The 72,089-nt window shown below is 40.6% G+C and overlaps 1 protein-coding gene across 1 annotated transcript; it reads left to right on the top strand.

Annotated features, from left to right (window-relative positions):
- The first annotated feature begins 30,020 nt into the window (after positions 1-30,020).
- C5AH14orf132 (chromosome 5A C14orf132 homolog) lies at positions 30,021-60,076 on the top strand. The gene is made up of 2 exons (XM_030452369.1): positions 30,021-30,082; positions 59,852-60,076. The coding sequence occupies exons 1-2, from the start codon at positions 30,056-30,058 to the stop codon at positions 60,074-60,076; spliced, it is 252 nt and encodes an 83-aa protein (XP_030308229.1). The 5' UTR covers positions 30,021-30,055.
- Positions 60,077-72,089: the final 12,013 nt, after the last annotated feature.

Consider the following 72,089-nt stretch of genomic DNA (forward strand, 5'->3'; position numbering starts at 1 on the left):
GGTTTGGGAGCTTGTGGGTCTTTTCTAGGAGATGTAAAACACTGGGCTCCTTAGGCCTGTGTTCCCCTGCCCAAATGGGGTGGAACCCAGTTCCCAAGCATCACCCATCCCTGCAGAGTGAGGTGCCAGACAGCCATAGTATGCTGTCCCCCATGGCTTGAAATATAGTCAGAGGGAGAATCTGTGGAGGATGGCTTGTCATCTGATTGAATTATTTTTCAACCACACAAGCAATAAATATTTAAAGTCTGGTTGTAGGCAATGTAACAACTCTGTAAATATGCAGTTCTGTAATATGCAGTTCTCTCAGTGAGAGGCTGATCTTAATATGAAAAAAAAATACATCTCTGTGTGGCATAAAGTGTCCTCCTCCCCATTCTGTTAGGAAGAATCTGTTGAGGCAATTTATCTGCTATGAATGAAGGTGGAAACTAAAGGCAGAAAAGTACTGCTGCATATTTACTGTTACCTCCTGGCTATCTTCTGTTCTTTTCCATTTGTCATCTGGAAGTATTAGATCAAAGCCCAGTGAGGAAAGGCAGGGACAGAGAGAGGGAGCAGAGAAACAGTGCAGCTTTACCCTTGCTACTTCTTGTTCTCTCTCCTGCCCCCATGATGTTCTTTCCTACAGCAGAGAAACTGGGATCAGTGATGAAGACAAGAAGCAGTATGGGAGTTCCTGTGAGGGTTGCTGCCTTCTCTACAGCATCACATGAACCTCTACTATCCTAAATTATTTGCTTTTACAGTAGTGCTTAGAGCTGGTTTATGGAAACTGAGACTGACAACATGAGCCTGAAGATGTTGGGCCCATATCAGCATTAGCAGAAGAAGTGAGAACAAGCAGTGGAATGACAAAGATAAATTCACCATAGCTGTCGTTGGGCATTGGTTACAAACTTTCTTGTGTGGAAATAAATCCAGGACTGTTTTGATGTCTTTTTAAAATTAGTAAAGTAGATTTTGTCCCTTGGAAAGACAAGAAATTAATTCTGACACTGACCGAAGGCAGATCTAGGCTCTCAGATGAGTTAAGCCAAACAGCAGAACTAGGGAGGGGGGGAGGAGGACCCAGTTATGTACATTGTACATCTATATTTCCCTTTTCTGTTTTTGTCTGAGAGTTGTTGTCATCGTTTGAATGTGAGGAGTGAAAGAAAGAGGCTTTCAGGCTCTGAGAGGGACAGAACACAAAGGGAGTGGTCTACTCCCTCCCATTGCCTGCCCATACTCTATAAAGTTGGAGAGGGCTCAGTGCCTTCTCCTTTCTTCCCACTCACTGCGCTGCTCTCCCTCTGTGCTTCTTTACCACCCTCTTGCCATGTGCTGGGCAGAACGCATGTCTATGGGGTTGTGTGTGTATACATATATATGTATATATTTGTATGTTTTGTTACTTTATCCCAGATCTTATTACCTTTCCTCTATGTTAGTAAGCCTCTATCCAATTGTTTTTAGTTTCCAACTTAGTGTCCAGTCTTTATTCCATGCATGTATGCTGCATCTGACACCCCTGCTCTTTCTAAAATACATTTAATGAAGAAAACTCATAGTGGTCATCTCAAACCAGACTATTATCAAACAGCTGTTACCCACCAAGAGACGTTTCCTTTGCAAAAAGCCCATTTGATGCATAGTAGAATATTTATTACATGGCTGGCAGTATCCTTCTGCCTGAGGGATGGACTGTAATTACAGCATGCTAAATATTTGATTTGAACAAACCAGAACTGCATGGGAAGTAGCCTTCCCTGTATTTAAAACAGTTATTAAAATACAACATTAGAATCTACACAAGAATAATTCTTTCTACCCAGTCTAAAAGCTAAACTGCAGTTTTAGGTGAGAAATTTTCTTATTATGAAACCTTGCATATAGAAATAATCTATCTTTGCCTCTGAGGAAGATGGACAACTTAATACAGATAAAACTTTCTGAACATGTGTTCCTTGCACCATTTGGGCTCCATTAAGGAATTAAGAGCAGGCACAAGCAGAGTCTAGTCCCCTTAAAAGTCAGATGAGATAGTGTAAATGTTATTTAAGTGCAAGACCAACACAAATGAATTTTGAAGGCTGTGCACAAGAATGGGAAGGAGTCACTTCAATACTGTACATGCATCAGACTGATGCATGTACATGAAGAAACTAATGGCCTATATTAAATATCTCCTGACTTCCATTCATTTAAAAAATGTCAGTTTTCTGGATACTGGAAAAAGACACAATGTCTACTGCTTTTTTTGAGTGCTTGCCTTACTGCTGCAATTTTCTTACTCAACAGAGAAGACATCGAGAGCACATACAAAGAATGAGGTTTTATGGAATAATAATCTGACAACACCTTAATTTCACTGGAGGTCTTTCTCCTAGAGGACCAGATTATACAATGTTTAGCCTATACTAATACACTTTTTGTGCTAGAGGGTTACAGTGAAGTCCCAAGTCTGTATGTTGGTCCTGCAGTGGTAACAGTCATCTTGCTTCTTCAGAGGCTAAAGAACCAAAAGAAAAAGATCATCTTCTCACTGCACCAGTCACAGAAAGCTTCAAAACTTTCTTTGCCTCTATTTTCTGTGATTGTTGGAGAGTTGCTGTTTCCACTTCAGGTTTTCAAGTAGCTGAACTCCTTTCCCATGGTATCTGTTCTTTGAGTAGCAGGACTTTGCTCAGTGTCTTTCTCCTGGTCAGTCCTTCCCTGCCAGCAGTGACAGTGCTACCTACTTTGCTTTAAATAATTTGTAGGCTAGATGTGTCATTCCAGTGTGATAAATTAGTTTCTGAAGCTGCATGCTATGGTTATGTAGAAATGTGAAGCAGACCTCTTTGCTCAGCACCCTAAGGCAGCTGGTCGTCCCTCTTGTGTTGGAGACTCTGTTTTGCTCTTGTTCTCTAATCCTTTAAAAATTTTAAAACTGCTTGATTGTTCTGGAGTATTTACAAAAACATTTCTGATAGATAAGCACTAAACTCATAGCACTCCTTCCCATCTGCACCAGCTGCTGTCTCTGCTGCTGCCTGGCAGTGAACTTCTCCAGGGAGCTGCTGACTTGTCTCTGGGCCAAATGCACCTTTTCATGCCTGTGTGAGTGATGACCAACACCTTTTAAGTTGTTTTGACCTGTAAGGAAGCAGCATTACTTTGGTAGAGAGGAGTCCAGCAGAGAGATTTCTGGCTTCATATTGTTAGTCCAGAGAATTTTATTGTCTTGTGTGTTTTGTCCTATTACCCTGAGCTCCAATAGAGACTTCTCCAGCTACACTGCAAAGCTGACACAATGCAAATGTTGATGTACAGTGAAACCTCTCTCTTGGGAGCCCTTACCATTCTTGATGTTGCAAGCACACAGATGCTGAATAGTTGTGTCCTCTTGCTTAGGGCCACAGCTGGTGTTCACCCTGAGAAAGCAATTCTGCAGTGAATCTGCTCTGGGGCATAAGCCCACCATTCATTGTATATGGCAATGCTTGCGCAAGAGCTTGCTCTTGAAATGCAGCATCAGCTTCAGAATCCAAAATGTGTTTAGGTCAGATGCTGCATTCCTTTGGTTGGCCTCCAGAATCTGAGGTTGCAACTGCATAGCATTCTAGCAAGGTTCACAAAAATAAGCAAATACATAGCAAAGTGAGTCTCCAAAGCATGTGCCTAGTCTAGTGCAGTGCAGGGATTCAAGCACTGTATTGCTACAGGTTTGTTCACTGACCCTGAGCTGCAGGAGCCCACAGACCTGCTGCTGGCTTAACCCCAGAGTGATGGGCAGGTGGTGAGGGGGGGACCGTGCTGTGCTTTCCCATGCCACCTCCTCCAGGGTTAGGCAATCATTTCAAAGCCTTGTGAAGCACCTCTGTCACAGGTAAAACTGAGTTGCTCAAAGACAAGGAATCTAAAAGTGCAGAGTTGGCTGGTGGGCTAGTAGGCAATGCCTGGGCAGTGGAGGATGAGGATTTAATGTGATAAATACAGATGAAGTAACACTAAAATAGCATTTGGGTCCCTGATTTCTTTGGAAACCTAATCCTTGCACTCTCCCTTTGTAGGTTACAGGAGTAATGAAGGAGCCACACAGTTGTGCTTTCCTCTAACAAGGTAGCCGGGCTTTCTGTGCTCGTCCTTACACAGCACTAATACATGCAGCACTACACACATAAATGTGCATGCCAGGATTTCTGTAGGGTCTGTGCTAGAAAACAAACTTTACAGCTCTAGCTTCATGATGCTGCTTTCCTTCACTAAGAATTCAGTGCAATGGAATCTCACAGAAATGCATTTGAGAACATCTGTCTTGTGTTTAAAAGCAACAACAGATAGCTACAAATATGTGATGCTCAACAGCAAAAGAACTAAAGTAGGTTTTTATCTTTAAGTTAGAAAAACAGATAGTACTGGGCAAGAAAGTTTAGGTACTTTCTGCTTCTTGAAATGTTTATCAGGTTGTACCAAAATGAAGTGGGTCTTTGAGTTGCATTACTGACAGAGTGCTTGTTCTCCTGGGGGGAGTGTCAGCAAACGTCCAGCACAAACACTTATGATTCTCTCTCTATACATACATAGATACATATCATATATATATATACATATATATATATATTAGGAATTCTAAAGGTCCCCAACACTAGCAGTTTAGTACTTTAGGTAGTCATTTAAGGTGTTAATATGTTGCCATCATGTGATGAGATACTCTTAAATTCTATAAGCCAAGCACATGAACAGCTGGCTTCTGGGATGGTGCCTTGGTTTGCCTTTTTGATCGTGAATTTCTACATCTCTCTGCTTGTCTCGATTTTGTTAAAACACTTTTTACATCCAAGCTCACATGTGCATCATCTGTCAACCAATTACTGGAGGTTATTCAAAGGTTATATTTGAAGTACTCATTTGAGATATAAAGTGAGCATTTCATTCATTGATAATGGTTTCTGAACAAAGGCTTGAAAATCCTAAAGGAGCCATCAGAACAGATTTGAACTTCTACGCTGTGGGAGAAGCATTGAGAATTCAAAGTCTGACTTGACAGAAGCAGCAGAGAGCTGTGCTCACACTTTCTGTAGTAGGAAAGACACCTTTGCATAATTGACTGAAGGTGCTTTTCATGTGACTGACATGTTGACAGCAATTAATTATCTTAATATTTGCTCAGAGGTGTGACCTTGCAGTGATTACAGTTATTTATGTAAATTAGTAGGGCTTTTTGCACTCCTTCCTCTAATTGTTTGCTAAATAAGTTACTGTGTTTCAAATCTCCCAATACAGCATATAGTAGCCAAATAATATGGGTCACTGCAGAGGGATGTAAATGTAGGTCTGTAAAGAGTATGTGGAAGAGAGGAGGAATAAGTGAGCCCACCTGGGCTTTAGGGGCAGAAGTTAATATGAATATGTTTTTCACCTAAATAGGACGTGATAATCTACAGATCATTGGTATCAAAGAGCTGTGATGCTTCTGTCTTTGTTATGTGGACATTAAGTGAACTACTACAAACTTTTAAAGAAGCAATTTTTCCAATGGTTTACATTTTTGAATATCAAGTAATGCACCAAACTAAGCCTCTTCAGAAACCAAACTCTTTACCCCACCCTAAAAGATGCCTTTTCTGCTGCACCTATTTGTTCTCAGTGGCCCAGAACTGAAACTCACTGGTCATCTTTCTATGTGTTTCACTGTTTTCTGGAAGGTCACCAGTGTTCAAGCTATTCTGTAAACACAGTAGATTTCCTTCCAGCATTAACTTAACTTAGCATACAATATTTTGTGCCCTACCAAATGCACAGCTTCAGGTGGTAAGCATGTCATGCATTGCTGCTGTCTTCTCTGTTGAGGTGAAATAAAGCAAATGATGTAGTGAGGTTATTTAAACAAAAACTGAAATTCTGGGAAAGAGGTAATGATGGAGAAGTTCTGTCTTTGGGATTCCTGATCTTATTTCAGAATTGTGTATTAAAGGGAAGCTATGAGTCCCTTACCCTTTTGACTCTTGCTATCTTCCTTAATCCACTAAAACCTCCATGACTTAGGTAGTGCCATGAAGTCCAGAAGTTAATGAAGAAACAGTTACCAGAAGGCACTGGTCAGCCTTAGACAGCTGCAGTTTTTGCAGTTATCACTGCTATACCTCATCCAATCTGTGTGCAACAGAAACTTCTAGTGTTAGGAAAGAACTGGGCAGCTCAGATGTGATACCCCGTGTTAGTTCTGGGCCAGCTGCCTACTTAGGTTATGCATAGATATGGCAGAGTAAATAGATTATGCTGATGTGTTGTAAGAAAATGGCTGAAAGCACTGATTTCCACAATACATTGCCCAGATTAACCACACTTAGATCTTCATTGGTAGATAAGAAGTAAAAGGCAGGTGCAGAATGCCTTGTGCCTCCGATTTCCTCCTGTCCCTGTCCATGTAGCAAGTCCTTCACATTCAGTAGGTGATAGTAAAGACAGTGAGCTTCAGGTCTGAGCAATTGTGTATTACATCCACACTCATAAAAAATGCTATACCCAAACTTGCTAAACAGAGAAAAACAGACTGCTTTCTGCCAGATTAATACAGGCAATCCTTCCAGTTGTTATCTGGCTGTTCTGAATGCCTTGGCCATCATCTGTTCCTCTTTGCTGTATGTAGCAGGGGTGACAGCTGGGGACAAGAGTAACAGCTTCAGTTCTCCAAATTCCGAGAGAGACAGCAACCATGCTTCCAAGCCCTGGAGGCTACTGATATCCTGACTGTTAAAGCAGAAAAAGCATTCACATCCAGAAAGGCCAAGCTTTGGAGAGAGAATGACACAATAAATTCTCAAACCTGGTTGACTATCAGATAGATAAATGCCACCCTGCCACAGAACCCTGCAGAACTGTTGCTATGCTACACACAGCCTGATGCATTCTCTTACCCCTGGTCTAGGCAAAGCTTTGCAGTGATGGAAATGAAAGAGCACATCCACTGCAGCCTGATTATTGTCTCTGTAGTATATGCAAGCACTGTGCGTGCTCTCCTTGACTCCATATAAATTCTTAATGGTTAGAGTATTTTTGACAGACTTGAGGCAAAATTCTCTTTTCATGCCCAGAAAATAATGAAGTCCTATCTGGGGAAAAAAAAAAAAAGCCTTTTTATGGATGTTTGATTACATACCTAATAGCAATTCTCTGAGTTCTTGGAGCTGAATTTGCTAGAAGAACTACAATTATTTTCTTTCCTTCTTCCCTTTGCCTCCAGCTGCCTGTTCCAGAACAGGCCTTCCATTCTTTCTCTATCCAATACAAAAGCATAGTATACAGGAAAATATTTATGCAGAGAATGGTACTGCTGCCATCTACTCATTAAAGGAAGCATCAACACTTTCTTGTTAATCACAAACACAGCTTGGGTTTTGTTCCAGATCAACATATTTTTCCTAAGAAATTTTTTCTCACTTGCATTGTGTATCCACTGTAAAATCCACACACATTTTTTCTTTTCCCTTGTCCACAGCAATGGAAAACAAGTGGTGGCATGAACACTGCAGTTTCCTATTTCATGATAGAATTAGGAGTACCCCATTAGATACCAGTTCCAACAAAAAACATTTCCTGTAGGCGTTAAAACTGCTTCTCTCTTAGATGGGGTCCCTTGACTTCTACTATGGCTGAGCTTTTATTTCAGTGAGGCAGACTGCCCTTGCAAAATTTGTCTTTGTGATGTATCTACTGTAATCACAGTATCTAATATTTTTTTTAATTTGTTTTTGAGGCATCTTTGAGTTTCATAAAGGTGCCTGCCTGTGATTAAGAGTAAGTTGTGGTCCTCCGTGACCAAGTCACCATGACTTTAAACTTAACTAAAAATTGAAAGACTCCATAGAGGGCTGTTACTTGCTCAGCAGGATTCCTCAACATCTCTGTTGGTTTGACATGACTGGAAAGCTCTCTCTTTCTTACCTTTATGGTGCTGTTGTGATTAATGTGCTGCTGTGTGTATTTTGCTAACTATGTGTCTACCATGGGAATTCCACAGTGAAAAATTATTTCAGGTAAAAAAATCCATATTTTCCTAATTTGCTTCTTGTGCTGCTTTTTAATTTTGCTGCCTACACAGTACCCTGTCAAATCAGCTAAAAAAAAAAAAAAAAAAAAAAAAAGTAGTATCTTGGTATCAGTTTAACTGCTGTCTGGTTCCTTTATATACTGTGTATTGAGGACATGCTTAAAACATTTAAGACAATGTCATTTCCAAAGTATCTCATTGCTGAGACTTTATCTGTCTGGGGATTTGCTACATTTCAAAATTAATACAAAACAGCAACTGTATCTTGGAATTACTGGAATAGCCTATTTACAGATACTTTGGTTATGGCAGTGTTTGTGCAATAAATACATGTAAAGAAATAAAGCTGACATTTTCTGATTTACAAACGTGTTCTTTTTAGCAAAATATCTTGCTCTTTCCTATGATAATATTTTCAAAATTGCTTTGTGTTTTTAAACGTCCTTGCTGAAAGTTTTATACACTGGGGCTTCCCTCTGGGCTCCATAAATACCATTACAGCACTCAAAGGAATATTGTGGCCTGGAAGCACTTCTAAAAGCATAACAACAGAAGGAATATGTTAGATCTTAAAGAAGTAGGAACCAATGAATTAATCCCACATTCTTCCTTTCTTTTCTGTCTTTTTTTTCAAGCCTTCACCACTGGGACATAAGAGCCAACTGAATTTTAAACCCATTTGACTCATTCTTCTCTCGGAGCTGCTCAAAAGGCTGTGAACCAAATGAGAGTCACGGAGAAGTCCCTGCCTCGGATTAATCTCTCAGAGTGACTCTTGGTTAGTTTAGGGAAGCAATGATGTGTTTGCCATAAAGCATCAAATTTGTTCAAGGAATGTTTGCCTGCTAAGCAGGTGGGGCAGCTGGGAGACATTCAGATGGGGATAGTACAGTGAGTGCATCCACAGAGTGTGCAACACCAAGTGATGTCTCCAAGTAGTGTTGGTCAGAGTTTCCACATAGCTACAGACAAGCTTCACTATTAAATCCTGCAGCAGCAAATGATACAGAAATTCAAATGGCTGTTTCAGGGAATGCAACATTATTATTAATATTATGTGATTCTAAACATCTCTTTTTCACTTGTGTGAAGCTGCAATTTTGCTGCTAGATTCAGTTATCTAACATATCTCTCACATCTCTAAATGGTGAGACAGCTATTAATAGCAACTCCACACCAGAGTTTTTCTAACTATAAATATTGTGGTATATACACTGCAAAAAGCTCTTAAAATAAGAAACAGGTTCATAATTTTAATATTTAAACCCACAAGTGCTAGATTATGTTCAGATTTTAAAGGAAATCTCAGTAAATTTGTAGGGTGTATTATTGTTGAGTTTTATCAGTGATTTGGAAAGAAAAAAAAAATGGTAGGCAGATAGAGATTAATGAGGAAATCAGGGACAGTGAAATAAACATTTGAAGGAAGCCATAAAAGAATTCACACTTCACAGATATCTTAGTGCTTCAACAGTTGGCAAAAGTCTTTTCTTAATGCTAGAAGAAGCTGATGTTTCTGCCCCATCACTCAGACCAAGGCCATTTTGATAGCTGAGGCTCAGACCTCAATCAGGGAGGAGGTAATGAACAGGTGGGGTCAGGGCTGTTCATAGGAAGATGAGTGGATGTGGGGAAATCTCTACCTCTGCCAGAGAGTTCCTAGGGAAGCTGATCAAGGTAAGGAAAATCCTGGCTGTTCCCACCATTTTCTTTTTATCCTCTTCTGGAGGTTTTCACCTGAAGTGTGTTGGGCTGGATGCACTTATTTGTATGACTGTGGTCTCACAGGGAGTGGTGAAGAGAAACAGAGCTGCATGCAGGAAACTTAATAAATCCATCCTCTACTGAATATATCTTATTTCACAAAGTCCACCGGTCTTTATGGTGTGGCACTATTCCAGTCTGTTAAATAAAATAGTTTCAGGGGTTTTTTGCTTAATGCAAAAGCATAAGGATGCACAGAAAGGCACCTCTGAAGGAGAGGGAAAGACTTGCCTGAGAACTGGAAGCTGGGAGGATAGGAATGAGAAAAATCACTCTGTATTTCTGTATTATTGTAATCTTTCCTTAAGCATTCGCTCCTGGCCACTCTGTGACAAGCCGCAGGACTAGAGGGACCTCTGCTCTGACCCTGTGTGTCTGGGCTTGAAGGCTTGTTCCCAGGGACAAAGACCAAGGGAAGATGCTGTGCAGGAGGCTGGCATGGAAATTCCCAGTGTCCCAGCAAGACATGCTCCCAGAGCTGCCACTGAAGGTAGAGAGATGAGAATCAGGTTACTTTCCTATGAAAAGTATCCCAATCACCATCATATTTTAGGGTTCAATCAGAGTATGCATATAAATATACCATATGCCTTTCTGTTTAAACACAAGTGACAAAACCACTGGTAATAAGCTGTATTACAGAAATTCCAGAAAGCTGTGCGTGGTCTGTCCTCTCATGCACACACCATTTCTCTGTTCTGTCCCAGGCTGTCCTGGGGAGGGGGGAAGGATCCTTTTCCTATTTGTGCCCATTCTGGAAAGAGTGCATACACAGATACAAAAATGTTCTTTTTCCTCCAAGATGATAAACCGGGCTGATGATTTCTTAAGGTCCAGGGACATCTGGTGGTGCTACAGAAATCCTGCAGAGTCCCAGAGTCACCCCAGGGTGCAAGAGAGGGGGAGGAAGGATGAGGGATTGTTTTGAATATGAATTCAAATTTTTATTTATAAAATTATTCACTATAAATGGACAATCATACTTTTTTCCAAGGCGCCATCAAAATATTAATTGTACACTTACTCAGTTGCAGTGAGTTATGGTATATGAATAATACAACTAGTACACAATTCATGTATGGACATCCAGGATAATAATGTTGGTAATTCAGCATAAAAGCAAAATCCTTTGCATTAATGCCTGTAATAGTTTATCACAGTCGGAGAAAATGGAACAAGAGTAGTGTTCAGGTACCTGCAGAAGTCCCATAAGAATGACTGTTTGCCTCACAAGATGAGCATAACTAATCAGCATCACAATATCTGCTGGGGTGACTGAGCCTTCCCCTTCCCTATCTCCACCCTCATTCTCCATTGTTTTGTCACACAGACAGGATTTTGGTAATAGGAATTACATTTTGATTAGTAGTTTCTAGTTTGTGGTGGCTCTAGAGAAGTTTGTATGATAATAAAACAATTATGCAATATTATCATACCATATATTTTAAAGTTGGAGAGGAGCTGGGAGGAGCTTATATAAGGACCCAGGACTACCAGCTTTCAATTGAATAGCCTGTCTTTCTTTTAAAAAACCTGTGGTGTCATAAATTAGGGCAAGAGAAATTATAGTAATCTCCAGAAGAAAAACAAATTCTACCTGAGAAAAAATGTCTACTTTTTACTTTCCTGCTTTCTGTGTAGAGGGAATCATCAATGTTTTTTGAAAAGTTTATGTTTTGATGTATCAGTATTTATACACATGAAAGCAGCTGTAATAGAGAGGGAAACTGATGAGTGTGTGTACATATGGGATGTTCTGAGGCAGTTATGTAGGAGCCCTTCAGTCTGCCTCCCTTCAGCATCTTCATACCAGACCCTGACAGCTTTGGCCCAGAGCCTGAGGGGAAGAACCAGCCTTTCCCTACAAGTCCTGAGAGAAGGGTGGTGTAAGCAGGAGCTTCCTGATGTTTGTTGAGCAGACACATGTTCAAAAATGGAAATGGAATCTCAGTGGAATGAGTTACCACAGAGTGGGTTAGCTGGGTTCTGGTTTTATGGGAGCTTTGTGGTACTTAAGAGCATGGCTGATGGAACTCACTCTTTGAAAACGGCTATAAACAGAATCAACAGCAGAGAGGAGATCCTGCACAGCACCAGGCTTCTGGGTGTCCGTGGAGGGAGTCATTATGTTTTTTATTACATTAAATTGCATTATATTGTGTTATGTTTATTGTCTTATCATGCATTGCATGATAAAAAACATCCATTATTACTATTATTTCTTATCATCATTCTCGTACTCATCATCATAATCATCATTATTTCATATAGCAAGCTCCATTTTGCAGCTGCAGAAAACCAAACCATTCAGGTTAAATCATAAACCTGTTTCATGTGGTGGTTTGGTTCTGGTGTTGTTTTGTTTGTTTGTTTATTTGTTTGTGGGTTGTTTTTTGGTTGGTTGGGTTTGGTTTTTATTTTTTTGTCCCTCTCCTTCTCTAAAAGTAAAACTACAGAGCCTTCCCCTGAGTAGAAAGCCCAGGCGTGGGGAGGGGGCTTGTGTAGCTACAGTCACCTCCTGCCCACTGTGAGCCTCTTCTGGGAAAGGCTGAGGATGTGAAGAATAAATTTGATTTTTTTTTTTTCAGAAAAAAAGAGCTGCAGCAAGCGTGCTGCAGTGGTCGCAAGAGGGCAGAAGCAGCCCAAGATTAGGTCTGCTGCTCCAAGGCGGGTTTCCCCACCCTGGATTCCTTCATGTACGCTCAAACTCAAAAAAAACTCTTTGAAGAAAAACGTGAGCACACAACTTAACATAGCTGTGCCCAGCTGTATTGTTCGCTCAGTCTTGGAATATATGCTTGAGACTAATTTTGTTTATAGTTTTATGAAGAGATCAGCTTCCTTGAGAGCTGAATCTCAGGAACATGAGGCTCTGGGGAACCCGGGGTTTTAAAACCATCCCCACCTGCTCTCCCACTGCTCTCCTGAAGCCCAGTTGCCAGGCAAGTTCTGTCAGTGGGCAAAAGGGAAAAATGTAGAAAATACACTAAATTTTTCAGGTGCAGTATTCTTAAAACATGATTACCTCCTCCCACCCATCTTTATATGTTCGCTGTGTTTTGGTTCTGATACCAAGAGGTTGGTTTTTTGCATTCAGCTTTAACTATCTGAGTATCCTTGCTAATTCCAGTGAGGCCATGAGAGAAGAGCAAATCATACAAGGCTTTTGAGATCATGGCCCTATAGAGTAATCTTTTTTCATGCACAGATAACAGGCAGCCTTATATAGCTGGAAGTCCTGTAAATCTCTCAGCACAGACATTAACTTCAAAATTATTTCAAATAATTTCAAAGAAGCATCATGAGATCGGGCTCTTTGCATCAAAATATATAGATTTGTGGCCTTTAAGCTAAAATCCAAATCAGAGCCTGCTCCTCCCTGCCAACAGCTCTGGATCTGATGGCTCTGCAACATCCCCCCCCACTGCTACATAGAGCTCCTGATGGCTTCAGGCATCATGGAGGAGCCAGCATGGGCAAGCACAGGTCCTGTTGGACTGGGTACAGGGAATCCTAACTGATCCAGAAATTCTGCATTAGACAGTAACCCTTGTATTTACAGCTCTGAGCAATGGCTTTTTTTTCCATATTGCTGAATGACTTAGCTGCTAAAATAGGCACTATGGACAACACTTGCAATGATCTTTTTTAGAAACAGTGCCATCTATCACTTAATAAAAAGGCCATACAGAAACCCTAGAGAATGTTGCTGAATCCCCTACTTAATGTGATATGTACTTAATGAATCGTATCTATTTCATAATGGGGAATTTAATTTACTGGGAAGTGGAATAATATAAATAATTTAACAATGCAATTTCATAAAATAAATTAAGCACAGGCAATATAATGAGCAGTGAAGAGACTCAAGAAAAAAACTCTCTTGTTTGGTGACATTTCTATGTTACCTTGGCATAAAGAGAGAGTCTCTCACACATGCTAGACCCTTGGGTAGACTGAGTAACCAAAGAATTCGGAGATAAGTGAACAACTGCCTATTGAACCAGTCCAAAGTGACTTTGAATTATTTGTGTCACCTTCATTAAAATTTAGGGGTGGCATCAACAGAAATCTTCATTTTTTTCACAGATTTTCAAACCATGATTCATCTTACAATGGACTAATGATGATGACTTCTAGTTTCTATTAATTAATTTCCAAATTAAAACTGCAGATGTCACTAAACCAAGGACAGCAAATTCTTTTGATGACAAGATTAGAGTTCAAAATGTCCCTAACAAATTGGAATATTATCTTAAAAATAGGATGACATTAAAAAGAAGACAGAATGAAATTAAAATAAGCCAAAGGCATGGCATTGAAGTAAGATTAATCATTCCAGTTTATACAGGATGGGGAGCAACTTTCTTCAACAGTTCTGAAGAAAAAAATCTGGTCTACTGTGGTCATAAATTGGCTTTTGGTCAACCATGTCACACAATTACAAAACCAGAAAATCTCATTCTAGGATGTTTAGTCAAGAGTAAAATTTTCAAGGTAAGTGAAATAGTTTCATCCAGTGTACCCTTCATTGGTAAGGTTTCATCTCAAATACATTTTTCCTCTTTTGAGTCCTGCTGTTCAAGAAATAGACCAATCGGATCTGCTCAGTTTACTGAGTATGGATTAAAATTGTCTCCTCACTACCAGGTGGGAAGCAGGAGAATTGAAGGATTTCAGCCATCAAGGCTAGGCTTTTGTGAAGAACAACAACAAAAAAAACCCTCTTAAAATCCTGCTTATAAACTCCAATAGGAAAAAGGGAAGAAGAATATGATACAATGAATTAATAAATTAATTAGCACAATTTATGATTATAGGAAGGAATTCATAGCAAGGAATTCAGAAAGTCTTAATTTCTATTTTAGAAATCATCAAGTGGTGGCCAGTACATTAGAGATGAAAACTTTGTTAATTTTCCTGATATTCAAAACCTAAAGTTTCTGAGTATAACCTAATAATTTCTGCAGCTGCCTTCTGTATTAGTATGAAGTCAACCCCCAAGGAATGCTGTTTCAGAGGGAGGCTCTTTCTTCCCATCATGCCACTAATACAAAACTGTTCCACCTTATGTATGATAAGTGGATGTAATTACTTTGTTATTTGCAATCAAGCTCATTGTACAAAATGTGCTTCTGGAAAGTTCCTGCTCATCTGTTTCTTCTGAGATATTTTTTCCAGCTCTTCACTTTCCGATAATCTTTACTTATGCTAAGTAGTGTTGGGTAATGTTAAGTCTGGTCTACAAAATGGCATGGTAATGTTCTCTAAATAAATACAAAACATATTTGTAAGGATATGTCGTGGGTTGACTTTGGCTGGCTGCCAGGTGCCCACCAAGCTGCTCTCTCCCTCTCCCTTCTCAGTGGGACAGGTGAAAAAAGATAAAAAGCTCATGGGTTGAGATAAAGACAGGGAGATCCCTTAGCAATTACAGTCACGGGCAGAACAGACTCGACTTGAGGAAGGTCAATTCAATTTATTGCCAATGAAAAGTAAATTAAAGCAGTGAGAAACAAAGACAAAATTACTTCACTCCCTTCCATTTCTTCTTCCCAGGCTTAGCTCCACTCTTTCATTCCCAGCTCTTCTACCTCCTCCTCACAAGCGGTGCAGGGGGATGGGAAATTGAGAGTAAATATGCTATGGCAGAGGCACCACCAGCATCACCCAGTAGACCCAGTACAGGAGGAGGTCCAAGTCTCCATAATGCTGTTGGACTGGATGAAGAATATATGGTTACATTGCAGGAAGGGAGACGTGTATCAGTAATTCCTGCTGTGAGGTTAGTGAAGCAGTAGGATTTCAGAGGAAAGCAACAAAATTTTGATTACAGGTTATTTTTAAAAACAGACTGAAAAATCTTCTGTCAAAAGAGATCATATTGTAGAGCAGGGACATAGGAGAGGGCATCTTGAGTCCCCTTCCAATTCTGTCATCCTGTCAGGCTGAAAAAATAGTTAATTGGTGTCACATAAGGTAACTTTGCTCTGGGGACAAAGACATGATCTGGGATTTCAGTTGACTGAGTTATTATATTTTCTTATTTAATACTTTGTGGTAATTTTTTTTTTTCCTCTTCTTTCTTACCTTAGATTAAGTTTTTGCAGTTCTGTAATCTCCTACCTGTAAGCTATATGTCTTTTTCTGCCTGGAAATTTTATGACCCCATTCATGTTCATTACCACTTCAATTTTGTATTTACTGCATGTATTTGATAGCAATAGTCCCCATCTGACTTTACAAAATGTTTGGCTTTCTTTTGCTTTCAGGCTAAAACTTTCTGTTTCAGGATTTTTCCTTTAAAAGGTAGACTATACTCATTTATGGCTTGTTTGTGCATTCAGCATGGTTCCTGTTGACAAACATACCGTTTCTGAGAATGGGTGTTTTCTAGTTGTTGCATTTTTCCTCAGGTGAAAACATCATACATTTGTATTATTGTTGCTGGCTTCCTTTTGTGCTGTTAATGAGCTTGAGGATTACATTAAAGGCTTGTTGCTGACTCCCCAGAGAAGAGTAGTCGCCTGTGGATGGAGTAAGAGCAAATAAATATTGAAGTCCTTTCCAAAGATACTCAGGCTGTGAGCTTTGCTGTGGTGCAATGGTAGAGGAGGGAAGATGCTGCTGCTGCTCATGTCCTGGTACACATCTGTGGAATCTCCCCTCCAAGATGGGAGAGGAAAATGTATCCTGAGCAGAGGGATCAGGAAGATTCCCAGCCTGCACAAGCATAGAACCAAGAGTGCTGAACATAGTGTGGGAACACCAAGCTGGCAGCCAACACACGGCCTGTGGGAGCCTTGTTTGGTCCATGCCCATGCTTAGGACTTGCAGGCACTGTAGTTATACATGTGAACCCAGGTCTGAGCATTACATTCACATTAAAAAGAATACTCAAGGCAATTAACTTTGTTGCAGTGCTGAATTAGAGATACTAAACTCCTCATGGCCAGGAAATTTAAACTGTAAACTTTTCAGAGGCATGTTTGATTTTACGTCTGATTTCCTGCCTTTTTCATAAACATTTCCCAACCATGCAATCAAGAGGATGATTTACTTAAGAAAATACCCTGAGTTTTAGAAAAAAGAATGTTGCCATGCTGAAGTTGCTCTCTGTAAGAGCCCAGCTGACCTTACTGGGGTGGAAGGTCAGTCTGGAACAGCTGTAAAAAGCTAATAACCCCATTAAGCCATGAAGAGAAGGGTCAGTGTCAGGGAATGGAACCACATTGCTGGGGAAGGTGTCTTAAGACAGCTGTCTCAAATCCTGTTACTAACAACCTGCTATGATGTACTGAGCAGCCTCTCCAGTTGAATTACATTGGAGTAAGGAGAGCAGTTCAGGTTAAGTGTTGTTAGGCTGTTCTTGAAACCCTTCATTGGAAACACCAGAGCAAACACCAGCAACAGGAGCAAAACCAATGCACACAGTTGTGAGACTGAAGTTTTGCAGAAAACAGCACTTTCTCTATAAGTCTCACAGAAAAATTATATAGGTAATCTGGATCACATATTGACTATGATTATTTACTTAAGCCAGATCTGAGAAAATTACACACTCACTCATGGTACCTTTCCTTGTCCGCTGGTTTTTCAAGTTATGGTATTTCCGCTTAGGATTCACTAATGAAGTTATGCTAAACAGTATTTGAAATTTCATTTTGTAAAACGTAAAAGATATACCGTCATCTGACACAGCAGAAAAGTATTTAATTTGCATGCATAAATACCTTTTAATACCCAAAATTATAATATTGGAAGATTGTGACTGTAGTCACTTAATGAGCACTGTGAGGAAAGACAGCAAAGGAAACAGGCTCTGACTTCCAGTCTACATCTACACATCTGCTCTTCCACATGACAGCTCCAAATGGGCTTCCCTACAACAGGGTTTGACAAGTTATGAAGAGTAGGTTGTTAAATCTGACAGTTTCTGGAGTCTGTATCTCCAGGATACTTTTTGTTAAAAGGGCCTTTTTTGGGAAGTTTTGAGTCTTCTGAAACAGAATTCCTACTTTAATAATTGCACCAGTGCATTAAACAAGTCCACTTGTTTATCATGCCTTATTTTCTAGAAGAAATCAAGGATCTAAAGACAACTATCTGAAGCACTCAAAAAAGGACCTGAATTCTTGAAAGGTGGGTGCACAAAATCATTCGTTACCTTCCAAGAAGCACATAAAGTGAGTAATATAAAATATATTTGTGTAGCATATCATAGTAATTTTATGTTGTAATTATAATTGTAATATGTATGAATCCACATACTAAAACATAATTGTATATTTTATAATAATACATATACTGGTAGTTACTTTTAAATACAAAATCTCTTATTAACCTTAATTTTTTGCTCCCAAAAATGACCAGTTTTTACATTTTTTTTAGCAACTAATTTTATTGTAATTTGCATTTGCCAGTGTAGCTGATTTGGGGAATATGTTTCAAAACTGTTGTTCATTGTATGCGACTATGATGTACAAAATATCCCCTGAATGAATGACTGCTCCTTCTAACTTTCCAAATTCCAAAATCCACTCATTAAAAAAAAAAAAAAAAAAAAGGATTTTTGATAATACTTTCCTTCAGAATTCTCTAATAGTATCCCAATCTCCCTTTGAAATAAGTGTGCCTGTTCATCTTCACTAATAGTTGGTCAAGCCATTTAAGGAACATCTGAGATGCCCTTATCTGAGGCACCAGTGTCTTGCTCTCAGGACTTCAGATGTGCAGCTCAGCAGATGACAGGTGACAGAAATCTGCAAGGCCACATTTCTGCTGTCTGACCATGGTCAGGTACCCTCTCGTGCTCCCTTTGTCTCTCTGCATTGAGGAAACCCCCTGCTTAGTTTCCATATAACACTTACATGTGTGCCTCTTGTGTGGGCAGTTCCCTAAGCATCTCCTTCTGGGAAGGTGAAAAGCCCCCTTCATAATGACAAGGTATGCCTCACTCTCCAGTTGCTGTGCTGTTCTGTAGCTACCTAGCTCAGCAACAGAGCTCAATCTTTTCAATGTTTCAACCCATATAGACCAGATAAAATGCTACGTAAAGTAGCAGTAATCCTTCCTTTTCCATTAGAGCCTCCTTAAAGTACTCATCCTTCCTCTGCTGTCAGTGTAAGCACATATTATGCATCCCCTCGAAGAGTTTCATAGTCATTATGCAGGGTTTATTGTGGTCTGGAGTATTCCTTCTGCTTTTGATAGGATCCCAGTACGTTCACTGCCCTCCAGAAACCAAGTGAAGAAGGCTGAACTTAGTGTTCAGTAGCTATAGCACCAACTGGATAGGCAGAGACCTGTTTTTCAGTTTCTGAATCAGTAAAGCTTAAATATTTTGAACATTCTGCATCACAGCCCCTAAATCTCACAATAAATACCTGCCAGACTGTGGGAGAGGACTGCAGAGTTGATCTGCATCTTTTCTTTTACAGAAATAACCTGTAAACACACTTTGATCTCTGCAAAAATGTTTCTCATGTTCGAAGTAAATCACATGGGCAGTGTGAATGTGCAGGCTCTGAGTGTCAAAGCCTTGGATATAAATGGAGATAGTAAATAGCTGAGACCTAGACAAGTCTGTGGCAAAATGCCTTGGTACAGGAGGACAGGGTCACCTGCAGTTTCCAATGCAAAGCACCTTAAAGCTTCAAGGTGTATAAAGTCTGTGTCTGAAAGCATCTTCCATCCTGGTCCCTCTCTGCCTGAAAGAGAGATGTGAAATGCTTTGTCCTAACCTTTATGTATGAATTTAAAGCAGTGCTATAACAAAGCCTTGCAGTTAGGCTGAGTGCCCTGTTCATGTCTGGGCAGCTGAGGTCCAAGAAAGTGGGAGCTATGGTGGTTTTTTGTTATCAGTTTTTAGACAGTAATAGATGCTTCTAGTGAATGGGTCACTTGACAATTATTTTTTTTAAATAATGCTTCTTATAAATTCTCAATGTCTGGAATAAATTATTTACATTTGAAATGACACAAAACATCTCTGCTGCTGCTACTTGTGAGACAAGAAGCAGGATGGGACTTTATTCACTGGCAAGCAAGGCAGAGTTTTTGCAGTTCATGATTTAATATCACCAAACAACATAAAGCACCAAAAGCAGACAATGTGGAGAAATTTACTGTGGCTATACCGTGGTTTAGGAGGAAAAACCTACTATAACTGCTTTTCTCCTCTGTCCCAGCTCTTCCTTTGGGGAAGAAAGTTCTGGCCTATTGGTCTCTTTATGGAAACAGAAAGTTTAGCAGTTTCTGTTGAATCCAGTACAAGAAATTTCTCAGGACTGAATTACATATAAGTTAATCAAACTGGCTTTCCAGTGATGGAATCTCATTCCTTAAATCAGTGTGTAAGTAAACAGTGTGTAAGAACCAGTCTGTAAGTAAAGACAGGAAAACAGGGACCTTCTTTAGGAGGCAAAGATAAAAGAAGTCCCCTGTGTGCAGGAGGTGTAGGGCTCTGGCAAACCATACCCTAAGCTTTATTTGAAGAGTACTAAAGGGATGGAGAAAATGGCCCTTCTCCTTTAATCTGTGCTTTTGAGACTTCCTCTGGAGTGCTGCATCCAGTCTGGGGCTCCCCAGTGCAAGGGGGCCATGGGCACAGTGGAGCAGAGCAAAGTCAGCAGAGGCTTTGGGGGATGCCTGTGGGGCTGGAGCAGGGGGTGTATGAGAATAGGCTGAGAGACCTGGAGTTGCTCAGCCTGGAGAAGGTGAAGGAATCTTAGCACTGTCTACAACTACATGTGGAAAACCAATATATTTCTATTAAAAACCTTACCATCATGCTTTATGGAAGACTTTTCAGATGGAATGAAAAGCATTCATCACTGCACAAGAGATTACAAAAAGGATTTTTTTCTACTGATTCAAGCCTAACCTTGAGAATTTTTTACTAAAGCATGTAAGGCTTTCCTTAAAATTGGAAGAAAATACTACTTAGAGTAGACACCTGCCACAGCAAACAGAAAAATCTGTCCCTCTTGGAGATATCTTTATACTTAATATACTCACTCATTGTCCGATTTGATTGGTGATTTCTTTCATTATATAGTCAATATATCTGGATTGATTAGATCATGGTTTATTTGAATTGATAGGTGGTATGTATTGGTCCATAAAAGATGGATCAGTTTTGACAGGTGACATGACTTGGAGCTCAGTCAAAACCACTGATATTGATGTGAGATGTTCACTTTGGAGAGTGATGCATCATTAAGCATAGCTTACCAAGGGGCTGTATGCTTAAATAAATATAGGGTGTATTTATGGTATGTGACCAAACATACTTTTTCCTCAAAGAATGAATAATGGAGCCTCATTCCCTTTATTATATGTTTATTGTCAGGAGTAGAGTAGGTAGATTCTATTAGTGAATGCATTTGACATTACTGAATCCATGTGACACAGCAAAGGATTGTGCTGGCATGGTCACTCTGCGCTGAGACCTCCACCTCTACAACCTTGTTCTTGAGATACTCCTGAGCTGGTGAGCCTTGGTCATCGAGGGCCCATCAACATTTCTGGGTTTGGAGGGGTTTGCAGGAGCCATCAGCACCTGTATTGAAGATGCATTCACAACCTCTGTGTTCTGGTTTGTCTTTTCATTATAACCTAACAGTATTTGTAAAGCATGTTGAAGGAGTGCTCATTTAGCATGTATGCTATGCTTTTATAAATGAGGCTTACTTTACAAACCCTTGGCCTCACTTAGATAACTCCCCTACCTCTTCTTTGCCCTTTTTTCTCCATCTAGAGGACGACTGGGCCATCTGATCATGTATTTAATCTTTTTCTCTAATGTGTGAAATAAAATGAATTAAATTGAATTGAAGAATCTTTCAAGTGTGTACCAGGAAAATGAGAACATAATATGCTCTCCTGCTCATTGAGGGCCTGGGATGTGCCCTAGCAGACCCAGCTTTTTTCTTAAAGGACTCCTGGGTACTGAGAACAGTGTAATAGGACAAAATATATATATACTCACAATATTATTTTTTTTAAGAAAATACAGCATTAACAGCAGCTGAGGCTTTTATGAAAGAAATTGCCTGTTTGTGTTTTCCACTTCCAGGGAAGATGGTGCTCCAGGAGATAGAGTGGCAGCACAGCTCTTTTGGGAGATACGCTTGGAGCCAAAGTCCTCTTTGGCAAGAAGAAGGAACTGGCCCACCAGGGCTGCTAAATAACCACTGATGCCTGCTCAAGGCAGAGAACTGGTGTAAGTAATAATCTCAAGGCCCTACACAGTGCTCTCTGCTTCTGGATGTTTGATTATGTCCTAAAACCAGAGTCTATAAATGTTAATAGTTTCACTGGGGCATCCCTTTTGCAAATTAATTCCTTTGAGAATTCTGGCTGGGGCCATAAAATTCTCCTTCTCAAGGCCACATACCCCCTTTTCCAATACTTTTAATTAGTATCTTGGTAATTATGTCACGGGTTATGTTGCTTGAATGTATGCATACATTTCAGACTCAGCACTGCATTCACATTGTTGGTGGCTGATTATATTGTTTCAAAGTGTGTACAGAGTGTGTCAGTGTCAGGAAATCAAATGTGCTGTGACAGGAGACACATTGCAGAGCTCGTTGCTCACCTTGAACAGATTGGCTGATCTAAAGACAGGTAAAAAGTATGTCTGGGTGGAGTAAGAAAGTAGTGTTTCTTTCCATTAGAAATGTTTTAGAGTGTTGGAAGCTTTTTTGTAGACATTTAGCTCTTGGTGATAGACAGAATTGGTGGAGACAGCTTTTCCTTTAGGGCTAGAGGAGGCTGCTGCAGGCAAAGTTCCCTGTGAACTGGGACACCTAGCCTCACTGCCTGCCATCTTTTACTCATTCCTTTGTAGCAACTGATGTAAATTTGAGAAGGGAATAAATATTTCCAAAAGCCAAGATAATGCTCTTCTTGAGTTTTTAATAATACAAAAGTCTGCAGCATTTTCCATTTTAACTTTCCTCTCAAATTAGTGCCTGTTAGTGCCAAGTGCCAGATCCATCATGAATATCTCTGTTCTGTAACATGAAATAAACAGATCTTGAGCCATTATCTGAACAGGCAGTCTCTGAGACAAATCGTTCTGCAGCAAAATATTCTGATGACTGTAATTAGAAAAAGAAGCTACATTGTATATCCCCTACTCTAACTCTCTCTTTACAGCAATAATGGGCCAGATCCAGGGCTGCAAGAGATGTTTTGATGCCTATGATGTATCACATAATCACAAAATGGTTTGGGAAGGGAACTTAGAGATAATCTCATTCCAGCCTCCCTGGGCAACCTGTTCCAGTGTTTCACCACACTGGAACAGAAGAATTTCTTCCTAATGTATAACCTAAATCTACTCTCTTTCAGCCTAAACCATTACCCTTCATCCTATCACTCCATGCCCTTGGAAAATGTCCCTCCCCAGCTGCTTCAGGTGCTAGAATGTCATTCATTATAAGGACTCGCTGGAGCCTTCTCTTCTCCAGGCTGAACATCCTAGACTCTGCCAGCCTGTCCTTACAGGAGAGATTCCCCCGACCTCTGATCATCCTTGTGCCTCTCCTCTGGACATGCTCCAACAGCTCTATGTCCTTTCTATGTTGGGGTCTCCGAGACCGAACACAATACCCCAGTACTCACAACAGAGCAGGGTAGATAGGCACTCACCTCCACTGACCTTTTTTTTATGGAACCCAGGATAGGGTGTGTGAGCTACACCACACAGCCTGTCAGTCTCACTGACAAACTGCTGAGGGTGAATTAAATTCTTCCATCCATGAGACAGCAGCCCCCTCCTCCCTACAGGAAGAGTCACTGGTGGGGCTCAGAGGTGGCTCCAGGCAGATCAAGCCAGCTTGAGCAACCAGATTTCTGAATCTGCCTTTGCTGCCACTGAAGTTGCATTTACAGCTCACATAAAGAGAAAAAAAATATTTCTTTTTCCTTAAGATTCAAGCATCCAAGGAGCTGGCTGGGGCTCCCTGGAGAGTGCTGTCTCCTACAGTGCTGAGCACCCTTTATTCCCTTGGTGGGGACTAGGAGTGAAGACAATGTTTTTTCTTGCCTTTATATTCAGATGCTTCTGCATTTGTCCCTTATGTCAAAGCAAATTGCTTCGATTGCTTATAAAGCTGCAGTGCCAGCAGTACAAGGAGAAGCTTCTTAACTACAGAAGTATTCTTGCCCATTAGAATTAAATTCTACGTTAAGCTAAAGATCTGAAATGCTAAGAAATTTGAACACTACTACAGCTCATCTCTGTGCCTATGAGACTGTTTTCAGGTGACAAGGAAAGAAAAGAAAGAAAAAAGACTGGTTTCAGTCTTTCAGGAGGACTATTTTACCCACCAAATATTTTGAGGATAAAACCTGATTACAACTATTCTTGTGTGAGCAGCTATGGGGATCCAGGAGTCACCTAGAAAGTTAAACACTTAATTTTCTTTTAAATTACTTGGTACTAAGTCATTTTACCATGCTATGTATGAGTGCACCCTTCAGTATGTAGCAGGTGGAAGTTTAGAGGGATAAAAAAGAATGAAATCCACACCAAATTTTTTGGGTAATGTTATCTCCTGTGATTACTGGTATGCATTGAAATGTCAGCAGGGATGCTGCAGCCTTGACTTACACGAATGTTATTATTTGTGAAGCAGAAGAGTGTTGTAGGGGCAGATCTGACCTCCAGGCTGATATAGACACACTTAGCTGTGGAGAAAAAACCAAAAAAAAACAAAAAACCACACCTATTTAGCCTTACTCTGACCAGTTCTGGATGGTGAACATATGTTGACATGGAAGTTTGAAAAGAGAGCAGTGCAAAAATGAACATTTTTTATTGTAATTTCATTTACTGCTGTTAGGGAAGAGAAAGTATGAACTTACAGTGCACTAGGTATGAGTATCTGACTGGCCAACCAGGATTGCAATGCCTCAGCTATTTCCTGCTGTCATTTCTGTGCTTCTTATCCCAAGACCACCTAACACACAGACCAGCTGTCCTGTCAGTGAGTTCCAGACTGCTTTTCTGGCACAGGAGTGCCTGAAACACTGGGCTACAGGCAGATTCCTCCAAGTTCTTTCTTAATTAATGGCTTGCAGGTGCTTCTGCAGAGAGATTTGCCTTCAAAGAAGGTGGAGAAACAAGTCTTCACAGTCCCAGTCTTTCGTAGAAGAAATGCTTCCAGGGAACCAGGACTTGCTAGGGCTTGGACTTGCTAGGACTTGTTTGGGCTTTGTAGGTCACTGAGCAGCAGTGACCAATATATTATAAAGAGGAACAGTACTTGCCTGATATCTTAATGAAAGAAAAAGTTGTGGCTCCCTTGGGTGGGAGACACTGGATCTGGAGCCAGAGGCAGCATCAGTCTGCAACATTGGTTCAAAGCACTTGTGCTTTCAAAAGAAGTAGTTATTTTGGCACATAACTGTGCCTACTGTTTATTAATGGCCTGTTCAATCCATCTCCATTACCAGTATGACAGTGACTCCCTGAGATCTGGGAAGCAAGTTGGGGCATTTGGAATCCACCCAGGGAAACAGGCTGCTTGAAATTCAATGGCTGTGTTAAGTTTTAGGTGTCAGGTGTCAACATTTTTTTCTGAAAGACAAACAAAATCAACATTCAGTGCCTGAATGAACAGGAAGAAAGAAGGAAGTCAAATGCTACTGAATGAATTCCCTTTTGGTAATTCAGTCCAGCCAGATTTCACCTGAAAAATTCAGCATTCTTGGCCTCCTTTATGATGATGCATTTAACAGCAGGGGTCTGTCAAGAGATAATGCACTCAGTCTTCAGACAGCACACCACATGTCACTGTGGCTGATTCTTCATTAAGGGAACTAATTGCCCTGTGTGACTGCAACCTGCTGCAATGAGGCAACAGTAGGTTAAAATCGGGGTTCAAAGGGAATAGCATTTAAGTACATTAAAATGCATCGAGAAACCAACATCACCACTCCCTCCAAAAGTGGGAAGTTATTCCTCTTTGCATAAATGTAAGATTTAGATGTAATATCAGAGATGCAAAGTTAAAAATTGGTCCTGTATTGCCTACGGTATTTAAATATGACATATGGTAAATATGGCTGCAGAGATACAAGCCCATTTAAAATCCATTTTGGCAGCAAGACTCAGTTGTCATTTTTTGTTAGGTCTGTTCTGTGAACCAGAGGCACAGCTTATGCACAGATACAGTGCAACAAAGGATTTCCTACTCTGCCCCAGGAAAACTGACAAACCAGACTATTCTCTAATTGAGATGCGATCCACTGTACTGAAAAATGTGGTTTTTTAGCAAACAATGTTAAAGCTAATTAAAGAGAATCTTAGGCTATCATAGCTTGTTTTTAAGACTGTTATACAATGATGTTTTCAGTTTTATCTGGGTGCTACCATGTCTGCATGTGTCAATAGCAATTTATGATGTAATTTTTTAAGTGGTGTAGATATTCCTGATGAGAAAATCATACCATCAGGCTGGCAATACAGCTAATAGATCTTAATTTAAACTCTGTAATCATTACTAGAAGACAGGAGAAAGGTCTAAATACTTGTTTTACAGAAGAACTTATCAAGTTATTATATAATAATTTGCATCCAAAATGTATTTGGATGCAAAGGTTTGTATTTTGTAGAATCATAATAAAAGCTTGGAACACAAACAGTTTGGTTTTCCTCATAAATTATTTAGAGCTTAAATAGTATAAAGCCACACTGTTCCACAAACAAGGTAATGAACTGGAGAGAAAGCAGAAGTGAAAACTGAAGAGTGATTATTTTTCCTTTGCCAAGCCTAAGAGATAAAAGTGGTAATTAATATCTTGCAGCTTGAAGACATTGTGCTGCTTAATAATTTTGGTGCATAAAAAAAGTATTCCTTGAACAAATTTGATACAGTTTGGATGGTTCTTGCAAATAGAAATGCAAGAAATCCAATGAACTTATCATTCTTCCAAGCAGGGAAGCAGGTTAAGGAGGTTAGAGATAGGGAAGCTCTACCAGGTAAAGGAGGAATTTCTCTACAGGTATTTCTATAAAGACTGGTTTTCTCTGGCCCTATTCCTCAAGGTGACTAAGCCAAATTCCCAGATGAGATCAAGAATAGGAAGTAATATTTAGTGGCATTTAAAGGAACCCAGTATTGGACTCCATGAGTGCTCAAGGTTAGATTGTACCAGCAGGATAGTTGCACTAATCCTTTAATTCATTATTCTGTTATCATCTGCTCCTTAAATCAAGCTTCCACAGTGCTTTCTATACTAGCGACATAATTTTCTATACTACTTATAATCATATAACATCTTCAAAATATAATGATGGGCACTACTTTCCCCTGGCACTGTAGGTAATAAACACCCCTTTCTCTAGACTAATAAAAAAATCCATAGACAGACAAAAGTCAGCACTTTTCAACATTGCTTAAATCTCATAAACAAAGACAGAATGAATTCATATATTTTTGTGTCATAGGAACTGAAAGCAGTTGAGCTCACTGTTATCAGTATTGAACAATGATTCTGTTAAATCCATTTTTTTTTACAGAGAAAGAGTTGCTCCAGAAGTCAGTGTGGAAATAAAGAATTTGAAACTTGAGCAATTCACATTAATTTTTCCCCAATAACTGGTCTGCAGGATATTCCTGAAGTGAGCAACTACATAAGAGAAATAGAAGGTAATAAATCTTTGAGATGCCAAGGATAAAAAGAAAAATTTCCAAAATATGTGAATAGCCCATTAAAAGTGCTGCCCTATTTCTCAGCGGAAAGGCAAAATTAATGAAATTTGATGCCAAGAAAACCAAAGTGGTGATTCAGCATCACTCACTTAAAGGTCAGCTATGAGCAAGTGTCTTGTATTTTTACATGTGAGAAAGAACATCTCAGCCAGGAATTGCTTGGACACTATTAGTTGGCTGAACTTGTTGAATGCCACAGTAAAACACTTGGAAACCTGACTGAACAATCAATCTCATTACCATTAGTAATTCACCTTGAGCATTTTCAGGGGATGGACAAGACACTGTAAGACTGGGATAGACACAGTACTGAACAGCAGTTCTGAGAAGACAAGGGGTTGTCCCAAAGAAAATAATTGCTTCTTCATGTCCCTGGTAGGCACAGCCTAGGAAGGGGTTAGTGTAATAAAGCTCTGCATTGCCTGGCAGTAAATGGAACTTTCTTCAGTGGACACTTTCAAGTGAGACTAGATGAAGGTAAAAAGCCCTGTTCACAGGGCCACTGGTGTAACTGGTTGTATTTTAGCAGGTACATTGATTAGATTATTTCCTAAGGTACTTTCCAGCTTGCTTTCGCTACTATTCTTGAGATTCATAAAATTAAACAGGTCCCTGGGCTTTCAAAGTATCAATTATTTTGTTATTCTAATGAAATGATGCTTACAATAGCTGTTGCCAAAGATGCAGTGACTGACCAGTCTACATTCCCACTGTAGAAATCTCTGCTCAGTGCATGTAAAATTTATCTCGATGATAAAATATTAACACAGCTTTGAAGTTACTTTATGGCTTCTGACACTCACATCAATACCCTTTCAAAACATTGGAGAGAGTCCACAAAGAGACAATTCCATTACTTACACAACTGAAATTAAAAATCTTGAAATGACACAGCCTCCTTTGGGTTTTATTTGTTTTACTTAATGGGTCACTCCACGTAAAAGCATTTTTGGCCAGCATTGAAGAGAAGAACTGATTTAAACCAGCTGATTTTCTTTTCACCACCACCACCTGTTGCTATGGTGCAATATTATACTAACAGAACAGCACGCCATTCACAGGACACAGACTGAAGTATCTACTGTTTTTTCTTTCAGAGTTTAAAACTCCAGTGCAAAGCTGATCCTGCAGGTAAACTTGCTATTAGCATACACTTATATTCCCACCAGCCCTGGTTGAGGTCCCTGTAACAGGCTGCAGTAGTAGAAATATGGTCAAATAGTTCAGCTGTGGAGATGAAACCAGCATGGCAGAAGGGTGATAAACATCACACAACAAAAGCATTCAACACATAACGTATTTTTTTATTATTCTACTTCTCTGCTTGATGTCAAAGGTTCTCCAGTGTCACCCATTTCATGGATTCATGCAAATGGTAACAGTATTTATGAGACAGAATCATAAATGGTTTGGGTTGGAAGGGACCTTTAAAGATCACGTAGTTCCAAATCCCCTGCCATGGGCAGAGACATCTTGACCATGTTGCTCAAAGCCCCATCGAACCTGGCCTTGAACAAGAGAAAGCATAAGATAAGGGGGAAAATATGTTTATTGTGACTTGTTGGGCAGTAAGTTTTGGGAACACGAAGGAGAGAGAAGTTACAAATGAAGTTGTAACAGCTCCGTCATAAGGAGTGTAAGAATAAACTGCCAGAAGTTCTTTTCAGCTCAGGTGAACAGAAGAGAGAGAAGCAGCTGGTTGAGTATTTCAACCAAGACTGATGGATTTCCATGCTGGGCAAGAGAGGCAAGAGTGCAGCAGCAAGAGTGCAGGTATCTCAGAGGGTTTGTATCACGCAAAGAACATGTAAATGCCATGAAAGCTGAGCTACACTTGCTCCGTACTACGTTAATAATTCATCCCTTTGCTCTTTAGCACTCGCCCATCAGCAGCTCCCGGCCCGCAGGACCCTGCCCGGGACTTCTCCTCCTGCTGCCGCTCCCACTGCCTCGTTCTGCCGGGGCGCCCGGGCGAGCCCGTGTGACACCGAGCATGAAACGGGGCTGCGGAGCTCTTCCACGTCAGCTCCAGCCCATATTTGCCTGGAGGAACCGAAAAGCTTCTCTTGGCTGAGGCCAGCCCCGGCGCTGGGGTGATCCCCGGCCACTCCGGCCCCTGACGGCGATGCCGGCCAGGAGGGACAGCGGTTCCCGTCCGGCTGCAGGACGGACTCGCCCCCCAGGTGCTGCCCGGGGCGGGCGCCCCTCCCCGTCCGCTACGCCCCCCCCTGCCGCGGGGGCGGACCCAGGCCCAGCCCTGCGCGGGGGCCGGGTCGCCTCCGCTGCCGCCGCTGCCCCCTGGCGGAACCGGCCGCCGGGACGCGCCGGGTTGTGCCGGGCCGAACCGCGCCGGCACCCGCCGGAGCTGGAACTGGTACCGGTACCGGTGCCGGCACCTCTGTCGCGGCCGCGCCCGCCGCTGCTGGGGGAGGCGTCGCCCGCGCCGCGCCCCCGCGCCCCGCCCGCCCCCGGCAGCAGCAGCAGCAGCAGCGGCAGCCTCAGCACCTCCTCCAGCTCCTCCAGCAGCTCCAGCAGCAGCACCATGGACCTCTCCTTCATGGCCGCGCAGGTAAGGCTGGGGCGGGCCGGCCCCGGGGCAGCAGCAGCGGCGGGGAGGGGGCACGCATCTCCCTCTCTCGTTTTCCGCGAGTTTCCTTCTTCCCGCTCCAAAGTTGCGTCGGCGAGGCGGTAAATCCGGGCGGCCGCGGCTTAGGGTGGGAGCCAGGGGTGGGAAAGAAAATAAAGGAAAAAAAAAAGAAAGTAACAGAAGAGGAGAAAAAGATCGGGGGGAATCGGAGGCGCTGCGGTAATTACGAGAAGTTGTTGGGCTCAGCACCTGTTAGCGCCGGCAGCGCGGCCCCGCCCGGCAGCTGCCCGCTCCCTCCCGCTTCCCTGCTGCGGTTACAGCGCCCGCGGGCTTAGCACAGCCCCTCGCCTTCCTCCGACAGCAGATTGTAAACAGAAATCGGAGATGAGATTTTTCGGTTCTCTTCCTCCCATCCGTACTGCATTTGTACGTGCATCTGCGTTTTTGTAACTTGTTGTCTTTGCTCACAGGATCTAGCTTGGCGTATATAGAAATACTCTTCTGTTTGCCTGAATAAATTGTTTAAATTGCAGCTAAGTTCCGGGTTTCAGCTCGAGGCATGATCGTGGTTATTGGTGTTCATCATATTGATGCTTAATATACTGAGAAATATGTAATGGCTATAAGCCACCCAAAGCCAAAAATCATCTTGATGAATCCCAGTGAATCAGGTTTTTAAACAAACAGTGATGTGCTTCAGAAAAAGTCACACACATCTATTTCATATTTTTCCAGGATAATCTGATCGATTCATGCAGATACCTAAATGTGTGTAGGTAGTTGGGGTTTTTTTCAGGAATGCTTTGGACCCAAGTTTCAGCTTTTTGTAAAAAACATCACCTGCTGTTTAGAGATGGAGTAAGTGCCAGGGAGGCCTTTCTTCATTGTTGCTGCCTGAGCACTGACTTCAGCTAGAAATAGTTGGTGGAAACCAAATCTGATCCTTGCTGGCATGTTCTGTTTCATTATCATGATGACTGTTCTGTCTTACTACTGTCTCAAAACCTGTTTCTGAGGTGGTATCAGGCACTGCTTTTCTGAAGTTAGGATTGGACTCACTCCTCCATTTGGAGATATCTATAAGAAGAATATTTTTTAAGGGAAATGACAATGGGGAGGTGGAAGGCACCATTTCTACCAATTTGTGATCTTACTGGGAACTGGAATATTCAAAAGGAAATTTGAATTGTCAAGGGTCAAGTAATTTTCCTGTGATCCTTCTCAGTATGATCAATCAGCTCCCTCTGACCATCATCTGTTCCCTGTGCACTGGGTTGATGCTCCTGTTGCAGGGAAGCAGTGGTGCAGCACAGCTGCAGGCTCTACCAGTAATCAGAGTGGTGTGTGCCAAAGCTGGGACCAGTGCCACCTTCTCCTTTTCTGTGTTCTTCCTTATTCTTGCTCTCCTATATGCCACCTGTTTTCTACCCTAATTCTGTGCATTTGAGGGCTTGCAAAGCTTTAGTCCTCTCAAAGAAGTTCCCTGTATGAATATGTCTTGGACTTGCTAAGATCAATGCAACGATTTGTAGTGAATTATGTGTGGTTCTTCTGATCGTCTGGGGCTGGTGTACTGCTTTCCTTTGTCACTAGAAGTGACAAAGAATAAATTTTTTTCATTGTTACTTTGTTGATTTTGTGGAATTTACCTTTTTTCAGGCAACATCTTTTTAAGGAAGAAAAGCATATTATGCATCAGGGCAGGCTTTGGGTGAAGTAAGATTCACTTCACACAAAAAGAGGTAATTCCTAAACTGAGTTGCTTAATGATATAAAAGCAATGATTTCCTCTCAGGTTAGTTTAGTTTCTACAGGATACTGTGGACTGTTTGAGCTCCTGTAAGTTGCTTTTGTGTATTATTCTTTGCACCATTCATCATGGTCCTTATCTGGCTTTGCTAGATGTCTTGTGAGACACCATAAATGATCTGCACCTTAGAGACCCTGTGTTGTACACACAGAGATAGAAGGTGTGTGTGAATTAAGTTAACACTTTCAGCTTCAGGGATACTGTAGTGTGTTCAAGAAGCTTAAAACTGACCTTATAGCAGCCTTCCAATGTGTGAAGGGATCCTACAAGAAAGCTGGGGTAGGGCTTTTTACACACGGGTGTAGTAAGAGGACAAGAGGAATTGTTTCAAACTTGAAGATGGGAAATTCAGGTTAGACATTAGGAAGAAATTCTTTCCTGTGAGGGTGGTGAGACCGGAACAGGCTACCTAAGCAAGTTCTGGCTACCCCCTCCCTGGAAGTGTTCATGGCCAGGTTGGATGGGACCTTGAGCAAGGTGGTCCAGTGGGAGGTATCCCTGCCCAGTCAGGGGGGTTGGAAGTAGGTGATCTTTAAGGCTCCTTCCAACCCAAATTATTCTGTGATTCTACAATTCTGTAAAAAAAAAAATAATCTTACCTCCTCTAAAGCTCTCAGGGCAAAAGGTAAGGTCAGGTAGATAACAGTGTCTTTTAAGGAAAGTTTTAGTGCATTTGATAAAAGGTTCAGTGGGTGAGAGCTTGCACATCTGGATAACTGTATTCTCTTCAGACACCTGAATACAAGGAAACTGCTTTCTAGAAACACAGCTGTATGGTAACACAGCCTTCATCTTAAGCATCTTCCTTCCCTGTTTAAAATGTCAATGAGGTGGTTTGTGACTGGGAGACCCTGAAACTATTCCATGTGCCAGCAGAAAGATAAATGACATGCCCACCCCAAATGATACATTTCATGCTGCAGAAAAGATAACATTTTGCTGATAAAAAATGTTGTAGAACTGGAGGTTGTCAGATAGTAATGCTAACAGATCTGTGCACTGTAGATGCAGCATTAGGTTTTGGATGTCCAGCTTAAACAGCCACATCTGAACATCTCAGTGTACTAGATCTATTACCTGTGTCATGAAAAACAGCTTTTGACTGTAACAATAAAATCTCTTGTTAAAATAAGCCTTTTTATATCTGTGTATTCATCAGCAGTTGATTGTGCAGGCTTTGGTGTCCTCTGTTCAGTGTTCTACTCAATCCCTATTCAGGTCAGTGGTGCTAATAAGCATGAATTACACCTGGTCAAATCCTATTACCCAGTACTTTTTTGTTTGGTTTGGTTTTTTTTTCATTTAAAATCCAGATTTTAATGACAGTAATCCTGTACACATTGAGATACTCTGCCAGAGCTGTTCAGCCACTGCTGAGCAGTATGACTGGCTCGTTTCTGTGTGTTGTTCAGTGATTCCATAGTGCTCTTGTAGTCTAGGCAACCTGACAAATTGCCTCTTCTTATAGGTAGAGACTTTTGCTTCCAGCACAAAAGCCTGGTTTGGGGGGATTCTGAGAGCTGGGTCTGGTCTAAGATCACTCAGTGCTGTTCAGCAGGGTCAGGGGGTTGCTGTCAGCTGCCCCCTCCCTACTTCTGACACACCGACATTAATATTTGTTAACAGCTGGCAAAAGCATTTTTCATGGAAAAAAATGTTCATGGAAAACGAAAATTGCATCTGGGTTAATGGGAGCAGGGTTCTAATGTGTATTTAACTTGAAAAAATAGAGGTGCTTGGTGGGGAAAAACTGGGAAGCTAGAGGAGAAAGAAATGATGTCACAGTCTTTGGTATGATACTGATCGATATGAGCTGAACAGTGCCTGCATTCATCATGCCAGTTATGTATTTTTCTAGATTTATGTTTGTAATTTACCTTTTCCCTAAGTGATTCCTGTATTTTTTGTCTCATATTGAAAATAAGGAATGGATGTCTTTAACTTGCAATATTTTATGGCTGGGTAAATCTCCATATAGTAAAAATTTTTTTTTTTTTTTTTTTTTTTTTTTGTCAGATAAAGGATCTTTTCTTCTTTTATATGCTGAACAGGGAAAATCTATTAAGAGCCTTGGGAGCATGGTAATTTCTATGGATTTATTTTGATCTCAGTCATATTTAGTTTACATATGAATTATCTGTTGATTCTCCGTGCTTAAGAGCTCCTTGTAAACAAATTCTGAGGATTTGAAATACAATAAGTTAAATTCTTTGCCTAGTGTTTAGTGTCAGAGATTAAAAATTATTTTTGTAAACTTTAATTTCTATTGTAGTGTTGAGGATTTCTTTTAATAAAAAACCCCATGACATGCTTCAGAAGCTAGAGAAAAATAATTAACAAGTTTTGTACAGAGAGAAAAAACATAAAGTACTAAAGATAATTTAAATTTCATTGGGTTTGTGTTCTGTATTACTCTCTATTATTCTCTGCTACTTGGATTTCAGATCTGGCCAGTGATCATTTGAGTCACTGTGAGCATTGCATTGGCTGTTGTTCAGTTCACTTTCCCCAGAGCAGGGTGGTTATCCTTAAAAAGCCTTGTAGGTGCTTATAGCCATGTCAGTATGAGAAGTCCAAGGCTGCCATGCCTCTGTATTAAATATATATTATTTCAAACTGTGTAACATCTGGAAAGCACTGGAATACACTCAGTAAACCGAGTTTGACTTAATCATCATATTCTATAGAAGAAAAAGATTTGTCACAGAAGACATGTCTGTGCAAAAGTGGCACGTGTGCAGGGGGTGTGCCTGATATTTTTGGACATGCAGCTACCTGAACAGAGCTGCTGTATTTCCAGAATTCCCAGACATAGGGGCAATATCCTTTAATTCCTTTCTAATGAGATTTCTTGATGCTGGAGGATACACAAATAAGATCTGCTGTATCAGTGCAGAGGAACCGAAGTGCAGGACAACCCTCCATCGGTTTTGCTGCTTTTTATGTTTTCTCCAGCTCAGGAGTCAAGAACAATTCAAAGCCTTTGTTAAACTCATGCTCTTTCTACAGCAAGGTAATCTGAAGGTATTAAAACCTTCAGTTTAGATTTGTGGTTTTGACAGGTTATTCCCACCAACTCAGAATAGAATCCCAGCTCCTTGCTCAGCATGAGCTTGTGTGTGTGCCTGTGTGCTCCATGTATGTGCCAAGAAAGCTGAATCCATTGCCTGCCTCTGGAGAGAGAGCCTGCTCAGTCATGTTTGTACTTGGGAGAATCCATGCGTGACAGTGCCAGGCAGGGTGGTCTCATGGAAGCTGGTGTAAGCTTACGACTGATCTGTTCTACTTTTTTCTTTAAAATGTGTGATTGCAAAAAATTAATCTCTATACCAAATTACATGGAAAATCAGGATTTAAAGATGCATGAACCTCCTCTTATCAAAAGCTGCCTTGATTGTAATCTAAGACCTAAGACAAAGCTTCTTTGATCTGTAGCATCAACCATTAATAAATGTTAGCTAGGAGGATGTAGGCATTCTCTCAATGTCCAGTTAAGTGCTCTCTTACATACAGTGTAACAGTGCACTGACCATTGCTCTACCAGCTCTGTTTGCTTTCAAATGTTAAATTTTCTTTGGCACCCTTTGATTTCTTCAGAATGTCTTGACCTCCTATATATAGAATCAAAGCACCAGGAAGCTGAAAGAGCAGTTCTGAGTTTAACTGAGGGTGTCTCAGGTGGTCAAAGTTCAAGCTTAAGTCCTTGTGGTGTTTCGCTGTGGTATGGCACAGCCACAGAAGCCAGCTGCTTAATTCAGATGTTGCAGAAATCCTGTTCTTTGTGCAGAAATCAGTGGTGTCCTCATCCAGGTTGCTGCCATCAGTTGAGATGAGAATTATTTTCTGGGGAAGTCTTTCTGCTAATTGCTTGACACAACTGCTGTAGATTTTTATTAGGGAAGATGAGCAATTCCTGCACTTTTGTCATCTCTGCAGTGGCACTGCAGACTGCATTTCCAAGCCTTGTATAGCAGAAATTTCTATGCCAATGAAGCTTTCAAAAATTCTGCAGAGATTTGGGTGTACTGGATTTATGAAGTGTTGATAGTGCACCTTGGAAGAGGCTGTTGTTCTGGGATTGTGCTTGTATTTGCTGTCAAAGATACTGAAAGCAGGGATTCCGATCCAGTAAAACACTTAAACAGTTACAGCACTTGGAACACGTGTATATTGTCCCAGTAACATCATCAGGACTGTCCACTTGCCTAAAAAAATATCTCAAAACCTGGCAGAGATGGGGTGAGAATGCTTTGCAATTCATAGCAAAACCTCCTGGGAGAACAAGGAGAAACCTACTGTTGGTCATACTATTAATTCAGGGAAGGCTGGGACTACCTGTTTCGGAGTGGTTAAATTTCCATCAATTAATAGGCCCCATTACTCATAGGAGCCACTAAATCTTAGAAAAGGAGGATGTAAGAGGGGGTTTGTAGGGAAGGGAGATGATGTAGCTATTTGTACAGTCTAGTTATGTGCATCCTTGCACTGGGGAGACTAGGAAGAGACTGGAAATAATGTCTTTGGGTTTCATGTCCATTTAACTGTGAGAGTAATTCTATGAAGTGTTTTTTTTTTTAATCACATGATTTTCACCAGGTATGGGCTAAAGATTTCACAAATGGAGCAGATCTTACAAATTTCCATCTTTGTCGGATGTGGCAAGGAGGTTTGTGAGATGGCTGCAAACAGACACATTCACATGCATTAAAAGATAAAGCCAAAGCCTTTAGCAACACCAGTAATGGCAGCAACAGCTTGGGTCCTGTTGCAAACAGAAAATAGCTACAGGTGGCAGGTAAGAGAAATGAAGCAGCACTACCTTCATCTTTCTTGTTCTGGTGGCTTGTATTTCTTCAGTAGGAAGAGCCCAGCCCTGTTGTATACTATATAGTAGTGCTCCTGCTTTTAAAGCTTTTGTTTGTTTGTTCTTGATGATCTAGTCTGAATTTCTCAATTCACTGATGAGCTACAAACACTGGGGGAGCTGTGTTTAAAACTTAAAACTGGGGTTTAGGTTTTGTTGGAAATGGGATGGATGCTGGCCATTAGGTAGCCATTTTAACCATTTAATTTTTCCTAACCTTATATCCATATTTGACAAAAGCCAAAAAACCTCCAAATCATTCAGAGTTGCATAGGATTTAGTAAAGCAGTGTGGTGACCATTGATATATCAACAAATTCAATCATTATTGAAGGAAAATATTAGAATATTCAAATGAAGTGCGTTGAGGTGGAAAGCAGAATATTACAACAGCAACCCAAGTAAATTGAGCAATGACCAGCAATGAGCAGCTGTCAGCTTGCTACCTCTGTCTGCTGGGACTGACTTTCCGTGAAGGTATTTTCTGTAATGAATTACATTGTCTGCCTAAGCCAGTGAAGTCTATTGGAGTCCTCTGTTGTTTTGGCAGGCTTCTTGATTTGATGAGTTTAGTATCCTAAACAAGATAAGTGTTAATCCATTCCACATCCACAGGGGTGTTGATTTTTAAGAAGTTTTTCAAAATAGTGATGGCTTTTTGTTTTAAGCACTTTCTTCCAGTGGCTACATGCTCAAGTTTGAAAGAAAAGTCATTTAACATTGGTTGTAATCTGATGACAGTCATATCATTCATCAGTGGCTTGATCTGCTCACGCTGGTGGACACCTATTGAATGTACTCTGTGGCTTTGAAAGGATTATGGGCAGAGGCAACACAGGCTGGAAGATCTCTCCCTGCAAATATGAATGTGCAGTGTGTGTACATGGCAGCCAGAACTGATGCTGTTTGTGGCAGTCACTGCCCACTCAGGCTTCCTCTTGGTGGCTTGCACACCCACACAATCCTTGCAGCTCTGTCTCACAGCACTGCCTGTTTGAAATGACACATACTCCTAGGATGAATCTTCAGTTTTCAGCTTAACTCCATGCTCCTGGTAGCTGCCAGAGCCAAAATCTGCCAAGCAGCAGCTAATTAGAAAACATGAATGTTACAGTTGCTTCAGAAAAGCTGAATGCCTCTTTGCAGTTGGCTGTTGGAATCTTTTAGTTTACCAAAGAGATGTTTTAAAAATTAATAAATAAAAGAAGCTTTTAACCTCAGCTGTTTCTGTTTGTTGTAATTTTTCTTTTAAGGCTTTTCTGATGTTACGAAAGGGAGAACACGCAGAGTCACTGCATGGAAGTAGAAAGGACAGCCATGTCTCAGGCTGATATGTAGAGGTGTTGAGGTGTATATTCAGAGAAAAAACAGTAACAACCAGATGGACAAGGAATTAAACATATTAAAAAGATGAAGTTTCAAAGGCTTTCTGAGAGTACAGATGAACCCAAGGACTTGGAGCAGTTGATCACTTCAGTTCTCTTAGCCTCCACCTGAGTGTTGAAGTGAGCTTAAAGTGTTTGAGTAATCTTCTGAACTACGCCTGTTTAAATGAAGTATATCATTAATGCCTTGATAATCTCCAGTAAGTGACAAAGCATTTTAAATTACTGTAATAGCTTTTCCTCAAAAGCAAGTTTCAGCTGAAATAAATTAGGTTTTTTTCTTTCCTCTGGTCTTCCCCTCCATGTAAGTTTTTCTGGACTCTTCTGAGGGATATTTTCTGACCTTTTCTCTTGAAAGGAGAACATGCTTACCACTCAGGTCTGCTGTCCTTTTTGAATATCTTTTTTCTATGTTCTTAATTTCCTTCATCCTTACCTTTCATACCTTATTGCAGATGTTATAGCTGCACCAGCTCTCATCCGAATCCCACAAAGACATGCTTAGATCTGGAAGGTAGGAGCTAAAGAGTAAATAATTCTTTTTAGAGAAGGGAGATGAAAGTGGAACAGACTTAAATGCTGCAGTCATTGCAGATAAGTGTAATAAAAAGTGAATGGTGATAGATGTAGAATAAACCCCCCCTGGAATGGAAGTGTCACCCCATCTGCACTTTTTCATGTTTTGATGCCTCTCCAGCTGGAGCAGAACAGTTTACCACCTCATCTTGAAAAGTCCTGAGTTCTCTTCTGTAGGTTATGAGCCCATCAGTCACTAGGGAGAAAAATACAGAAATGCATTTAAAAATACTTTTCTCTCTTTGGCTGTCTTATGCATTTCTCTCCCCGTCCCAGATCTGGAGAAAAACTATCAAATATGTGGTTATTAACCATAAGGCACAGCAAATGGTCTTTCTTTTAGGGGATCCAACCTGTGAAATGGTTCATTCTGCCTTGGTCTCTGAGCCATCTGATGGAGCATGCCATGACACTGCAGATGGGTAAGGCAGTGAAATCCTGCATCATTTTGTTGTCAGGGCAGCAGATGTTTTATTCTCTTGGTACATTCTTTGGCATTTCTTATGGCTATGAAACAGAAGGAGAAGAAACTGGATTGTCCAACTGCTACATCCAGCAAGGATTTAGTGCTCACTTGATCCAACTTCTTATGTGATCTTCATTCTCAAAAACTTCCAGATTTCTTAGAAGGAATGTGAAGTTTTACCTTCAAATAAAGGCTACACAGAGGGACTCAGGATTTCCCTGTGGTACTGCAGAGGAGATAAGGGTCTTAAGGAGAACTTTTAGTAATTTTATGCTTCCTCAATAGGGAAGCTTAAACTGACCATGGGTGGCAAAGGCAAAGCAGCAAATCCTTCTTACGTGGTGTGTCTGCAGTCAAGTGTCCCAGCAAGCGCTCTCTAGATCTGGATATTGATGAAGTTAAAGCTTTACACTTACAGCCCTGCCTTTTGGTGCTGGATTCATAACTAATAAGCTCTGAGTTTTTTAATTTTTTTCTGTAGCTGTTGTGTCATTTTCTTCAAAATGAATCTAGCAGGTCACCTTACAGAAGTTCGGAAAAATGGGACTGTCAGACTATTCACCACTTCAGTAAAGCTTGGCCAGCTGGCAAAAGGGGATGTGCTCTTCCCCCAAGATAAGCAGCATCTCTCTGAGCACTGATCTTGACAGAAACCCCAGGTTTAAGAGTAATCCAGCTGATTCCTTGCCTGAGGATCATACTGTGTTCCTGTCAGACCTAGTGGCCATCCCATTCGCTGCCTGTCTGGCAGGAGGAGCAGAGTGGTGACAAGAGAGGAGCTGCTGCAGCTGTCACACCTGTTTACGGCTTCTCAGTCACTGACTTCAGAATAAACACACAGTACTCATGCAGTTGCATGGTTAGCAATTTATTTTTAAAATCAGTTGCTTGAAAAATACCAAGGCACAAACGAAACAGCTCTGTCAGCACTTTCTGTGTGGTTTGCAGCCTAATGCTTGACCTGAGGGTTTCTCTCTCTTTCTATTCATTTAAAATAAGAGTTAAGGGAAAGGCCACATCCTTAACTGGTGAAAGCATTTGTTTCTCCTCTGTGGGAAGTTGCACCGAGATGGGATGTGGCTTTCCAGATGTAGGAACGTGCTGTTTCTTGCCTGCTGCTGCCATTTTATTCCCTGATTTTATTACCCACTCTGTAGTGAGGAGTAACTATTTCACATATAGACAAGTAATATTTACTGTAAGAAAGGCTTAGCAAATTAATAGTTGAGGGAATATTTAAAGAAATAAAAGTTACAGATTGCTTTCCTGCTTTGTTTGAAAATACTGAGAAGAAAAAAAAAAAAAAGAAGAAAATAAAACATTTTCTCTTTGATAGCCAAGAAACAAATGCTTCAGCTCTTATCTTCCAGCTTTTCATTCCCAGAAATGTGGCTATGAATCTGGTTGTATTTAGGCACAAAACCTTTAATGAAGTCAAACAGTGGCTGACAGTGGAGCATTTATAAACAAAGTTGGGAAAGTTGATAGGATTAAAATTTGTAGTCTGTTTTGGGGACTGAAGTGGGACAATCTCAGATGAACAGAAGAAAAGCAAGTCCATAGTAACCCACACAGATGCAGTATTGGGAGACACGGATGTTGTGCTTGGGTTTTCTTTCTGCCTCTTCTCTCTTCCTCATAGCTGTGGAGAGAACCACACAGAACAAGCATCTTGTGGCAGGAGCTGTGTTTTTGGCTTGGACATGAGAGCACTCATCCCTTGAGCAGATTGGTTACACATTCTGATCAGTGGTAATCACCACTTGGCAGCTGGCTCTAGGAGGTGCGTTGTAGTACAGTAGCTGCTACAAAGAGGTTTTCTTATCAGGTCGGCCTGCTGTCAGTGTTCCTAGCTGGGACTTACTGGTCCTTTAGGATCTCAGCTATCAGTCTGGTTTTGAAGTATGTGGGAAACAGCATGATTGTGTGTACTTATAAACTCATTCCTGGGTGGGTGCTAGTATATGAATAGTGTTTTCAGGGATATGACATTAGAGCCATAGATAAACACCTTACATTTCTTTTTCTCTTATTGTGGGTGGCTTTATCGCTGCTGATGTTGCCTTTCTTTAAAGCAGTCTTTGAGTATCTGCCACCATTTGGCCCCTCCTTTGCCACTTCTCTGCATTATGGTACTGTTTGTGTTAGTTGGTACCAAATAAGTTGGGTACTTGTACCTTAGAACTGTTAAGGGATGTATTTATTCAGTAACTTAAAAGCATAGTTCTGTGTAGGATCCCGCACATGGATGTGGTGCCTCCTGATGTAGATCCCACTGATTCATCAGTAGCAGAGCTGTGCATTTCCCTAGAGGCACCAGATTATAGCTTTCAAAATGTAGCAGTCTTCATGTTTTTTATTTGTTTTTTGTTTTTTCTCGTACTTATATTTTTCCTCCTGCGTTTTTTCTAATCATAAACCAGACTTGCTTTTCTCCAGAGACTGCTGGAGCCAGTGTTTCAAGCAGCACAACTCTTATTTATCTTTCAAATGTTCTACCATATTTGCTGTAGGAGCATTTATTTTATATGCAATCTGGGCCACAAGGTTGGGGGTTTTTGTAGGTCTAGATTCAACTGTGGGCTGTGCTGCTTAGCACTGCATTTATGTAGCAGGAACCATCAGCAAAACCGATTTCTCCAGAACTGGATTTTATTTTTTTTTAAATCTACTTCAAAGAAGCCTCCAAATCTTTTCTTCGGACAATGTGACAAATTCAGAGAGACAGGCTGATGGGAAAAATTGCTTTTAAAATCAGGAAGCAAAACAGCAGTAAGGGTTCCCGTGCCTTCACATCATGTAAATCTGATGCCTGCCAGTGGGAGACTGCACGTTTTCCTCCCTGCCTGGAAAAGCCCTCACCCTCAGTGACAGGATGCTACCAGGCCTTATTGTCACATAAGGACAGGACTGGCCTGGCCCTATCACCAATGTGCAGGAGAAAACTGCTCCCCATTCATGTGGGAAGAGCAGTGGCTCCTGAGTGCTGAGGAGCAAGTGGGAAGAGGAGTGGGTGGAGAGTGACACTGCTTTTCTGCTTCATCTGCCACTGGCCACCATCATGGCTGCCCTCATCTGCCACAGCAGCAGAAGGGCCTGTATGTGAAGAACAGAAGGGGATGCCAGGAGAAAAGTTGCTCCCATGTGTTGTTCAAGGTAGTCCTCAGATTCACATCTCTGTAAGTGTTCAGAGCACTGGCTGCTGGGGGCAGCCATAAAGCAGCAGTGTAAATGAGCATCCAGCTTGCCTGCATGGTGTGTGTATGTCCAAGGGAGAACAGGGCATATCTTAAAACTGCCACGTGCTGAAAATGTAGAGTTGAAAGAAAAATACACAAAAGATGTAAACCCACTTGCCCTTGCTGTCTTGCAGGCAGTGTCGAGGCACTTTGTTGATAACTGCTTCTGCTGCACAGCAGGCACTATGGATGCAGTGCCCACAGACTGCTCATCAGCAGCAGCACTGTCTGTAAGTAAAAAGCAAATTAGCCTCATATAGACCTGTGGAGGGAAAAACACAAGCTGAGAAAATAACAAGTGACTGACAAGCACTCTGGTCTTCAGCTAGATGCAGAGCAAACTGGGAGTACCAAGAAGTTTTGGAGACCTGAAATGATTAACCAAAGAAACAAGCTATTGTAGTTTGTTTTGGCTTTTTGATCACTCTCCTGTCCCTTGTCTGACTCAGTTAGTTTTCTGCTTTCAAATGAGGACCATATATAGAACTAACCCTTGTGCCAACTGTCTCATCCATCATTCTATATTTTCTTTCAAAATCTCATCTCCTAATGCTGGTTGACCTACAGTGACCTCTTCCATTATCCACCTTTTAGATTTCAGGGTTGTCTTTTCCCATGTATCCCCACAACCTTGCATGTAGTTTCTCACATACAGCAAAGCCACTTTATTCTTTTTTCCCATAATACATTCTGAAAACCATCCTTTTTTCAAGGCAGCAAAATGATGGGCAATAGTTGAACTGCTGGTACCCATAGCCTTCTAGCTGTAGTTCTGTCTCAGTGCCAGCTTTGTCCTGCTCTCATTCCTTTACTTTTAGGTTTGATAAATAATTCTTAATTTATTTTCAAAAGTTCTGTGGAACCCTTCTATTTAACTAGAATTATTAATCCCTAGAGTAATAGAATGAAACAGGTACTCAAACACCATTCTGAAGAAATTTTATGTTTTTTATCCGCATCTGTGGAGAAAAACTTTCGTGCTATTGTGTATGCATCTATTTTTAGATTAGGATTTCAGGAGTGTGTCTTTAGCAACAGCTTTTGTGCATCGATTCATTTCAAAGACTCTTTTTCAGTTTTTTAGTCTGCGTAGATTTTTCACCCTATCACTGAAATTACAGTTGTCTTCAGACCTGTATGTCAAGATGGGATATGGATTTATTTTTTTTTCCCTTTTCAGGCCACCTCTGATCAAATGTTAATTGTTTGTAGCTTTTCCGCACCTCCTCGCCCCACTGCATCTTTTAAATCAAGACCCCTGAGCAGCAAGTTCAAGTTAACCAGTGTAAGTGAGTTGTTGGCTAAGTTAAACCTAAGGTAGTCTGGTGTGTTTTCAACAAATGTACCAATCCTGAGGGCAGGAATTGCTTGTCTATGCTAGCTCTGTGGCTTCAGAGAAGATAGAAAAAGCTCAAATGAGCTCAAATGAGGATGTCTAAGAAGAGGTGGCTATTGCCTTCAGCTGAAGTCATCACCTCTGTACTGTATGTCAGATATGTTTAGAATGGTTGGGGTCCAATTAGCATTGGCCTGATTGAGATTAATTTCTTTTCACTATTAGTATCCTTATAGCAAAAAAGGGAAGATTTAATTTATCTGAATACATGATACAAAATAGCAGTTCATTTTTTATTAAAATTGCATTTAGTCTTGCTGGTAGCTTCTTTTGCTTCATAAATGTTATACTTGGCAGGACAAGATGGCCAGCAGATGTAAAGGGTATCACCTGGAAGAAACTTTGTTAAATGTGCCTTTCATGCTCACTTCTGAGTTGCAAATACTCATGCACTGGTGTGTGAACATAAAGAATTTACATTTGTACTGTGTTACAATGCAGCACAATTAAGATCACAGGCAAGACAAGTATCTTATTTAGCACTTTGTGTAAAAATGTTTGATTTTTCACTGAGAGATGTGAATAGCAACTGAAGCATTTATCTTGGTAACATCATGTCTCTTGATCAACAAAAGATCACGGTAACCTTTTGAGAAAGTGGAGTACATCAGTATCCCTGTAATTCACCAATGTCAAACTTTTTGTGCACAAAATATCTTGTTTGCACTCCTGCAAAGAAAAGAAACATATCATCATCTAAATTACAGGATTTGCTGAAGGTCTGAGATGAAAATAATATGGATGAGGCAATATTTTAAGGCTGTCATCTCATATTTAGTACATCTTGTTCTGTCTCTAGATGCCCAAGTACAGTTGTGAGAGGCTGGTGCTGCATTTTCTTGCCTTTTCTACTGTCATAAGTGTAGCTCAACAAGATCATCTGAGCACTTCTCAGCCCTAAAATGCCTGGAAGCCTCTGACCAAAATCACCCGTGGCCTAAGCAACCGAGAAGAATCAAAGGCAGGAGAAAGGGTATTGAGAGAAGGAATTGGAGTGCTAAGAGGGGAAATTGACCTGGATGGAAAAAATGAGGTATAATAGAGGTGTAATGGAAGCAGAAAGGTGAGAATGAGAGGGGGGAAAGGATACATGATGAAATGTGACTGAAGTGCAGATAATATAATCATAGCGTATCTCAAGTTCAAAGAGACCCATAAAAACCACCTAAAACTAAGCTATACGACTAAGAGTGTCATCGAGATGCTCTTTGAACTCTGACAGGCTTGATACTGTGACCACTTCCCTGTGGTGACTGTTCCAGTGACCATCCTCTCAGGGAAGAACCTTTTCCTAATGTCCAATCTGAACTTCCCCTGATGTAGGCTCATTCAGGTTCCTCATGTCACATCATTGTCACCAGAGAGAGATCAGCACCTACCACTCCACAGCCCCCCTTGAGGAAGTTGTAGGCTGTGATCAGGTCACCCCTCAGACTTCTCATCTCCAGGTTAAGCAAACCAAGTGACCTGGGTCCCTCCTCCTAAGTCTTGCCCTTGAGACCTTTCACCATCTTGCTGGCCCTCCTCTGGTGACACTCAGTAGTTTGATATCCTTTTATATTGAGGCACACAAAACTCCACTCAGATTTTGCTCTGGTTCTTCAGGTTGATTTTTGTCAGCACACCCAACCTGAATAACTTGAGTGATATTAACTATGCCTGCCAGATTTCACTGCTTGATCCTAAGGTGGTTTTGCTCCAGCACAGATCTTGGGGAATGGCTTTTTATTTTTTCCTCCAGCTTAAACTCAAGAAAAGACATTGGCACAAGTAATAGATATGAGGCAATCTAATTAGTACTTATCCCCTGCTGTAGTCTATACACAGGAGAAGGAAGAGCGTGCCCTTGTATTTTAGCCTCTTAGTAAGAAGCATTGAACACCAGCTTTTGGTTGATCTGAAGAAAAAAAATTTGAAAGATACTCTTCTAACAGAAATAGGTGTTCAGTGTTGGGAAGCCACTGGTTCATTAGGACTGGTGAAATAAGCTCTAGATGAGAAAGATTAAAAATAAACATTAGAATATCACTATTCTGTTAGGGATCAAGGCAGCTTTGGAGTTAAAGGTGAGCTGAACACTTGTAATGCTTCGGAGATTCATCAGCTGGTCTTGTGTTGGACACAGATCAAGTGCAGAAAACCCTGAAGAGCTTATAGTCAAACCAGACAGGGCAAGAAGAAACTTTACACACCAGTCAGAGGGATTAAGTTCCATAAAGTAAATTAGTTCCACTTTTTTTTTTTTTTGTGCTTCATTGTGCAAATAATCAGATTTGTAGCATAGGTCTTGTTCTGACACAAATCCTGACTGACTGGTTTTGCTGCTGTTTTCTTCATGTGAGCAGATTCTCACTCAAAGCCCATCATGTTTGGAGCCTTCTTTATAGGACAAATTTCATTGGTAGCCAGGGCTTGGTTCCAAGTAATAGAATGGATTTTCTAGAGGCAAGATACACTGCACTTTTCAATGAAAGGTGCCAGTTCATTCTGAAGGCAGCCATCACCCAATGGTATTTTCTTAGTGATGAGTCATGCACTGTAATGCTTTCTAGAAACCTTTTTTTCTTCATCAGGTCAGCAAGACCTGGATGGCTTTGTTGTGTTTATTTTTGTTTGTTTGTTTTCCTTAAGGTACAACTGTAAAAAGCTTGAAACAGAAAGGATGGGTATTGGTCAGATTTACAGGGAGCATGGCTACCTGTGGACAGGGGGTACTGATAGTATTTTTGAAGTAGAACTTCAGCTTTTCTACAGCTCCTCAAAGAGCAAGCACTTTCCCTTTGTGGAAACATAAGTGGTGCCAGCAGAATAGGACTGTAGAAGGGAATTAGTCCTAATGGAAGCAGATAAGTGGAAGCTACATCTTCTGCTATGGCTTGGGCAAGTTAGTGAACAACCTTTTGTCTCTGGGGCTGGCATGCAAATTCCAGGCTCTGCTTTCAACTTGGAGATGGTGGCACCAGTTTTGTCCTATCAGTGCTGGGGTAATTTAGTGCTTTGATGGAAGAAAAATGCTGTAAGCAGAGCTGGGATACACAGCCTGGGATCCCTCCTTGGAATCTGAAGAACGTGTTTGAGCATCAGTGGATGTATACAGGGAGGTTGGTGTGTTAGTCCCTTTTTTCACACTGAGGCTCTTTCTACGGCCAGAGTGAGGGGCTGAAGTTTTTTTTGGTTGTTTCCTCTTCCTTCCTTAATTGAACTGTAAGAAAAAGAAGCTACTCTTTATAAAATCAGACAAAATGAGGTTTATAACAGCAGTGCTGCATAGCCCCAGGCTCAAGCTCCATTTTGATGTGTTCTCATCTGAGCTAGGAAGACCTAACCTAGGGAAACATGACTTTGGACTAATAGTAATGAGTATTCATTTCCCATCTCATTCTTCCTAGATCTTGAAGCAGCAATCTGAAGCTGACCAAGGCCCATTGTAAAATCTTACGGGGCTCTTAGCTGTAATGTAATAAGAAAGACTGAAATTTCTTGGGAGGGATCTTAACCATGGGCCAGTGTTAGGTACTCAAGGAATCTTTGTCTTCTCCACAAATCTCCTTCCATATTTGTGCTGTACCTCTTCCTTCTGTCCCTCTGCCTGTCTGTGTGTGTCTCCTTGTACTACTATCTCCTGGTACCCTTTCAGCAGTATCTGATGATCCAGAAACCCAGACCAGATAGTGAAGAGGAAGAGGAGCACTCTCTGGCTTCTCAAGCCAGAGTCAGGAGGGCCATTGCTTTTATATACAGAAACTGGAACAGGCACCAGGACAGTCAGAGTATTATTCATCATCATGAAATTGTGTGGCACAGTCTAGTTCTGTTAACTCTGTTGCAATACCTGAATATCCCTGCTGGATGAAGCAGGTGTTGGATTTTGTGAATGTGCTTTAGCTGTGTCTTGTCAGTTTTGCCTGCAAGCATATAAACGCTGCAGGTCTCTGAAATCAGTGACATGATTGTGTATGACAGTCATTAGTGGGTGAAACAGAAATCTGTCTGTGAGCATCTGTTTTGAGGGAACCAAATATAATTAAAGTTTAACCATGCTGCATTTGCTCTTTTATTTCCTGGGACCCAATCCTGCTTTGTAGGGATCAAAGTGACATTTTTTGTGGTCCTTCTGAGGAGGCTGACATGCTGCTTTTTGTCATTCAATGTGTGTGTCATGTAAGCGTGTTTTGCATCACAGCTGGGTCAAACAGGTTTATTCAGAGATTCACTTCAGGATTATGAAACTGCCTTCTTAAATGTCTTCAAGATGTTCCTGAGAGGAATCATCTCTGATGTCAGGTTGTTCTGAATAGGCTGATGTGACACTGGGGTGTTTCCTAACATAAACGAGGTAAAGAAAATAACAGGTGTGATTTTTTTCATATACAAGTCCCCCAAACTGATACAATATTACTGCAGTAAATGTCAGTATAAAGTATTTCAAAGAGGAGAGTTGGGTTCACTGAATCCACTGGTTTGGTTTTCTCATGTCTATAGCAGGCATGGATATTCCATGGATAGGTAAAGGGTATCTGAGAGTAACTGGTTGCTTGTACTGACCAGCTCTTTGTCTAAAGAACCACTGGTAACTACAAATACTAGTTACAGACACAAATTATGTACACTGAAGTCAAAGTGACTAGACAAGACTGGGACCTGAGACTGGCAGTCTCTGTGTAAACTGAAAACTAATGAAATCACAGCGGAGTTCAAGCATCTTGCCCCAAAAATGAAGAAATAAGAACAGAAAAGAGATGAAAGAAGTGCAAAGAAACGTAAATTCATGAAGGTGCAGAGTCAGGCATTGTCAAGGAGGCAAATAAGGGTTTCTTGATGAGCACCAGCCTTCTTTCCCATCTCTCAAACTGTTGCTTATTATGTCTCAGACTATTCTTGTCCCATTGGGTGGCTGCCTATGCTCCCTAGGGTTTCTGCTTTGCAGCCAGTAGAGGTTTTCCAAGGGCTACTACAACCCCTCTAGTTTGTACAGTAGTGGAGCCTGGTTTGGAATTGGTGTGAAAACATGTTGTACTTATATTTTAAATTTTGTTTGTTTCACGGACTTAACTAGAATTCATACCAACAACCAAAATAAAAGGTTGAAGAGAAATTTGCAAGTTTCCCAGAGAAGCCAAGCTTGGAAGATTTTGTAAATATTTTATAATTTCCCATTTCTTTAGGTCATTTGTTCCCAAACTGAGCTAGAGCTTATTTTAATGTGGCTCATGGTGAATCTTTAAGCCATGCAGTCCTTTGGCATCAATGTACTGCATTTTGTTAGTCATATTTCCAAGATGCTGTTTGAGCAATGGGGTGGATTAAATGCATTTTTATTGTGTAATCAGATCTGCGTACTTGCCAATAAATAAAAAATGTCTTTTCTTAACATAGAGGAACTTCAAGTACTGGTAAACTACAGGTGAAAGGAATCTTTTAAGGATGTGATGCAGACATCAATTTTGTACAGTGTCACCCATCAAGGAGTGTATTGTGATTTTATGCCATGGTTTCCAATTTGTTCTTAAGGGAGAACTGGATCAGGTATTGAATGTGCAAGGAGGAAAGCAGGATCTGTGATTTTACAGAGTGCAAAGATCATAGGCCTTAGAGAAACTGCATGAAGGGTTTTCTTGCCTTCAGGCCTACAAGCAATTCTGTAAAAAACATTGTTTTGGGAATATTTTGAACTTTCTAACTTGACCTCATTTTAACTTATGTGAACATGGTTGTCTGTTTATTATGGTCCACTGCTTGTCATCTGATGTTTCTGTTATCCCTTTGACTATGCTTTCAGCATGCAATCATTCATATTACAAAAGGACTCAGGATATGCAGGCTACTTTCAAAAAGACAAAATGCAGAATTGCTTTTTGGAAATGATAATTCCTTTTCAAAAAACCTTCCTGTTTTCTCTACTATTCGTTGTATTAATACTTTATTGATTTAGTTGCCTTTAAGATGGATCTATGTAGATAATTTTAGATGTATGTGTGTCTGCTACTTTTCTAGTGCAACTCTAAAGTCTAGATGTAATAATGAGAATAGGAGACAAGTTCCTATAAGCACCTAACAAGGTAAAAGTTTCTCAAGTAAACTTACAAATGAACAGTGGTCACTTACCTAATATTCCAGCTTAGTTCTTGCATTCCCATGCAAGAATCTTAGACTCAATCTTAGACTGCTTTTGCCAGATGGATTATTTTTAAATTGCATCTGTAGGTGCAAGACACCAGCTCAAAACTGTGCATTTGGACATGTATGTGCAAGTATCAGTCTCAGAGTATGTGGGTGAACTTGTCTTGCTTCAGTCTCAACCTTGAATCTTAAAACACCAAGATATCCCTTGGCTGTTTTGTTGCTTTGACTACCTGAAATTCAGAGTGCTCTGAACTTCAGGTGTCCAGAAGAGTCTGTGTGTTCACTTTGGCTTGCAGGCTGTGGAGAAACATTGCTTGACCTAGGGCTCCGTTTTCTAATTACTCTTCAGTACCCTTGATGTGAAAGACTTAACTGGTGCACTGTTCTGATGGTGGCAAATTCTTTTGTACCTGAATTGTCAGGTTCAGGGATAGAAACATTTTTTTCTGTGGAATAGGTACTTTCATAACATTGTTCCAAACACCCTAAGATCTTAAGACCAGAGAGTGCAAACTTGAATCATCTATGTGGAATGGGAGGCCACTGCATTGCTCCTTCTGTCTGCAGTCTTCCAGCAGCAATTCCACAGTTCAGATTCCACTGAACAAAATGGAGGAAAAATGCAAATACAATACATTTTTATTTTCTTTGTTTCCTGCTGAGCCTTTCGTGGTGCAAGAATGACTGAACAAGCTTTTGCAGAAATCAGTTTTTGGGTAGGAAAAAAATTCATTCCCAAGGAAAGCTAATACATATTCATGTCTTTAATTATCCTCTGCAGCCCCAGCAACTGTAACAGTACAAAGCACAAATATAGAATTGCAAATAGTTGTATAATAAATTATACATTGATTTGTGCCCGTACTGTGCATGTCAGCCACCAAGGAGTGCTTTTTGCCTGCACATATATAAACATGCTTATCTAGACAGAAAGCAGCAATATGTAATTTATTCCATTTTTCTGAAAATTCTCTGAACTGCTTGAGCAATCTTGAGCATAAGCACACAAACACAGATGGCTTGACTGTTCTCTTTTCTTTTGGTGTGATAAAGACATCAGCTGCTGCTGTCTAGTTCAGCCACACTTAATCATCCCTTGATGGTCTTCGTTGGGGAGCAAAACCTAGATTGTGAGAATCTGGGTTTGTGAGAACATACGGAATATTTGGCTCTGATGATGGCTGTTCTTACACTTTGATGAAGGTTTCTTCACCCCTCAAAAGAGACAGTGAAATATCCTGTATGGGTGCTCCTCTTTTACTGCAAAGCAAAGTGATCCTGGCTTATCTTAAGTGATTTGGGAAATGTTTTCACACTGTGCCTGCTGACTTTGCACTAAAGTGGATGAGATGTGGTTGTTATGTCCCTTCCTCAGGCTCTGCTGCAGGAACAGTAAATCCTAGAACAGTGTTGCAACTGCTGCCTGGTGGCACTGAGTTCTTAAGCACTCAAGATTTACAGGTAATTGAGCTTTTAGTCTCTTCATGACATTCAGCAAATAGTTATGTTGGAAGAAAGTTTTCTTAGAATCATAGAATCATAGAATTGGCTGGGTTGGAAGGGACCTCAGAGATCATCAAGTCCAACCCTTGAACCACCGTTGCGGTTGCTAGATTATGGCACTGAGTGCCACATCCAGTCTCTTTTTAAATATCTCCAGGGACGGAGAATCCACTACTTCCCTGGGCAGCCCATTCCAATGCCTGATCACTCTCTCCGTAAAGAAATTCTTTCTAATATCCAACCTAAACTTCCCCTGGCACAATTTAAGACCATGCCCTCTTGTCTTGTTGAAAGTTGCCTGGAAAAAGAGCCCAACCCCCACCTGGCTACACCCTCCTTTCAGGTAGTTGTAGAGAGTGATGAGGTCTCCCCTGAGCCTCCTCTTCTTCAGGCTGAACAGCCCCAGCTCCCTCAGCCTCTCCTCATAGGGTTTGTGCTCGGGTCCCTTCACCAGCCTGGTTGCCCTCCTCTGGACCTGCTCCAGGACCTCGATATCCTTCCTAAACTGTAGAAAATAGGAAACAGTCAACATTTTTTTGCCTTCTGTTTTTTATTTTCTTCTGTATTGTGTTGTTAGCTCATGCATGACACAAAAATGCAGAGCAAAAATAGTTTTTAAGCAAATTGTGTTTTCTTCTGTAGGTATAAACAGCTACTGAAGCATTACAGTGAGATGAGGAGGATGTGCAGTCTGTATGTTGTTTGAGTCATATGTTGAGCCTGAGATCAAGATGTATGGCAACTTGTCAGATGTTGGTATTCTATCAAGCAAAGTGTACTCAGTAGGTATAACATTTGTCAGTCCTCCTTTCTTCCTAGAAGCTGCTCTGTATGCTCTACTTGACCTTCGTGCCAATCCCTACTCAAGGTCTGCAGACATGAAAAGGGCCAACTGTATCAGCTTCTTTTTTTTTTTCCCATCTCCATGTTAAATTGGTTTTTTTTGACTCTCAGGCTTGCTGTGTGTCTTGAACTACGGGCCAAATGAAAAAGCAAAATTTTTTACAAAAAAAGCCTTTATAAGACATGGGAGATATACCTCAAATATTCTGTGTGCATACCTCAGCCCTAACCCTTTCTATTTGTGAAAACATAATGCAGTATGAGAATGAAAGGAAAAGAAAAAAATTATTAGGAAAAAAATGTTGAATGAAAATGAGGCATAGCCAAAATAAAACTGCATACATTGTTACCAGTTTTCTCTTTCCTCTGTTTCCTCTATAAACATAAGCAAAATAATCATTGAGACTATTAAATTGCTCATTTTCTCTTCTAAGGCTTTCCATTGGGTGCCTGTGAGTATTTTCTGTGGGACAGTTAATCTCTGGAAGTCATTACAGAATATTTTTTTTCCCCAGTAGGTTTGCATTATTTTGGGGAAACTGACCTACTATCATATTTGAAGATAGATTCCAAGTTGCTGTTTCAAAGGTGCTGAAAATGAAGCATACATAGTATATTATTAGGTACAGGAGAGATGTAATGGTAGTGATTGCTTCCCTCAATAGGCAAATGTATCCCAACTTGTTTGTGTTGTAAAACTATCACTATGTAAAATACATCAGATGTATAGTTTTAAAGCTTCTGGGTCTGCATGGAGTAATAAGTAATTTCTCTGATGAAACAGCTGTGCTATACTATTCATGCTGCTGTGGCTTAGTTAAGCCTCAGCCAATTAATTTTTCAGAAGCTATGTGGCAGGGATTGGAGCTAGCATGCAAGATATTTTAATTGCTACTGGGTTTTGGTTTGAGCAGTGGCCAGCATATGCAACATAGAACAACTTACATGTGGTTATTTTCTCTAGATTGATAAAATGACCTCCAAAATGTTGCATCCTTCTAGGTCTAGCCCCTAACATGTGCCTCTTGAAATTCTTTTAGTGTTTGTGAGAAGCATCCTGATTACAAAAATCACTGCTTTTGCCCATGTCTGAAGTCTAGTGATTTAAACAATTTTTAATTTGGAACTAGTTCTAGTTTTGAAATTGTGTTGTTGTTTCCATTACTGTGAATGGCTGCCAGTTCCCACTCCTCTTCCCCCACAAATAGCCAAAGCACTTTGTTAGCTAAGGAAGAGGGAGCAGAAGGAAAAAATCAAAAGGACAGAAAGTTCAGCCTTCTTTCTCTGATTCTGTGGCCACAACGCTAAATTGATAATGAAGCATCAATATTTTGTCAGATATTGATATGTCTGAAAAGATCATGATGGAGGAGGGGCTTGTGCAGCCCTTTTTCACTTTAAGAAATGAGACTTAGTTCAGTTTATACCTGTGCATTTGCTCTTGAGCTCTGCTGTGTGTGTTTCCACTTCCACCACATTGTTTGGCTTTTCCTAGATATAAACTCTCATCACAACCACCTTGTTACTCTTCTTTTCATCTTTGTCCCCCGGGAAGTGCAGACCCACTTACTCTCTGTGTAAGCAACATCCAGTGATACTGTTTAGCTGTGTGCTTGCTTGCAGTCTCTGTTAGCACCTTGTGTCTTTACAGCAAAGCTGTCCATTGAGACAGCAAAACATTACAACCTAGGCTGTGTTCCTTTCTTTCCTTTCTTTTTCCCCAGATTGTTTTAGTTGACTGTTTCTTGGGTTTTTTTTCTCCTTCTGTAGTAGAGATAATAGACACCAGAAAGAAAATAGCAGCCTGGATCAGAGCAGGAGACTAGTTAATTAAATACAGTATTTTGGCACTAGGTGGGATAATCAGCACTTCTTTCCTGTCACATATGATTAAAGAGTTTAATCTCAGAAGCTTGGTGTTTGAAGCCCTTCTGGAGTCCTGTTCTATATTAAACTGATACAACTCTGTGGGTTGCTCTTACCTCTAAAGAAAATCCTGTTCTCTCTGGGTTTCCCAGTATGACAAGACATGGTGTGAAAAGCCCCTCTTTTTGCTAGTTTTGGAAACTATGAACAGATTTTAATAGCTTCTACTCACAGTAACACTGATGGTTTTTTTATAGTTTTATTTTTTATTTAGTTTTATAGTCTCCTATTGAGTTTATTTAATTGATAAATACCTCTCTGATTCCCTCTGTTAGTATTTTTTCTTCTGTGTGCATGTTTTCCTGGAAGCATGGAATTTATAACTGTGTGTAAATGGGACCCAGGTATCTCCCACTTCCCCAGCGTGGTGTCTGCAATATGCAGCTGTCCTCAGTTGTGCAGTTATGTTGAAGGTCAGCTAGTGCTGCTGCTTCAGTGGTTCTTCTGGCACATCCAGACAGTTTTAAGGACTTCTGATTGCCTTGCATGCTTTGTGATATTCACCATCCCCTCCAATTTAGAGTGCACAGGTTCACGATTTAAATGGCACATGACTTAGATTTGCAGCTTCTTCATACAGGTTGTTTTACATTTCTGTTTGGTGTTGGCAGAGCTTGGGCTTTTCCTTGCTGCTGCATTGTTGACATAGGCTGGAATTCTTGGGACCAGGGATAGAATGGGAAACTCCTCTGTTTCCATTTGAGACTTGTCAGCAATAAAAAGGCTTGTTCACAGTTTTCCAGACTTGGAAGATGAAATCCAACAGAGTTGGCTGAGCATAATAGTTTAAAAGCAGCAGGGTTCTTTGAAATAATAAAAGATGCTTCAGGGGGCATTAGGCAAATGTAAACTGTAGGACTGGAATTATAGCATGTTTATCATTAGGTCATCTGGGGTGCTACCTATGCAGAAATATGTGTGGAAGAATCAGGGTGGAAATACTTGCCTTATTTACACTGTTTCTTGCAGCTGATTCAGCAGAGTAACTTTCCCCAGAGAGGTGCTCCAGTCTGCACAAAGAATGTGCTCATATTTATCACTTGAGGGGTAGCTGTGCTTAGAGACAAAGATGTATCTGAACTTGGTTCCCCCTGGGAATTCCTTAGTGAAGAGAAACCAGTTTCTCCAGCCAAGAGCAAACTCAAAATTGAAGTGTCTACTGCCACATCTTGGAATGTCTTGGAACATTTTTGGACATTTCCTTCCTGAATATCTAGACATCTGTTAGTCAGGGTAACTCTTATCATGGTTCAACAGCAAGGCTCAAACTTGCACCTCTAGCATCTGAGATACTGCTGATAAGGAACAACTTTGAGCAGCGATCTCCACTAAAAGGGCAAAGACATTATATATATATTTTCCTTCATGTGAGTGATTTCAGTTATAAAATAGGATTTTTCTTCTAACTGGAAACTGTATTACTTAACTGTTATGAGCCTTGTTCTCCTCCTCATGACCCGAAAGCATCCTCTTGGATGTTAGTAGGAGGTAGTCAGCACAGTGGGTATTAGCATTATTACTTGACATTTTGCTGTTTGGTTTTCTGCCTGTTGCTGCTTAATGATTGGCATTCTTTCCTTGCCAGCTCCCAAAACCATCTAGCAAGAAACATACTTAATAGTATCGACATAGTCATTAGGGAAAGAGTTTCATTTCCAAACAGTGCTATAGCTTTGTCCCTTGCCATCTGTTTCTGCATGTCCCTCACTGCCATGTTCCCCAGTTAACCCTTTGCTCTGACCTCCTTGTGTGGAGGCTAAAAAAACCCTCTGAGGCTAAAACAGAGTCCAGGTCACTGTGGTGACAGTGACATAGGTGAAGCTTTTGGCTGCTGTAATTTGGCATGTATTGGCTTATAGATGCACAGATAGAAAAATGAACAAACACAGAAAGCGTTGCAGGCTTTCCATCCTTAGCCTACTGTTTATCATAGGCAGTTTGCAACTCCCATTAGTGACAGTTCTGGATGTCTCACAGCTTTAATGTAATATCTCAAGGCTGCTGAGGGAAGATACTGTACCTTTTGGGAAAACACAGACATCAAGACTGAGGATGAGATTCATCTCTCAGAAGTTAATCCACCAAAAAGATAAATTACCAGTTAATATTTATCATCCATGCTTCCCTCTTTCCAGCTGAGAGGCAGGCATATCTCCCAAGATGATTTGGTGATGCTAATGACTGAGCAACCCTTACTGTGAAGTGGTAGTAAGAGGCCAGACTATGAGAGCTTCAGATGAGCTCAGTGGAGGTTGGGCAAGTTCATGGTAGGATAATTCTTGATGAGTTATTAAATCCACAAGAATAGCATCTGACTTGCTGAAAACAGCTGGAGACTGAGTTGTTAAGGGTTGTAGTGCTTGTCCTGTTGTGCTCTCACTCTTCCCTAAGCATCTATTTATGGCCACTGCTGGAGCTAACACACAAGGGAGATGGACTTTCTGTCTGACACCATATGGCCTCTCCTATGCTCTCGTGTGAGGCCATTTTAACAGTGAGAAAGAGGGGGACATGCATTTAGCAAGAGACAATTTCTGCAAATGGGAAAGTGGCAGTAAGGTTTATTTCCAGATCTGCAGTGAAGTGCTACTGACCTACAAACAGTAACACAGAATGTCAGTTTTACAGAAAGGGTCTGTGCTACGTGCTGAATGTCAGGGCTTTATATCAGGTCACCCCAAACCTTTTGGAGCTTCAGATGAGCTGTTTTTCACCATGTGTTCCCCTCAGATGGTGCAAACAGCTTGTTTGCTCCTTAGATAGTACTAGGGAATTCAGGTCTGCTGTCATTTTTAGTGTGGTGTGTAGCTGTGCTGCTACCCAGATGCTCCCTGCTTCTGTGACTACACCAGGTGGACTAACAGGGTGGAAGCTTGTCACTTCAAATAACCCACTTAGGGCACAGAATGTGTGGCCCAAAAAACCAGGTGTCAATCACCAGAACTGTTCTTTTGACCTCCCATTGCCTAGGACACATGTTCGAACATGTGTACCTTGACATTTTAAATGGTTGTTCCATGTGGAAGACTTTGCAGAATTACCATCCTAAATGCTGGTACCCTTAAAATGGTCTGCTAAGGAGGCAAGCATCTCAGGTTGATTATTTTGTTGCAAGGATGGTAAAAGTCTGCCAGTCATTCTCTGCAAAGATGATTAACTACTGTCTCCATAGCTGTTAAATGGCAGCATCACAGCATAAATACACTGATGGCTGAAGTCAGAGCTGCCTTTTATGGCAATCTCCACATAAAAAGAAGTCCTGATTAAACTGAGTAATGTTTTCCTTATCAAATCTCTTGACCAAAAAAAAAAAAAAAAAGGCTGCTGGAATTGGATTTAAAACATCAAGCTGGGGTTGTGAAATAAAAGCTTTTGCTCTCTTGAGAATACACATGATGGTGAAAGTGGCAGCAAAAATCTCTGATGCAGGGAGAATGCATGAGCTTGACTTTTGCAATTTCTGTTTGGTTTCCTGCAAACTGTTTTTGTCTGATCATATATGATCTAAAAGGTAATTTTATTTAATATGGATAAACTAGTGTGGCGTATTTATTGTGGCCTTTCATCTTCTGTTTCATTTTGAATGCAGCATGATGTTTCCTAGTGCAGATGAAATTTGTCCAGGAGTCAGCTTTGAAAAAGAATTTTACAGCTCTGCAAAAAGGATAGCAAGCCAAAGAAGCTGCTTTGTTCTTGAGCTTCCCAAATACATTGCTCTAATCTGTAGATTACAGCTACCACTGTGGAGAGTAGAGGTGGTTTATCCCCAGGTCCTGTCCTCCTCCACAGCACAGCTGCCCACAAGCAGGAGGGGTCTTGTTTGGTGTCAAGGGAAGAGGTTACTGGAAGAGTCAAAATGTGATACAGGAGTTGAAGGGCAGAGGGTAAAAGAGATTGATTTTTCAGCCCAGTGCATATTAGATAAGGCAATTTAGGAGTGATGATGTTGCAGCTTTCTGGATAGTGGATGAATGAGGAAGACAAGGATGGTTCCTCTGTTCACAGGCCACGGTGAGTTCAACTGTTAAAGTTATGATAGTACTACTGCTAGTGTAAGAGCAGGAAGGATTTTTATTTTGTTGTTACATAGCCAGAGGGTTTCAGCTGTAGAAGCACATCCTATAATAATAAAGCCAAAAACCCAAAGGCAAAAGCAGGGTGTAGAGGAGATTGTAAGCAGGAGATTGTAAATTGAATCAAAAGGTTGGAAGGTATGGAAAGGCATGGAAATCACTGTAGGGAAGGGAAGGTTGGCTAGTGTTGCAGCAAGGGTGTTCTTAGGGAGAATGTTGCCAGAATTTTTCAGCTTTTTTTGATGCTCTGATGTTTTGCCAGATCTGAATGGAAAGTGAAGGTAGGTTGCACTGATGATGATACCCACACTGCTTGAGCTCTTCCTTCAGTATGTATCAGTTGCAGTTTCTTTGCTTGCAGTGCCTATCTTTGCCTTTTTGCAGGTTATTCAGAAGTGTGTGTCCAGATCATCCAAAGATATGTGAAGTAGGTGTTCTGGAGCTAGATTTAGTCTGAGAAGCCTGCACTGGGTGAACAGGGGAGACTCTTCCAAGTCTGTGTTCCCAAACATACAAGGGACAAGAACAGAAACAAAAACCTTTTGTGTGAACCTTTTTTAAGTAATAAATGTTTTTAGCACTGTGGTAGGTATCCATCTCTTGCATGAATGTGGAATCTATACACTTGCAAAAGGATGCAGTTTTACGTCTCTGTGTATAGGGAAAAATAGCAGTTGAATTGTGAACAATGTGTGTTGTGATCTAGGGTGAAGTTGGGAAGACAACGGGAACCTGAACTAAGACAACATGAAATTACTGCTTTTTTCTTTGACTTTTCCATATTCCTGTATTGAAAATCTGCTGTTTTACTGAGAACTCTTCATGCTACCACTGAGAAATCCACTTAGAACACCAAATAATCTTTGTCCCTCCCAGTAGGAGCAGTCTGAGGTAGGAGAAGTGTTAGAAATTTGCCACTTATTTAATTGCTATGGAGCCTTTCAAAATCCAGTTTGAATGCTTCCATTGTATAGATTTATAGATCCTGAATCTTTGCAAGGCTGTGTTTTGCAAGTGAGGTTAGTGCACTGAGTACACTACACCTGTTTTGCTGTTAAAACACTTGGAATTTGTATGGTTTTTTTCTACAAAAAGCCTGATTAATACACAAAAGGAAGGGGAGAACCAGTTCTTGGTGCCACATCCTCATACTTAGGTGATGCCTTCCAGTGGTAAGACCCCATTGCTGGTAGTTACAAAACAATCATGTTGCTGAAGAGATATGTTTCAGTATGCGAGTGCTTTGTGGATAGCTGTCTCTTCTTTCTAAATGTGCACCATTACTTAGGTTGATTTGGAATCTGCTTGGTAGCTCTTATGTATATTCCATGTAATATACAGAGGTTTTCTGCAGTAATGCTGATTCTAACAGAAATGGAAGAAATAGCATGAAGTATGTGTCTGGTGTTCCTGATGGGTTATCACCATGTACATGAAATCTCACTTAGTTTGCAGGTTTGCTACTGGTTACTCTTTTGAAATGACTTGGAGACAAGGCAAACACAGATATTAACCTTCAATCTAATTTTGTTGTCTCTTTCCTCACAGCTTCCTGTCATGGGAGGGGCCTTTATGGACTCACCCAACGAGGACTTTAGTACAGAGTACTCCTTGTTTAACTCATCAGCCAACGTCCATGCTGCATCTTCCATGCAGAATCCACCAGAAGAGACATCCCGTTCTTCAAATGATGCCATATTGTTATGGATTGCAATAATAGCAACAATTGGAAATATTGTGGTTGTGGGAGTGGTGTACGCCTTCACCTTCTAGGTTGACTGTCACTCCAACCACTGGAAGAGAGGATAACTGCAACAGTATTTGTCATGTGTATGTATGTGTGTATATATACATGTATATCTCTATAAATATATATAGGTAGGAACTTTGCTGATTACATGCTGCCACAGTCATGGGCAATGCAAGTTAATCATCTCAGATCTTGATGAGAGAAAGTTTGGATGCAATTGCAAATTGTATGGAGATGAGAGCTTACCAATTTTGTCTAGAAATATAATAAAAGAGAGACCAATATAGGTATAATGAACACAAAGAGAAAGGGAGATTTATATAGAAAGTGCTTATTTTCTACTGTTTAGATTTTTCTAGCAGCTCTTCTGCATTTTGTCAGCTTTTTGGTGCTTTTTTTACTGTGTTGTAATGTTGTATGGAATTGTTCTATGTCATGTTTGTTGGACATCTTAGTTTTCTAGATGGACTGAATGGTCTGCAGTTCTGATAAGTGCAAGTTCAGCATCTGCAAGTCTTGAGCACCTGCATACAGCAGGTGTGTGCTAAATCACAAGTCTTAAAGCTAAGACCTGAAGATATCCAGTATCAATTACTGGATCTGGTAATCTGTGAATAAATGTTAAACCTGTTTGCAGGAGTAGGCACAGCTGTTGCCCTAGTACAGCTGCACTGCAGCTTCTGCATGCCAGGGTGGGACAGGCAGCACAAGCTCCCATTTCTGTCTAGAGATACTGGATTGCAGTGACAATGACAATTCTGTATTGTAGATGTGCCCATTGCAGGAAACAAAGGCCAAACACCTTGCTTTTAACCTTCTTTTAATGTAATTCAGCAGCCATATGCTTTCATAAGCTTATTGGGTATAAAAAGAGCATGGGAAGATTGGGAAGCCTAATTACCAGTGAATGATATCTGCGAGAAAAATAGAATTGAAGCAAAGATTGGACAATTCTGTGCTCATGGAGTTAGTGCAAGAGTCAGTTATGTCCTGGGGTAAAAATAGCACAAAAAGGTGTGGTACCTGACAGATATGCAAGTGATTATATTTCATTATTTGTAGTGTCTGGGTTCTGATGAGGCTCCTAGAAGTGACTTTAATGTACCCCATTTTAGGTAACAATGATGATCGTCATTTGAATTTTTTTAATTGAAAGACATTTTTCACTGCAGTGTTCCTGGGTGCAGTTCCTTTTCAAGAGCTGTATCTTTTCAAAACACCTGTAGCCTTCTTTGTTTCTGCAATTATAAAATCTTGACAGAAGGAAAAAAAATCACCTCTGCTGGCAATGTCCCTCTTTTCCATTAAAACATGAACAAAAATACATAAAAATGTCTGCACTTTGAGAGTAGCAGACACACTCCTCCTCTAAATCTGCGTGTACTGTGTAGGTTTTTCTGTCTCATACAGCCACTACCCTATTTCCAAAAGCCATGTCTGCAGGCACAGGAACTATTTTTGACACTGGGCTCCCACTGACCTGGAGGCAGGACTGAGAGCTGCTGAATGCATACAGAGGTTTGGATTTTCTTCTTTCCTCTGTAAACATTTTCCTGCAGGGCTGGTGGTCAGTTAGTTATTTGAATCAAAGCAGCATGGTCTAAATCAGTATTTATAACCACTCAGCAGTCACTGTGTATCTTTTCTTCCCTATGAATTCCTCCTTATATTCTCTGAGCAGAAAGCGAGCTCTTCAGTGAGGTTGGAAGGTTGCAGAGAAGTTTCTAGTGCAGAATTGAGCAGGACAGTATCTGGTGTACGAATGTGTAGGACCCCGGAAATATTGCTTAATGTAACGCTTTGGTCCCAACCATTTTCTGGTATTTTCTTTCCTTTGTACTTGTATCAATTACTCCTGGACTTTTCTTCAGTGTTTCTGTGAGCTCTCCAGCTATGCCAGATCTTGCAAGCGCTGTTTCTGCATGAAGACCCAAACATTTCCACCATGAATAGAACCATGGTAGTTGCCCAATGGGATTACTCTGCTAGTTAATGAATTTGCCAGGAGAGTGTTTTGTTTAAATTTCCTAGAATATTAATCCAAGTGCAATTATCAATGTTTCTGTTTTCTCCCAAAGTACTCGACTAAATTCTTAACCCATGAAGAGTTTTAGAGTGGGAATAGCAAAGAAATACCACTCTGCTAATGAACTTGAGTGACACTTTTGTGTTGTTTTTCCTGAAAAAAGTGCTCTACTTTCATATAAAATTGATTGTAATAGCAGGAGTGTTGTAAAAAAGTGAATTCTGCCTTCTTCATCCCAATCATTGTCATACATTTTTTTATCATTAGAGGCTGAGTTGTCAAGAAGGGCCAGACAGAACTTTAATAATGAAGACACAGCAATGTGGCAAACAGCTGCAGACATTTCCTGTGTCATAGCTGAACAGCACACTAACTGCCCAGCTTTTCTGATGGAAAGAAAAATAGTTTTAAGATGCAGGTACAAGGATGCAACATGCAAGAGCCTGTACAGAGTATTGTCAAATGTACGAAAGATCCCAAAATTACAGCAGGCAGAGCTTGTTCATACTCTGATCTACTTTGAGAGTGATAACATTCACAGTATGTTTCTGGACATTGCATTCTGGCTTCATCCTCTACAGCCTCTTCCATCTTCTGGAAGGTTAAGAAAGGTTAAATTCAACCATCGAGGAAGAGGATTCATCCATCATTAAGTTCAGAGATGCCACAGAGGGGAGTGGAGAAGTGGATGAATGGTGGTTGTTTCACAGGTCTTGTGCTGTGAAATGTGCTCCTGCTTCTTTCTGTGTGTATATTGCCCAGAGCTGTCAGCACAGCTTGCCTTTGAACACTGCAGCTTCTCCTTTCTTTGGAAGCAGGCAGGTGGGTAACTGAGAGGTGACCAGGAAGCCCAAGCACATTCCCCAGAGCTGCTGTCTGAAGCTTTCCTATAAAAGCAGAAGAGGACTTTGTGCTTTGTCAAGCACTTTCTGTATCAGCATGGGATCAGGATTCCATTTATAGAAGATCTGTGCTTCAAATAAAAGCATCTAGTACAGATACATTACAAGATTCCAACTGTAGTAGACAAAAGCAGAACACACTCTATATGTAATGTTAGGCTCCTAGCTGTGTTGTAAACAGCCTTGTACAAACACAAGAAGGAAAACTGGATGTGCTCTCCAGTTATTAATGAGCCATGGGAAGTAGGTAGACAAAATAAATGCCCTAATGCCTCTGTGCTAGCCACAGCCTCTAGGGATCAATAGCAATGTATTAAATAATTGAGCCTTTCCTTAAGGCTTTTCTTTTAGTTCTAAGCAGCCAGCAGTTAAGCATAAGTTTCACCACCACAGCAGAGACTGAAATCTGAACAGTTATGCAGGTGGGTGAAAAGGCACATTTAGCCAGGAGAACTGAGTGGGGAAAACCCACACAGCTGCTCCAGTTCTAATTTTACCAGGGTGGCTTGGAGTCTGTGCTTGTCCACAACATTAACACTCTCTGAAAAGTAAGAGAGAAGGCAAGAGAATGTATTTCTGTGTTGACACGCTCGCATAACTGAACAACAGATACTGAAATGGATGCAATGAGTGGGCAAGTGAGCTGATAGATACCTCAGAAGATATGAGATCCCCTCTACAGAATCCTAGCTTGCAACGGAACTTGAGGGCAGTCAGGATCCCACCAAGCTGCTGAGCAGCCTGTAATAACAAAACCCAAATCAAAAGTGAATAGAAGCAACCAGCCATTATACTCTTACCCTGTTCATCCATTTGAAGAGAGAGGGGAAATGTTCCTTGGTGTCTGGTGCCAAACAAAATCATGAATCCTTAGTCATTAGGTTGTGAAGTATTTTGTCTATTATTATAAGCTTCTTTTTTGATATTTTCAAACAATTCCAGTCTTTAAGATCCTCTTCACATTTCTCTGCAGGCTGCTGAGAGTTATTAATTTCACATAGCTGACTCCATTTATCCAGAGCAATTTTACTGAGTTTCCTGTGGCTGATCACAGAGCAGAATCTGGAAAATTATTCTCTTTAGGGGTGATTTCCATTACTGAAAGAAATAGACCAAAAGTCATCATCCCAGTTCAAAATGCTTTTGTGCTTTTGGAGCATTCAGTGTTCTGGAGAATTGGACTTCATCTGGTTAAGACAGAGAAAGGAAAAGGGCAGTCAGGTCCCTGATGATAATGTCAGAGCTGAGTGCTTCGTTAGCTCCTACTCTGCCCCTCTGAGTCCTGCTGGCTTTCTGGATGCTCAGCCAGGGATGAGTTCAAGTGAACAAAATATCACCTACAGCATGTCCACTCTCATCTTTTAGCTTGCAAATCCTCAGGGAAACGTATTTATGCCATTCACAGAAGACACAAATATCAACGTTCTGCTAAGTATATTGTTACTGGTACCCTTGTTTTACCATAAGATAAAGATAGGGATCTTATAACATGTAATTAGCTCTTTGCCCCGATCTGGAAATTCTAAAGAACCCAAAGCATCCTGAGTCCTTAAGGTCTCCTGCTGTCCTTGAGCTGACACTTTCTGTGTTTCTCATACAACCCCTCCTTGCCTTTTACCTTGTCTTTCACTGGAAAGAGTGAAAATGAAGTCATCACTATGCTATTCTCCAGATGCCTTGGAAACTCCTAGCAGCTAGGGACCAACCATGTCCCATTTTAGATTTTGGCTCTTCAGGCACAAAGAAAGGGGAAAGTGTCCAATTATCTACCCAGGAGATGCCAAGGCAATGTGTGCCTTTGTAGAATACAACTCATAGCAATTTTATCTCATTCTGATCTGTACAAGAAGAGTACTTACACCAAGATGAAATGCCCAGACCTAGTTTTGCCGTAAACCCATTCTAGGAATTAGAGCAACAGAGCCAGGAGCTTTATAACAGCCCTGATAATACAAACCTGTCATATGTCTAATCATCTCAGTGTCTCTGAAGGCAGGTTTGCCTCAGTGTCATAGACAGACTTGATTTCTTGGTGCAAAGGCAAACACCCTTTCACATGAGCACAAATGTTATCTTCATCTTTTCTTCTCAGGAGAATTGTGGTACCCATTCTATATTTCCTAGCTAGGCTGTTAGCAAAGAGGTTTTCCACTTGTACAAGACACTTGGAAAGTGTCTGATGTTGGTAGGACACATGCAACGTTTACCTTCCAAGCTCTACTTAGTCTCCCTGCCAAAACAAAACCACCTAGGTTTCTTAAGCATGGAATGTTAATGCATCAGTTATCACTGGTAGCGTCATTTTAATTTACATCTTTATGCCAATAGGTCTCAAAGGGGATCTTACTACTACCCAGAATTAAAAAAGGCTGAGAATAGAGTCAGTTCTTGAGTCAGTTCTCAAGAGTGTCTCAAAAGTCACTGCCTGGTCCTTCAGGCTGCATCATTTTTCATTACACCCCGACATACCCCAAGCTGAACTTGCATCCATCCCTTTAAACACCTTGTGACCATCTTGTCTCTGTGTCTTCGTTTTATTTCTCCTCTTGTCTTCTCTCTATTCTTTGAATTCTTTGGTATCAGAGCATGCAAGCATTTGCAAGCCAGCAGCGTGCTTCATCCCTTAACCATCTCCTGGACTGACCCTCACTGCCCGTAAGGTTGGTGATAAGTAAGGACTTGCCACAGTAAGCACAAAGTTCAGTGATATAGGGTGTCTGCCTGTAGAAAGAACTTAATCATCTGCCTTAGAAAACCACTAAGTGTTTCCCCCAAGGAGAGGAGTAAGACATGGCCGTGGAGCTTGGGAACTGTGTTGTCAGTATCCATACAGCCCAAAGGTCCTCTTAGAAATTCATATTTTGTCAATATACTGCATGGTTCTGCTTTCAGCATTTACTGAGCTTTCCTTAACCCAAAGTTCCTTGTTATTCTCAGCAAATCAGGGTCAGTGGTAATGCACTCGGAGCAGGGTGAGAGGAGTGTAAGTGCCATACATGGGAGACTGGTAGGGTCAAGGCCATTAAGCCCAAGCCTAATTCAGTGAAGAAAACCAACCAGAACCTGCTACACCAGGGATGTTTCAAGTCTTGTCACACCTGTAGTTCTCTGATGCATGGCCAAGCTGCTACAGCCAGATTGCACATTTCTAAACCTATTTGTGAACAAAAGGAGGTTTATTCCATGTCCAGAATCGAGGTGAAATGACATGTCCTTATTGTTCTGGTATTGTTTTGGGAGCTTCCTGAGCTGCAGTCATTAAGGTGACATCGCCTTTCCGGTGGGGCTCAGGCCCAGCAATGAGCAAACGAGACTGAACTGTTCCCAGAGAGAGACCCAAAACTCTTTTCAGTTACTGCCTTCATAAGGACAATTGGAGTTCCTCAGCCTGCAAACTGCTCTGTCCTGAGGGACCTTTGCCTCCACCTGGAGTCAACTGCATTAATAACACTTTTACACTTCTGACATCTGCTTCACTGGATCAGCTTGCGGGACTAGTTCTGGGTTGCTTCTGTTTTATTTTAAATAAATCTAAAGATGTCCATGATTTCCTAATACAAGAGAGAAAGTAGAAAGCTGTATTTTTTTAAATAAGAAGGTATTAAAAAAGATGTGTGAATATTTTGATAGATGGAAGAGTATATAATGTAACGAACAGTTGCACTATTTTTTCTATTGTTTAAGCACCTAATTTGAGAATAATTTGTTCTTTCCCTAGCAAAAAACCTCTTTCAGTTCTGAAGTTATGAATTTCGGAAGGAGTGGAGTGCAAAGCCCCAATGAAATTTTAAACTAATGTAAATAAATCCAGTAGCTAGTTTTGTGAAGTAGCCTAAAAGGCTTGGTTTTCAGTTCTCATCTTAAAAATTGCCTAACTGTTGGAGTTTTTTACCAAGATAATCTAAACAGTGACACTTCTAAAAGCATTTGTACTTCACATATAATTGCTGTCATGGAAATAACATCCTTCAGCTCATGTAAAAGTTTTACAGGAGCCCTTTATTATGCACTGTTACTTTTCACAATAATCAAGACAATTTCTCTTGTGCTTTGTCTCTGCTGCCCTGTTTTGTACACTAACAGGTCTGCAGGGCTTCTCTGTATTGTTTTTGTAATGTATAGTTTGGTTTAAAGAAAAACCTTTACTTACAATAACTGTTCTTGAAATGTGGATCTCTGTCTGTAAAGAGGAAAATTTTAAATATGTCCTCTGTTTTCTCTAAGGTTACTGTAATTAGCAATTTAGTTAAAAGAAAAGTGTTCTTTTAAGCTCCTTACATTCTTTTCCCCTTACTAACATATTTTCACTCTGTGTGTACTTAGTACTAGTTCATTCTTTTACTATGGTGAAAATGACAAGTTTTGTTAATAGCAGATGGAAACTGTTTTTGGATAAAGGTCTTCAAAATGATGGCAGTGTGTGGTCTTTCGTTTTATTCTTAGTTTACTTGAGAGCATTTAGAAGTCTGGAAATACAGTTAATTAATTATTATCTCCAGTGACACACTGACACTAATAATTTGTTCTAAATCTGCATGATTTGTCAGCTTTTGGAAAACATCTCTTGCGTATATGGCACAAACACAACACCATGGCTATTCCTACAATAATGGGTTCCCCTGCTCTCAAAGCCCAGGAAATGCCTCAGCACATCTTGGACCCATCAAAAAGATATCTCAGCTTCTTCAAACATAATCTCTCAGAATTCCTTAAGCCATGAACCTGTGGTGTCATTGCTCTCTCCCAGTTCTCCCTCACATTTAGCACAACCATCCTGTCCCACAGTGCAGCAGAGATGTTTTTGTGACTGTGGCCCCAAACTCCTGTTCCAGGGCAGCCATTCCAAGGGCTTTTAGGGACTCAAGGAGGCATCAGACCTCACCATAGGATGTCCAGCAAGCTTCATAAAAGTAAATAATGGCAAAAGGATAAGAGGAAAACATTTGACTTTCCTCACACAACACAGCATGTAAATTACCATATGCCTTATGAACCTCCAAAAGGACTGAAGCAAGTGTGCATATCTACTGAAAGAATGGCAAAAGGATGTGCTTAAGTGTCCTCTCACACACAATTTTTTTGATTTACCCATGAATGAAGCAAGCTCAGAACATCACAAAGATGCATACACCAATTCTGATAGCAAGTCTGACAAAAATCCGTTTAAAAAGATCGAAAAGATGTCTTTAGCAATTTAGCAACATAACATATTCCAGAGCTTGACCATCTAAGTCAGTGGAATTGCTACACTACAGCAATATCTAATTATAATTCACTTTCCCATTGCATCTATGGAATCATGTAGATCTCAGTTCTGTTCATTTCCAAATTCTGCATAATAATTAGAAATAAAAATGGAAGAGAATGTTCTGTTTAGCAATCAAGAAGGAAGAATATCAGTCATTTAAAGATTTAGCTATCTGTGTTCAAAGTAATGAAACCAGCTGAAACTGTTGGCAGTGTTTTCCTGCACAGCACTATCTACAGAAACAAACTGGGTGCTAATGTCTGGTCTGCTAATGTGGATTGCTTTGTAGCGAGACAGCAACATCAGTCTTTTAGCCCAAAAGTGTCATCCACTTCAACTGATCCATTTTTCTTTGCTGAACACTATTTTACAGCTTTCTTTAGGGTAAAGAAGTGCTAATTCAAATATTTTGGACTGACTGACTCTCCTCTCTGTTAACTGCATCTTGCAAACGTCTTGTCTCAGGCTTGCTGAAGTACCTCTATAGACAGCCTTCTATCCCTTTCATTGCCTGAGATGAGGAAAGAAGCAGAGGAATGAAACAGGAGCTTTCCTTCGGCTTTGAATTCTTAGGAGCAGCTGCAGGGGTCCCGACAGACCGCGGGCTGAGGACTCTGACAGGGGCTCAGGTGTGGGGCAGGTCCGGGCACTGCAGCTCCTCCTCCTCCGTCCACGGGGATTGCACCAGCCTGAGGCAGAAAAGCCACCCCACCATTCCCGGTCCTCTTCCCACCCCTGTCAGCAGGAGTCCATTAGTGCTGTTTCCTACTTAGAGCTAATTAATGCTGTTTCTTTTTAAAAACATTATTTTGGGCTAAGCAAACCACCTGCAAAGCTTGTATTTCAGCTTGTAAACATGCACCTTAATTCTGAAAACGAGATCAGCCTCCGGTTTTCCTTTAGGTATTCAGAAAATCCTTGCCCATTAGAGGCAAGAAGGATGCTCCTCCTACGAATTTTTTTCTCCTGTAATTTCTGTTTTGAATTACAAAGGTGTTATGCCTTCAGATGGCACTTGGGTATAGAAACAAGATCTGTGACTTTCCTTAGCGACTCCTTAGAAGATAGGTAAAGTGATTTATTAGTCCTTGGTCCTCCAGTATAGCAAACAATTTTAACCAGATAATTTTATTATTGTATTTTCTCAGTAACTCAGCTCTTCCAAGCATCTGAGCACTTTTTAAAAATTTTTTAAATATTTCTACTCTTTCTTCATATTCCTTTTTCCTGTGACCTACAAGTTACCTCAATGCACTACAATACTTAAGAATTATTTTTATTCTATAGTGACTTGCTTCCTATTTTCTTTAAGTTATGTCAGTGTACACATTACAACTGCCTTCTGTTCTTCAGATTACTTGGAAAAGTACTTAGGATTCCCCAGACAGCTGGCAAGTTAAGACACAAGCCTGAAGTATTATTCCAGATGATAGGCATCCAAAACTGCACAATCAAAAAACTAAAGTGCTATTTTTCCAACTTGTTAGAGAGACCAGTAGCTTTAATTTAATCATAACCATAGTATTCCCTTCTTTTCTATCAGTTACAAATACTGTTTAATGTAATACAGCCTTGAGACAGCATTAGAGCTCTCTACTGGAATGCTATATTATCTGCTATGAATTAATCATTATATCACTATTACAGTGAATGATTAGTCTTTTTCTTTATAGGCTATAAAACCAAAATTATTCATATCCCGTCTGCTCATCATTATATGAGGAATTCACAGAGGGTGCTCCCTGCCCCCCCTTACCTCTTGCTTTATCCTAAGTCACATAGGATATAGTCATGTTAGTTATTTAGAGATGAATCACAAACTTTAAATAAATACTGAAAAAAAACACAGCCCATTTTTTCTTCTAGGTATGTTTTTCTCCACAGTGTAGCTTTGAAAAAAATACTCCTAAATAAATGGCACTCAGTTATAGAAAGAATTCATAAAATGTAAGTGTTGAGAAAGCTCAACTCTTTGGAAATTTGTGATTTATCTGTATACAAGATCAAGTTAAATAATCAAAATGTCATTTAGCTCTGGAATCCTTTCAAGAATTCCTCTTAAATATTGCTTTATAACACAACTGAAACTTTCCTCTCCTCTATGGTTTAAAAACACATGCAAAAGTTATTTTGATGGCTTCCAATGTATTTTGCAGTGAATCCTGGGACAGAGAGACATTAGAATTTTCTTCTCATTACTCAAAATTGCACCATAGTTTATTAATTGGAGCAAACTGAGCAACACCTTCAGCAGATCCCCAAAAGATAATCTTACTCATCTTTTCCACATACATTAAAGTTACTCTGCCTAGAACAATATTGGCTTCACTAGGGTCCTTGATTTAGAGCACAACTAGCATGCTCAGAGTCAGAACCATTGTTTCACATATGGCCCAGAAAATTCCCAGTAGGATGATCTGTAAGTGCAAGAAAAGAAACTAAGTTTCCAGTCACCCAAGTTATCATTCTTTAATGAGGTCAAAAGATGGGGAGAATTGGAAAATTCTCCATTATAGCCAATATTGTCAAAACTGGCAATATCTCCATGTGCAGAATGGTGACCTGAATTTCCATTTTTGGCATATCAAAAGAGTAAATCTGTTCCTCAGGTCCTGCTAGTATTTTTAGTCCTTTGCTATGGGAACCTGTATCCCTGAAAACAAGGAGGGGAAAGTTCCCTGCATAAGGATATGAGAACTGCTGCTTGGCTGACATACAAACAACCATTGTCCTTCAGTGGCTCCAGATTGTTAAAAGCAACCCAACCCAAGAGCAGTGGACCTTGAAGGAAATTTTCTGATTTTATGTTTCCTGTCACCACTCTGACACTGCATTCCCAGTTTTCCATGAGTAATATCCTTGTCGCACCAAGGCACGCATTAACAATAAAATGTTTCCTCTTTCTGGTATTTCATACCAAGAGAATTAGTGCCTTAGTGGACATCCAATCTGATCATTTTTTTTTAATTATTTGGCTCTCTAAACTACATGCAGTGCATCTTCTGTGTTATTACTTTTTTTTTTTTTTTTTTTTTTTTTTTTTTTTTTTTTTTGTCAGCTTCTTACATGATGCTTGGTTTTATTTTTAGTCCCTTTTTATTTATGGGGTTTCGTTCTACAGTTTGGTAGTCACCATTCAGGAAACCTCAGAACTCCAAGATCATGAGTAGGAGCTCTTATCTTAAATCTTCACTCAGTGAATCATATACTGGACATTTTAGATGTGAGAACCACTTTTGTTACTGTGCTTTGGATGGTTTTTTATTTGTTTTGTTGTCCTTTTTTAAAAAACTACAACAGACTTTAAGCGAAGACCTGAAGATACTTTCCTATATACACCCAGTGGGAAACTCCCACAAGCACCATGTTCTCCTAGGGTCCATAGATCTCCTCCTGAGGAAGGTCCCCTGCCCAGGAGCAGAGTCCCTCTCACTTGGCTATACCAAAGATAACTTGGCCATGCAAACATCAGTCGTCTTGGTACCACGCACTGATGTACACAAAACACATCCTCATCTTGTCAGGCACTGACAAATAGTGTTGCTGTGCACTGCCAGAACTGACCCCAACCTGACATCTGTCCAAAAAAAATTTAGGCATGTACAGATCCATAATACTGTGATCCAAGAGCTACCAAATGTTCTACAAAATTCCAACATGTGCTGGTACTTGTTTCCAATGCAAATTCTGAAGCTAATAAAATCCATGTAACTTGGCTGAACAATTGTTTATCACCTCAATAAATTCCTTGCGAAAAGAAGGGATATGTCCAGAGCACCAGTTGATTAAAGTGGCCACGTGCTGCCTCATGTGGGGGCAGATTCTGGAGGCTGTAAATAGCTCATCAGCAGCCACATGCC

The sequence above is a fragment of the Calypte anna genome, chromosome 5A (genome assembly GCF_003957555.1).
Source record: "Calypte anna isolate BGI_N300 chromosome 5A, bCalAnn1_v1.p, whole genome shotgun sequence".
NCBI lineage: Eukaryota > Metazoa > Chordata > Aves > Apodiformes > Trochilidae > Calypte > Calypte anna.

Coding starts and splice junctions, on each gene's coding strand:
- C5AH14orf132 (XM_030452369.1), top strand. CDS start 30,056: ATGGACCTCTCCTTCATGGCCGCGCAG. Junction 30,083..59,851: donor TCTCCTTCATGGCCGCGCAG/GTAAGGCTGGGG, acceptor CTTTCCTCACAG/CTTCCTGTCATGGGAGGGGC.